The following is a 71,872-nucleotide window of genomic DNA, read 5'->3' as shown; positions in this document are numbered from 1 at the left end:
GGAAGATGATTGTTTTTTTGTTGTTGTTTTTTGTCTTGTAAATCATCTCTCTGTTATGCACTTTAATGTGCTGTTTACATATTATATATGATTTGTAAGCATTTGAGTGTGTTCCTCTTAGTGGGGACATGTGCTTGTGTCTGGATGAGACTTTTAGGTGATCTCAAACTAATTACACTGATATTGGTGTGCTCTTGGAAACTACATCTGTTCCCTATTTAAACCAATTCCCCTTTGTCTTACTTTTTTCTCGGGTGCTTTATTTGTAATTCTATAACTTTTTACTATCCCGTTGTCTTCCTTTTTTACTGACGCTGATATAAACGTGTTGCAAGCGTCGTAAAACCCTTAAAAACAACAAACAAAACATCAACCACTCTCCCTCCTTTTTTATTTTTAATCCCAATAGGAGTAGAAAACTCTCACAGCTCCGTCGGTGTCTATGCTCCCGAAGCCGAGGGGTACAAAGTCTTCTGCGAGTTGTTCGATCCCATCATCAAGGACTATCACAAACTTCCGGCCAAGAAGAGCGTCAACCACCCCGCCCACAACTTTGGTGACCTTGAGAAGCTGGACTTCGAGAGCCTTGACCCCGACAATGAGTTCATCGTCAGCACAAGAATCAGGGTGGGGAGATCCGTGGAGGGGTTCGCATTCCCGCCCATCATAAGTAGTGAGGTATGTACTTCTCCCTTTCCTCCTCCTCTTTTTCTCCTTCTCCTCCTATTTTTTTCTCCAAATTCTCTTCTTTCTCCTTCTCCTCCTTCTCTTCTTCCTCCTCTTTCTCCTCCTCCTCCTCCTCCTATTTTTTCTCTCCAAATTCTCTTCTTTCTCCTCCTCCTTTTTCTTCTCCTTCTCTTCTTCCTCCTCTTCCTCTTTCTCCTCTTCTCCTCCTCCTTTTTCTCCTCCTCCCTCATCCTCCTCCTCTTCATCCCCCTCATCATGATAATCCTCTGGATGGGTTCCTGACCTCCCATGGTGGGCAGGGGGGAACATACTGTGTCTTCTATCCCCTTATATCTGTTAGATCCAACATGCTTTCTGTCTTTGTCTTGGAATGAGATTACTTGTTTTTGTCCTTGCCCTGGTCGGAGTCCTGGATGGGAGGGAAACAGTCAAATGCATAGTTATTGTTTTGGGAGATTATATTTTCTCTCTGTTATGTATTATTATATTTGCTATTTTGAATGTATAATGTAAGCATTTGAGTGTATTCCTTTTTGTTGGATTTTGTGGTTGTGTCTGGATGAGACTTATAGGTGATCACAAAGTACATGGGTGGTATGCTCTTGGAATTTACATCTGATCCCTATTTGTTCCAAGTTCCCCTTTGTCTTACTTTCTCTTGGGTGCTTTAATTGTAATTCTAGAACTTTTTACTATCCCATTTTCTTCCTTTTTACTGGCGCTGATATAACCTAAATGTGTTGCAAGCGCCTTAAAACCCTTAAAATAGATAAACAAAACATGATCATCCTCATCCCCCACCTTCTCCGCCGTCCTCGTGTTCCACCACCACGACCTCCTCCTCCTTCTCGTCCTCCTCGTCCTCTTCCTCCTCCTCTTCCTCCTCGTCCTCTTCCTCCTCGTCCTCTTCCTCCTCGTCCTCTTCCTCCTCGTCCTCCTCTTCCTCTTCCTCCTTTTCCTCTTCCTCCTGCTCCTCATTCTCATGCTCCTCCTCCTCCTCCTCCTCCCCCTCCTCCTGCTCCTCCTCTTCCTCCCCCTCCTCTTCCTCCCCCTCCTCTTCCTCCCCCTCCTCTTCCTCCCCCTCCTCCTCCTCACCACCACCAAAATCTCCTCCGCATTTTCCTCCTTCCATCCTGCTTTTCCGCCTTTTCCGCCCCTTCCGCCTCCTCCGCCTTCTCAACCCCCTGCCCCTTCTCCAAACAAGCAACTTGAGTCAACCAAAACAAGTGTCAAATCACCACGATGTTTACAACACTGGATGGAGAGAGAAGAGACAATATCGACTATACTATTGTTTCTGATGTGAATTATCATCATATTGATCACGCCTAATGGACTATTTATGTACAAGTTACATTACACGATGCTCTCGAAAAATCATGTCCAACATGATGATGATGAGGATGATGCATCATCTTCATCATCATCGCCGTCGTCGTCGTCTTTCTTCTTCTTCTTCTTCTTCTTCTTCTTCTTCTTCTTCTTCTTCTTCTTCTTCTTCTTCTTCTTCTTCTTCTTCTTCTTCTTCTTCTTCTTCTTCTTCTTCTTCTTCTTTTCTTCTTCTTCTTTTCTTCTTCTTCTTCTTCTTTTCTTCTTCTTCTTCTTCTTCTTCTTCTTCTTCTTCTTCTTCTTCTTCTTCTTCTTCTTTCTTCTTCTTCTTCTTCTTCTTCTTCTTCTTCTTCTTCTTCTTTCTTCTTCTTCTTTCTTCTTCTTCTTCTTCTTTCTTCTTCTTCTTCTTCTTCTTCTTCTTCTTCTTCTTCTTCTTCTTCTTCTTCTTCTTCTTCTTCTTCTTCTTCTTCTTCTTCTTCTTCTTCTTCTTCTTCTTCTTCTTCTTCTCTTCTTCTTCTTCTTCTTCTTCTTCTTCTTCTTCTTCTTCTTTCTTCTTCTTCTTCTTCTTCTTCTTCTTCTTCTTCTTCTTCTTCTTCTTCTTCTTCTTCTTCTTCTTCTTCTTCTTCTTCTTCTTCTTTTCTTCTTTTCTTCTTCTTCTTCTTCTTCTTCTTCTTCTTCTTCTTCTTCTTCTTCTTCTTCTTCTTCTTCTTCTTCTTCTTCTTCTTCTTCTTCTTCTTCTTCTTCTTCTTCTTTCTTCTTCTTCTTTCTTCTTCTTTTCTTCTTCTTTTTCTTCTTCTTTTTCTTCTTCTTTTTCTTTTTCTTTTTTCTTTTTCTTTTTCTTTTTCTTTTTCTTTTTCTTTTTCTTTTTCTTTCTTCTCTTTTCTTTTCTTTTTTTCTTTCTTTTTCTTTTTCTTTTTTTTCTTTTCTTTCTTTTCTTTTCTTTTTCTTTTTTTTTTCTTTTCTTTTCTTTTCTTCTTCTTCTTCTTCTTCTTCTTCTTCTTCTTCTTCTTCTTCTTCTTTTTTCTTCTTCTTCATCTTCTTCATCTTCATTATCACCACCACCATCATAATAATCATCGGATTTTATCCCCTTGGCAATAGCAGTTGTTTCCCTATGGATAGGACGTTAACAAATAGCAAATACTTTCAGCCAGATCTGGCAGTCCCCAGCTATCCATTCACTGGTGGGTAGACAGGGGCTAAAAAGAATATCAATATATATATATATATATATATATATATATATATATATATATATATATATATATATATATATATATTATATATATATATATATATATATAATATTCCTTTTAATTTCCTGCTTTTAAGAGACGCAAGGAATTGGAGACCCAGATAGTGGAGGCACTGAATTCTCTGGAGGATGAGCTGAAAGGTACCTATCACCCCCTGACTGGGATGAGCGAGGAGACGAGGAAGCAAATGACCCTGGATCATTTCCTGTTCTCGGACGATAATACGTAAGCTTTTAAAAAAATTTTCTCTAAAAAGAAAAACAGCTCAAGCTTTTTTTATATATAGCGCACTATCCTGTAGTGTTTCATTCATCCGGTTTTGTTGTTAAAGGGGAACCCCGAAACGTTCATTTGATCTGTTTTTGTAATTAAATTGAAGCTTACATTCAATTTCACATCATTATTTATTTCTTCGAGCTTCGAGCAGCAACATTTACATTACCCTATAACTGAGTCGGTCCCATTGCTAGCAGCAACACTAAGCGGCTATGTGGTCTTGTGTTCGAGCCTCGCTCGGCGCATAGTTGGGTCCTTGGAAAAGACTCTTTACTCACTTTCTCCAACCGTACTCAGGTGTAAAATGAGTACCTGAACCCACTTATGGGGCTAGTTTAACTAACAGTGTTGTAATGGACAATATTTTGCGCCATTTTTATTTGGAGATTTTTTTTTTTACATCAATGAGCCCATACGGAATTAGGTTATCAGACCTTCAAATAAGCGCACGTCGTTATGATCTCATTGTTGTGATGGAATTACTATCAAGCGACGTGCACTTAATACTTATTTGCATGTATGTACACATAACTCTCAAACTATGCAAAATATTGTCCATGACAACAAGGTTAAAGCAAGCCCATAATTGGATTCAGTAGTCTGATGTCACGCCGCCCGGCAACGGCGGCCATCTTGGTTCTAAACAAAGAAAATCATTACTTTTTATTCTTCATGCTGGCTAGAACTTTTCATATGCCTTGTGATCAGAATGTGTAAAAGTCAAAAAATGATCACATTTATGGTTTTTTTTTTCTCCTCTGGATACGCTTTTATACTCGCCGGAGCAATATTTCATACGGGCGTCCGCCATTGTTCCGATAGTTTAGAGCCAGTGTTACCAAGTTACCATGCGTCATTAGGAAGGAAGTGACGATACGACTGTTGAAGAGTATTGGGTTCGGTTGTCAGACCTGCGAATAAGTGCACGCAGACGACGAAGACAGACTAGATAATGTCTTTGTTGATTAAATTCAAGCTTCCATTCCGACATGCACTTATTTGCAGGTCTGATTACCACCCAACTGACTAATTGTTGTAATGGAAATCTAAAAACAAAATAAAAATGACGCAAAATATTGTCCATTACAACAATGTTAAACTAGGCCCATAATTGAGTTTTGGACGTCATTCCCATTATTTTTATTTCTTCGAGCTTCAAGCAGCCAACATTTTCGTACACACATCCGAGTTTTTATCTCACACCAGTTCCTGCTCCCTAATTTTTCCACGCACTAATCCACAACCGTAGATCCGTTTTCGTTTTAGTATAGTCTTAGTATCATTTAAGTCGAAGAATACCGGGTAATGTAAATGTTGCTGCTCAAAGCTCGAAGAAATAAATAACAATGTGAAATTGAATGTACGCATCAGTTTAATATACGAAAACATAAAATGGATGTTTCAGGTTTCCCATTTATCAACAAAACAGGATGAATGAAACACTACAGACGAATGAGATAATAATGTGGTGTTTCATTCCTCCTGTTTTGTTGATAAAGGGGAAACCACCAGAAACATCCATTTTGTCTGTTTTCGTATATTAAATTGAAGCTTACATTCAATTTCACATTGTTATTTATTTCAAATCGAAGTGATACTAACTAAAGCTGCTGGAAATTGTGGACTGTAAAAAGTATGTAATATCCTATACAAACAAACAAACAAAATGAATATAAAGGATTTAAAAAATTAAAAAACAACAAAATGCCCCATACACGGAACGTTTCGGACTCCAAACCCTTCTTCGGCCAACAACTAAAAAAAAAACACCCAATAAAAACATAAATTCATTGCTAAAAAACAAACCCCCAAATCGACGAAATAATTTAGTATAATTTGGTTATAATTTAGTAATACGCGTCTTTTCTCTTTACTCTTTTATCATATTTATGACTATTCAATATTTCAAATTTATTGGGGAGGCCTTCCGAAAGCTCCTACATAATGTTCTAACTAATAGGGGGTTTGGGAGGGGGGACATTAAAAAAAAAAATGTTTCCCCCCTCCCAAACCCCCTACTAGAACGTTATAAAAAAAACGAAGAATACTGGGGATGTAGGAGCTTTCGGAAGGCCTCCCATTTATTGTAATGTACATTACAAAATTTGAAGACAAATCTTTGTTATAGCCGCTGTGGTATGATCATTTAATGTTGTTTTATGAGGCACGTCATTCTATGGACAAACGTCTCATTGCTTTTGAGATTAACTTTTTTAAATTTCGTCTTGGGTAAGTAAAACATTTCGAGCAAACTCTTTAAACTCTCCTTGCCAACTATAGATAGAATGCGCTTGGCCAAGGAGTTCACAAAATTGCCATCCGGAAGTATAACGGACCAACACACAAACTCTGTGTAACCATGAACTTTTATAGTCTGGTTAATACAGTTTAGTGAGAACAACTCACAAACGCGGATGGCAAAAACAATAACAAAGGCCTGAGTGACGTCATCTTCGAACTATCTATAGGAAAATCGTCACATTCGTTACGATACAAGCAACATTTTTCTTATTCAAATTTCTCTTGCACATCATAAAGTAAGTTTAAAGAGAATGACCAATGTGTTGCAGACAGTGACATCTATATAGAAGTCCCAGGTTGCAGAGCATGTTTTGCTAAAGAAATTATGTACCGCAAGAATTTACTGCTATTGTATTTGAGTGGTAAAAAATATATTTCTGTGTTAGTTTGGTGTGAAATTTTGGGGAAAATCGTGAAAATGGCCGGTAAGGAGAGAGTTATTTTTTTTTTTTTTAATACTAATAAAATTATAAAACAATTAAAATTTTTAAAAAATCTCTCTCTAATTTTTTAAATACACTTTTTGTCTCAATGACGTCCATTTGACAGCATTGCCAGATCAGCCGGAATTTACCGGGACTGGCCGGAGGCCCGCGGCATATTCTTCAACGAGAACAAAGATTTCCTGGTCTGGGTGAACGAGGAGGATCACCTCCGAATCATTTCCATGCAGAAGGGAGGCGATCTCATGGCTGTCTACAAGAGGCTGGTTGCCGTAAGTGTTTCTCATACTATGATGCATCCCAATCGCGATCCCAAAACCAAACTTCATTTGTTTTTTTGTTTTTTTGTTTTTTGTATGATGAAGATGATGATTATGAAAATGTGATGATGATGATGATGATAATAATAAGAATAATAGTAATGCTTATGACAATGATAATAATAATATTGATAATAAAGATGATAATAATGATAATGATGATGATGATAATAATAATAATAATAATAATAATAATAATAATAATAATAATAATAATAGTAGTAGTAGTTGTAGTAGAAATAATGATAATGATAATAATAATAATAATAATTATTATTATTATTATTATTATACTTTTTTTACGACAGAGACAACGCTGTTAACGACCAGGTACTCATTTTAAACCTGAGTAAGGTGAGAGAATGTGAGTAGAGAGCCTTTTCCAGGACTCAACTATGTGCCAAGCAAGGCTCGAACTCAGGACCTTCTGATCCGAAAACGAGTGTCATACCACTAGACCACGTAGCCGCACATCATTCCAACCAAATTGACGCGGCGGGTTACAAATATTATCGGGTACTCATTTACTCCTGAGTCTTGTGTAAGACCAACAAATAAATTTGTATTTTCCATTCGTCAACAGGGTGTGAGGGGCATGGAAGCCAAATTGAAGTTTGCCAAGGATAGCAAGTTGGGATTCGTGACCTTCTGCCCGACCAATCTGGGTACAACCCTAAGGGCATCTGTCCACATCAAGATTCCTCTACTCTCCGCTACCAGCAAGTTCCAGGAGACCTGCGAGAAATTCAACATCCAGTCTAGAGGTAAAGTCTAGTGTTCACTTCACTTCTGATGCTATTTTTCGGTATATGTTATACAACTCACTCTCTTCCCCCCCCCCCCCCACCCCCCCACCCCGCTCAGATATTTCTGTCCCTCTTTTTCTCCCACTCTCTCTCTCTCTTCCCCCCCCCCCCCCCCTTCCTCTCTCTCTCTCTCTCTCTCTCTCTCCTCTCTCTCTCTCTCTCTCTCTCTCTGTCCCTCCCCTTTCCCCTGTCTCTCTCTCACTATCCCTCTCTCTCTCCCTCTCTCTCTCCCCCTCTCTCTCTCCCCCTCTCTCTCTCCCTCTCTCTCTCTTTCTCTCTCTCTCTCTCTCTCTCTCTCTCTCTCTCCCTCCCTCTCTCTCTCTCTCTCTCTCTCTCTCTCTCTCTCTCTCTCTCTCTCTCTCTCTCTGTGGTTGTGTGAGTGTGCAAAGTTGAGTCCTCGGAAAAGACTCTTTTCTCACTGAACGCAGGTGAATGATGAGTACAGTAACAGTGTTATCTTTATTTTAAAAAATTGCAATAGCACCTTGCAGGTGCCATGTATGCTTGGGATCACATGTAAAGCGCTTTAAGCATAATTGTCCCTTTTTTTTTTGTTTGTTTGTTTGTTTGTTTATATCAGTGTACTGGTTAATATAGTTTTATAATACTTTTTTATTTCTCTAAGGAATTCATGGCGAGCACACAGCGGGAGAAGATGGCGTTTTTGACATCTCCAACAAACGTCGTCTGGGTTTGACAGAGCTTCAAGCCGTCACAGAGATGCACACTGGCGTCAAGGAACTCATTCGACTGGAGAAGGAACTCGCTTGGTAATCATCATCAATACATAAATAACACAGATAGATAGAAAATAAATAATTCAGTTATTCATCCATAGTGGAAATTTGTGGCTATGTGGTCTAGTGATATGATACACACCTTCGGATCGGAAAGGTCCTGAGTTCAAGCCTTGCTCTGCGCATAGTTGAGTCCTTGGAAAAGGCTATTTACTCATATTTTCTCACCGTACCCGGGTGTAAAATGAGTACTTGGCCGTTTACGGCTTTGTTTCTGTCGGAAAAAAAAATGTTTATATCGCCTTACAGGTGTCGCGTCTTGTTCTATATGTTACGTGTAACTGTTGGTCAGGGACCCTTTGTAAAGCGCTTCAATGTATAAATCTGATTGTTTGTGAGTGAAATGGGGTAAACAATGCATTCAATATTGAATTGCTCCTCTCCGTCTTTCTCCATGTCACTCATCTGCCTTTTCTGAGGTGCTGATACTGATAGTGCTTCAATTGCTCCAATTACAAGAGTTGTTTTATTTCTAAAAAACTAAAAATTAACAATTGCTTAAGATTATTGGGATGATTGGGAGGTCCCATTAGCTCAGTTGTTAGAGCATCCGCTTCACAAGCAAAGGGACCGAGATCGATCCCGGGTGCAGTAGATATTTTTTTCTGCCCCCCCCCCCCCCCCCCCCCCCCCCCCACCTGTCCACCCAGCAGTGATTGGGTAACTGGGTCTGGATAAATCTGGCAGAAAGTACTTTGTAATTAGACTAGCGTCCTATCCAAAGGGTAGCATGCTTTTGCCATTGTCTGTTTGACGCTGTAGAAACCGGGATAAATTCCAGCTCTGAAGGGACTACTACTACTACTACTACTACTACTACTACTACTACTACCACTACTACTACGACGACGACGACGACTACTACTACTACTACTACCACCGCCACCACTACCACCACCAAGATTATTTGTATAGGATGCTATTACCTGTACTTTTTAAAAAAATTTATTTATTTTTTTGTTTGTTTTTGTTTGCTACTCATACTAAGACATTCCCTTACATAATTTTACCTCATCATTTTCTAGTAGACAGAGAGAGAGGTGACCCAAATAATTTTAGAATTTCCATTAAAGACAACGTTCGTATTTTGCCAATTACCAACTTCTATACCATCTTGTTGACTCCAGGCGTCCTGAAAATGTCCAAGACATGTTTGACCATCTGAGCAAAGCCAAGACTTGCAAGTCCCTCCTGAAGAAGCACCTGACCAAGGAGATCTTTGACAGCCTCAAGGAGAAGAAGACTTCCAAGGAAGCCACGATAGGAGACTGTATCATCTCTGGTAATTCAACCATTCTTCATTCTTTTCTTTTTTTTTGTTCTTCCAATTGATCAACAGTCTCAGTGTGCGACTATGTGGTCTTGTGGTAAGACACTCACTTTCGGATCGAAAGGTCCTTGATCCGAGTCCCACACTGGGTGGTACATAGATGAGTCCTTGGAAAAAGCTTTTTAACTCAATCTCGCCCTATACTCAGGTGTAAAATGAGTACCTGGCCGTTAACTCTGTCTGAAAAAAAACCAATTGTAATATCTCTCAACTGCTGGTAAGAGACCCCTTGTCAAGCACTTTGAACACATTAGGTTGTATACAGTGGTGTTGAAATACTCAAATAAAAAAATAGAAATATTTTAACGGATTGTTACTGTCATTAACGCATTGAAACTAAGATTACTTTGTATGCATTTCAATGCGATGTGGAGGTCCTCAGTGCTTCTAAGTAATTTAATTGAATCCGGATGGCTGTTCCACAGGCGAATGATGTTTGGGAAAAAAGAGCATCAATAGTTATCGACATTTAATTGTGGGATTTCGAACATTTGATTTTCCATTCGTAGGAACTCGAGAGTTAAATATATCCCACCATCTCAGAATGGTCTAAATAACTTTCCAGCTTCAATTGATCCCAATGTTTTTTCTGTTTTAAGACCATGATTGTTATAACATATCACAATGAGTCTGGGTGGGGTTCCTGACCTCCCATAGTTGGCAGGGAGGCACTTACTGTGTCTTCTATCCCCCCATATCTGTTTTCCTAAGTGTTTTCTGTCTTTGTCTTGGAATGAGATTACATAGTTTTGTCCTGACCCTGGCCGGAGTGCTTGGCTGGGAGGGAAACAGTCAAATGTATAGTTATAGTTTTAGATGTTATTTTTTTCCTTGTAAATCAGATGATTTGGGTGTATTCTCTTAGTGGGGAATTGTACTGGTGTCTGGGTGAGACTTTTAGGTGATCTCAAACTAAGTACTTTGATAGTGTGCTCTTGGAATCTACATCTGTTTCCTATTTGAACCAATTCCCCTTTGTCTTACCTTTTCTTGGGTATTTTGTAATTCTATAACTTTTTACTATCCAATTTTCTTCCTTTTCACGGGCGCTGATAATGACATAAATTTTGTTGCAAGCGCTGTAAAACCCTTAAAAACAAAACAAAAACAAACATTATCACTATGATTGAGACTAAAAATTATTTGTATTATCTCCCCTGTAGGAGTTCTCAATCTCGACAGTGGTGTTGGATTGTACGCTGCCGACCCCGAGTCCTACACAGAGTTTGCTCCCCTGTTTGACCCAGTCATCAAGGACTACCACAAGTTGAAGCCCACGGATGCCATCACCCACCCCGCTATGGACTTTGGGGATCTGGAGAACCTGGACTTTGGTGACCTTGACCCCGAAGGTGAAATGGTGGTCTCCACCAGAATCCGGGTTGGAAGAACCCACAAAGATTTTGCCTTCCCTCCGAAACTCACCAAAGAGGTTTGTCTGGATTTCTTTTGGGTTTTTTGGGAGGCCTTCCGAAAGCTCCTACATCACCAGAATTCTTGTTCTAGTAAGGGGGGGGGGGTGCAACTTTTTAAAATAATGTTCTAGTAGGGGGTTTGGGAGGGGGGAGACTTTAAAAAAAAAGTTTCCCCCCCCCCTCCCAAATCCCCTACTAGAACATTATAAAAAACAAGAATACTGGGGATGTAGGAGCTTTCGGAAGGCCTCCCATTTTTTAAATTTATAGGATTGTTGTAGAGAGTGTCTATTTTGTGTGCAATGAAAATCAATTGAATAAACAATAGGTTGACTAAATGTTACAGTGAATGACATAACCAGTCGGGTGGTGAAAACGTTTGAACTGAGATATTACCAAGTTTAGTTCAAAGGTCAATTTTTATCAAAAATTAGTTCTTGTCATTAATGATTAAATCAACCCTTTTTGTACATCTTTGGGAAATATCATAGCTTAATTTTACTTCTAAATATTTTTTACAGCTTGAAAAAGTATGAAATTTGAGAAATTTGCTGGATACCTTTCCCATACATCTGACCATAACTTCATAAATAAAGAGTAAAATGCTCCGGGGAGCACATTCTTTCACCTTCTGACTGATTATGTCATGCACTGACACAAATCATCAGTCAGTGGAAAGAATTTAAAATGTAATCGGTTTTTTTCCTTGCCATTGTTAAGGTATAGATAGCATGGAAAAATGCCATCTACCAATTCAAGTTGATGAATTAAAAATCCTGAAATTTATACTAAAGTGAAAACAGTGGGAAAAAAAAAAAAATTCATTGAAGACATGTATTTTGAGAAACAACATTCTTTATTTTCAATGGGGTATAAAAAATAAGATAACATTTCATAACTTAAACCTCAAAGTCAATTTTCACTATGTAGGTCACCCTGGCATATATGGAGATCTGTGGACTATTGCAGTGAAAGGCGTCAATTTCAATTAGTTATACCAGTCTCAATGCTTTAATAATGCAGCAAAATTGATATTTAACTCACTAAACCCTATCACCGACTATCTCAGTATGTGACTGTAGCTACTTTTACCCTATCATTATTTTTTTTATTTTTAACATATGATTTGTAAACATTTTAGTGTGTTCCTCTTAGTGGGATCTTGTGCTGGTTTATGGGTGAAACTGATAGGTGATCTCAAACTAAGTACACTGATTGTATACTGATAGTATTTTAAATATTTACATTTTTCCGACATGTATGCTTATTATTAAAATTACCATTTTACAATGATATTTATAGTTGAATAAAAGTAAGTGCAGGACACTATCCTTTTAGATGGAGTTACCAAGTATAATATATTTTCCAATTTTGAAATGTAACAAAAATCTCTTGGGTGAGTAGACGGCACGAAAGTAGAGGGTTTTGGGTTGAGTGTGTTAATTTCCTGTTGAATTTTTTAATCTCCAGGAGCGTGTTACAATGGAGCAGAAGTCTGTGGAGGCCCTGAATGCCTTGGATGGTGACCTGAAGGGAACCTACCATCCCCTGACTGGCATGACCAAAGAAACGCAGGACGAGATGACAGCCGATCACTTCCTGTTTAACGACAGTGACAGGTAGGAATTTAAAACCAAAAACTAGAGGTGCCTAAATCACTCAATAAAATGGAGAGAAAAATAAAGGGAGTAAATGTGACTCATAAATAAGGGAACAACACAAAACAAATGATGTTTCGACCTTAGACCTTTTTCAAGTAAATTCGAAATATTCTTGTTTACTTGAAAAAGGCCAAATGCTGAAACATCATTTGTTTTGTGTTGTTCCCTTATTTATGAGTCACATTTACTCCCTTTATCTTTCTCTAGATTTTATGAATTTTATTTACTTGGAGGTTTTCAATACATGATTTTTCTAAACTCAAGCATTGTATAGAGGATTAGGCATACAAAAAAAAATTCCATTATTATTGTTATTATATTTTTGTAAAAAATGGCGTCCAATCAACTTTCAGAAAAGTTTTTATAAGACGGGATAGCCCACTCGTCTTTTAAACAGACATTTATTTTTCATCTGATGATTTTTTATTAACAAGAGGATTTTGATATTGTTATTATTATTATTGATAATCATGGAGTTGGATTTCTGTAAAGGTAAAAAGTTAAAAGTGGAGCTTTTATATAACACAATATCCACTAAACGTGCTCAAAGTGCTTTATCTGGGTGGGGTTCCTGGCCTCCCATAGTGGGCAGGGAGGTACATACTGTGTCTTCTATCCCCCTATATCTGTTTTCCAACACGCTTTCTGTCTTTGTCTTGGAATGAGATTACATGGTTTTGTCCTGGCCGGAGTCCTGGCTGGGAGGGAAACAGTCAAATGCATAGTTATTGTTTTGGGAGATGATATTTTTTTTCCTTGTAAATCATCTCTCTGTGTTATGTATTATTATATTTGTTATTTTTGTTTTATGTATAATGTAAGCATTTGAGTGTATTCCTCTTTGTTGGATTTTGTGCTTGTGCCCGTATGAGACTTATAGGTGATCTCAAACTAAGTACATTGGTGGTATGCTCTTGGATACTACATCTGATCCCTATTTGTTCCCAGTTCCCCTTTGTCTTACTTTTTTCTTGGGTGCTTTAATTTTAATTCTAGAACTTTTTACTATCCCATTTTCTTCCTTTTTACTGGCGCTGATATAACCTAAATGTGTTGCAAGCGCCGTAAAACCCTGAAAAACAAACAAAACAAAGTGCTTTATTGAGGGTCCCTGACCAACACTTAACATGTAGGATGGGACATGATGTCTGTGAGGATTACATTTTTTTTCAGACAGAGACAACACTGTTAACAGCCAGGTACTCATTTTACACTTGAGTACGGTGAGAGAATGTGACTAAAGATCCTTTTCCAAGGACTCAACAATGTGCCGAGCGAGGCTCGATCTCGGGACCTTCCGATCCGAAAAGCGAGTGTCATACCACTAGACCACATAGCCGCACATGGATCAGAATTTGTTCTTTTTTAAGTTATGTAGTTATTTAAAATTTTAAAAAGTTTGATTCAAATGAACATTGAAAAAAAAATTAAAATTTATAACCTTTACTAAAATTTTTCTGCCCAGATTCCTGAAGGCTGCCGGTGGCTACAATGACTGGCCTGAAGGACGTGGTATCTTCTTCAGTGAGAACAAGAATTTCCTGGTGTGGGTCAACGAGGAAGATCATCTGAGAATCATCTCCATGCAGAAGGGTGGTGACCTGGGAGCTGTCTACAAGAGGCTGGTTACTGTAAGTTTGTGCTACCGGAAATTTGTGACCAATTAGGGAGCAATCACTGGAATATACATACCTCTGCCAACCCTTCCGCTTTTGGTGGAATCATTCCTATGTTCACTCTTCTTATCTGTACTATTCCGCCTGTGTCTCTAAAATTCAGATTTATAAAAATGATAGTAATGGAAAGAATGAAAAAGAGCAAAGGCTTGAAAGAGGTGAAATTCCTATTTTTTGTCTCAAATTCCTATTTTCAGGCGTTCTGATTCCACTTTTGGAATGTGAAGGGTTGGCAGGTCTGGTATATAAGATTCAACCTGCCTCGACTGCCCCCTAGGAGGCAGGCTGATTTTTTGGGATGGTTTTTTGTCTTTCTTGTATTTTTCTATTTGCTTTGTTTAGCACTGTATCATGCACACTTTCTCAGATCTTGGAAATTGAATGTAGTCTAATCATGTCGTGTGTGGAATTTCACTTAGGGTGGGGAAAAGTTTGAGCACTATTAAAAATGGAGACGGCATCGGTCTTGCTATAACTTCTATCATTGTATATCATTTATCCTTATCATGTGGCTTTGTACCTTAGGTCTGAAATGAGACTTAAATTTCTCTGGGGCAACAATTGGGTGGATTAATCTCTTTTGTGAGAGATTTTCTTTTTTTCTTGTAAATTATATCTTGAGTATTTGTGTGGCTTGCAGAGAAAACCCGGAAAGATGCGCAAATTTCAATAATTTAGTTATGTATACAGTGGTGTAGACTGTAGACCACATCTTTCTGATCATTTACCACTTTAAATTTTCTTTCTATGTCTATTAAACCCCAAGTTATGAATTTTTTTTGGAATAAAATTTGTTGCTATGGGAAACGTTTTATATATATATATATATCTTTGATTTTGGCTAATATCTCGAATTGAAACTTGCTGTATCTTCCCGGGTTTTCTCAGCCAACCTCACATTTACATTGCGAATTACCCACTAAAGAGCTCAGATCACTTTGCAAATGGTACGTAGCAAACAGCTATACTTTTCTAGATAATGTTACAAAAATTTTGCAACAAGGTCGTGCTGTAAATTGCCAGATTCCTCATTATACACCTGATTGCTGTGAGAGAATCTAAGAATCTTTACCATGTACTCAACTTTGCTCAGTTCAGATCGAAACTCGAACCTGGGACCTATTTGTCTGAGGGCAAATGTCATAAGACCATAAAGCCACCTTTTATATTAATATTAGTTATTTAAATATTTGTTGTTTTTAAAAATTATAACGTGTTTTTTTTAATCACCTTGAGTACCTTCAATTTGGCAGAGATTGCATAATTCAGATTTTTCTTTTAGTTTAATTCCACTTTTTTTGCATCTACCAAAATATACGGTGTAGAAAGGACAGAAATGATCAAATTTACAATACATATTGAAATAAATCTTTGTTGTTTTGTTTTTTTACATGACCATAGGGCATCAAATCAATGGAGGAGAAGTTGACCTTTGCCCGTGATGACCGCCTGGGCTACCTGACTTTCTGCCCAACCAACTTGGGAACCACCCTGCGGGCTTCTGTCCACATTAAGATCCCACACTTGTCCGCTCGCAAGGACTTCAAGACTGTATGTGAGAAACACAAACTTCAGGCGAGAGGTGAGGTTTCCTCTTTGTTAGACTGACTGATTGACAGTATAGAAGTAACAGATCAATTGTATTGCATTGTCCCAAAATGGTTGATTTGGAACATCGACTGATACAATAGAGATCATCTTTCTTATTTTGTCACACTTTAACTATGAAGTTTAATCTATATACAATTTGAGTTTCATTTGGTCTGGCTTACATTTTATATTTTAAAAAGTTGTCCTCTCTTTCAAAATAATAGCAAAATATTCTGAAACAGACGAGTAGGTAAACCATGGTTGCATAACACTTTAATCACATTGACACTGATCTGTTGATAAAGTTTTTAAACCCAGTATGCTCAATGCTGCATCATTTGTAACCATTCTACTGTATCAAGCTTTCATTTCGAAGAGCTGAAAAGATGACGGATAAGCAGTTATATATATATTTTTATTAAGTGTAAAGTATAAGCAGTACGTTCTATTGAATGTGCTGTAAACTGTAAAATTATCAATGTGCTATGAAAGACAATTTGTTTTGTGACAAGCATGAACTATCTAATCAGTTGATAAATTCTTGTGTTATTTCAAAATGTCATTTTATTCCTAATGAAAATTTTCCAGGCATCCATGGAGAACACACAGCCAGTGAGGGAGGCGTTTTCGACATCTCCAACAAACGTCGCCTGGGCCTGAGTGAAATTGACGCAGTGAAAGAGATGGCAGCTGGTGTGAAAGAAATCATCAGGCTAGAGAAAGAAGCTGCTGCGGGCAAAACCAAGTCCTGCACCTTGTTGTAAGAATGAAGACACAGCTGTAAAACAGATTACACAGACAGTCAGACATGGGAATTGGAGTAAAACGTTGATCTCTGAACATCACTTGATTGAATGACAATCCAACACAAATAACCCGTTAAACTGCCGTACTCTGGAAAAACACGTATTTAAAAATTTGGCCAGAAAACTCACCCTTCATATATCGATCTACAAATGACAATCAAACCTGGGACCTCGCGAGGTCTTCCTTATAGTCCCAGGTTTGAGAGTTTTTGCCAAGATGAGGTTCATTTAAATCAATTTATATTTGGATGAGTTTTCTGGCCAAATTTTTAAATACTTGTTTTTTTTAGTTTGTCAGTTAACTTGTTAAATTGAATATCTTCAGTAATTCAGTTAAATTTCTATTAAAACTAATGAAGTATTGATTTAGAAATATTCCCCTCACAATATTTGGCTTCCATTATTCGGTTTTTGACCCTGGTTTTGTTTTGATTTACCTTTTTTGTTTCAATAAAATGTTACAATAATGATGTTCTTAATGCTACACGGCCATTAGCTCACTAAGTTTGAGCTTATCTAACCACAGTAAGCAGTATAATACAATTATTAAATGATCAGAATAAAATAGTAGGTACTCCAAACCAGCCACTATCGGGTAAAATTGTGATGAAAATCGGGAAAATTCATCACTTTCACACTGCTACTCTCAAATAATGTGTAAAATGTATGCATTACACTTGGTGTCATTGTAAAGATCATCCTTTTTTCTTTATGATAGGGAAAAAAGAAAATGGTTTTGTTCAATAAGTAATATTAATAGATTTGAATAAAAATGTGTAGAAAACGGTTGGTCGGAATGCTCACGGTCAGTTTTTATGACCTCATCTTTTTCAACCGGATGTCTTGCGAGCGCCGTTTATGAGATCGGGAAATGAATGGTGTTATTTGAAGCAGAATTGAATTCTCTTTCGTTTGGTATATAATTTTATATTGTATAAAATCATATTCCTCTCTAAAAATCGATTTTTTTGAAGTTTTTGACAAAAAAAATGCCGAAATATGAGAACATTGAAACGAAACTTACATGAAATGAAAAAGTATTCAATTTTCTATTCATGGTAAAAATTCGAAACTATTTTATGGAACAGCGTCCGCAAGCTGGCTATTTAAAAAGAACGACCATGCCCGGTGAAGTCATTCAAACGAAGGAGCCGAGTTGACGTTAGTCGACTCGCGACTAGTTGTAAACAAGGTGTGATTGATTGATTGATTTCATTCAAGAATGGATTCAAAGCTCATTATAGGTAAGTTATATGTTTGAAATCTACTTTCTGATCATTGAAAATATTGCTTTTTTTATATTAGTTAGTTTTTTTTTGTCAAAATCGTAAACGCAGTGTCTTTTAAAATTCTTTCACTTGCGGTATTCCCTCGTATCCAGCAACTGGGAACTTTGTGGCACTTTGTATTTTTTTATGTTATATTTTCCCCTAAACAAATACCAGTAAGACTTTAATCAGTTATCTAATTTTATATGACACCAATCTAAATTTTATTTTAATGAATAATACAGCTGTATTTTGTCATCTTAATACACTAGACTTTTGTGGCGATGAAATCTTGATTTCAAAATGGCGGACACTCAATTCAGGTTTCGGACGAGTCCATTGCGGACAACTTATCGAGATTCACATTAGTTTTGTTTTAGTTCGAATGCGTTCTAAGGTTATTGGTTAAGAAATTATCATTAATTATTATTATTATAGAGGCGTATGTGACTTTACAGCAATAGTAAGCTTTTTTAAAAAAAAATTATGTTATGAAACTTTGCTTTGGATGGGCTCAGACCCCTGTCAATAATTTGGATGTGGACTGATTTGTTTATAAAGTTATATGACTATTGTGATCCTTCAATATAATTTCAGTAGATCAAATATTAATTGTGCGCTACCAGACTGCCTGGTACTTATTATTACTAGCTATTACCATGGCAAATGACTTTTTTTTTTTTCATATTCATGTTGTAATTATTGCCTATTCATCAGATTCAGATTATTGTTTGGTATTTTTTATTTATTGGGGATAATAATAACGTGTATCTATTTCAATGTTTGTGTAAGGAAGATTTTGATTTTAATGATAAAATTAGTAATTTTCATTTTGATATATTTCCTCAGATGATGATGTTTACCAAGGGTTAAAAAATACCTTTTTGGTATCTGGGAGAGGTAGACGACCAGATTTGCCACCAATAAAAGTGAACCAGAAGTTACTTGTACAGCTTTATTTTTTGAAGCAGGAATCGGAGAACAGCTCATCAAAAAAATCTTGGAAGGAGGTGACTATATTTTTATTTCGTCATTTATATGTAATCACGTTTTTTTCAGAGAAGTTTCCCAAAGCTATCATGTGATCATCCATTGTCAAGAAGTGAGCAAAGTCAAGACAGTTGTTCTCTGACCGCTTTTTTTTATTTTTTTTTTGCTGGCTAAGATTAAGATGTTTTGTTACAGGAAGAAATCGGTGAGGATCATATGAAGGGGTATTGGTGCATTTCAGTGCCTAGTGGGATTCACTGTACATATGAGTAAGCATTGCTAACGAGAAAGGTACAGAGTTAGGTAACAATTGACAATGTAAAATTGTGTTGTATTGCCATTGTCTCATCTTTTCAAATAATTTGATTTCAGATTGAAGACTGTCTTCTACGGATATCCCCAGACCTTGCATCACACAGATCACGGATAAGGCATGCAGTGGAGCGTGCTTACCAGAGATTCTGCATGCAACGGCATGATCTGTCGTTCCTGGAATGTGGGGTTGACTTCGACTTTATTTCGGATAAGTTGTCGAGTTTTGGCATCACCCGTGCTTCATTGCCCTTTCCGCCTGCATCTTCACTGGATTTGAAACACATCGATAACGGATTAGTTATTGATATTGAACTTTCCAGGAGGGATATGGGATTAAGTTCAAACACAACGGCTCAATGGGTTTGTCATTTATCTGGACTGAGCATCAATTCTAAACTTTTTTGTGTCCTAAAAAAAACATTCAAAGAGTATGAACGACTCAGGAGCAACAAGACCAAACATCCTGAAAGGCTTCAGCAATTTCTGCTATCAAAATTTTCCCTTTCTTCGTCTCCACAACCACCCTCACATCTACAGCCTTCATCATTGCCATTACAAGAGCACCCTACGCCTCGCCCACCCACCCCACTACGATCTAGTCCAACTCCAACTACTCCAAAGCTGAAAGATGACCAGTTACATTTGATTCAGTCTTTGAATGAAAAACTTCTAATTGTTGAATCTGCACTACGTGATATTCAATCGGAGAAATTTTCTCTACTGGAGGAGGTAAAAGGACTGAAAGAGAAACTTAGTTCAGCTGAGGATAAAGCTTTAGTTACTGTGTCTAAATTAGAAGAAAAGTTTGAAGCTGAATTAAAGAAAAAAGATTTAAAGTTAAAAGAAATTAAAGCTGGGCATGACAAAATTTGTAAAGATTATTGCTCAACTATATCTGTTTTACACAGTGATTTAAATAAGAAAGATTTGTCCTTACAGAAAATGAAGTCAAAAAATAAATACCTTACAGATGAGTTACAGAAAGAGATCATCAGATATGAAAATTTAGAAGCTAATCCATTTGAAATTAAAATTAAAAATTCTAAAAATAATGAATATTCTGATGATGTCAGGAAAGCTGTCATCGCCTTAGTTTGTGAGACAGGTGTCTCAGCTAAAAATGTAAAAAAAGTAATTGATATTGTATCAAGCAATATTTTTCATTATGTATTTTCTGAAAATTTACCTTGTGCTCAAACAGTTTTAAACATGTGTGATGAGGCTTTTGTCCTTTCAAATATGCAAACTGTTGAAAATGTTTTAAAATCTGAAAATGCTACGTTTCATTTTGATGGTACATCAAGAGATCAGAAAAAGATAGTGGGACATCAGTTCACTTTAGATAGTGGGGAAACCTTTTATCTGGGGTTTTTGCCTGTTGCCACTGAAAATTCTGACACTCTTTTGGATATTGCTATGATTGTTATTAGTAATTTAGTTGATTGCTATAAAGATGTGTACTCCATTTCTCCTGATATTATTTTAAGAGAAATTCTTTCTAAAATTACTAGTGTCATGTCTGATAGGGCTGCGCCCAATATTCTTTTTGGTCATAAATTTACAGATAAACTAAACGCTGAGCTTGGAGATTCCCTTCAGATCAGTTTTTTGCATTGTAATGCACATTTTCTATTAGGAATTAGTTCTGCCTTTGAAAAGACATTGTCAGTTTTTGAACGAAAGTTGATCACTCAGGACGATGAGTATTTAGGAAGGGACAAAGATGGGGCCTTTTCATTTTTTAGCAAAGATTCAGAGTCTGCGACAAATAGAATAATTCGATGTACTTGTAATTTGTTGAGTCCCAGGGGTGACCAGAAAAATGGATGTCGTCCACAGTGGATTACTTTTTGTTCTGATACTCACAATGTTGTTCCCATTCCTAGTTTTAAGTCCAACAGGTTTAATTGCTTTTTTGAAGCTGCTGTTTCTATTTTATTCCACCATGACAATTTATTGAATTTTTTCACTTCTGGTATTTTACATGATAACCCAAATTTATTGATTAAGAGTGTTACTCATGACCTTCAAGATTTAAGGTTAATGTCATTGGTTTGTTGTATTGCCCTATTTTGTTTAAAAGTCACTTCGCCTTATTGGTTTCTTGTCAAGAGTAATACAGTGAAGTATACTGATTTTTTTATGTATGTTCAAATGATGCATGACTGTTTTAAGAAATGGGCTGATGATCCCTCTGAATTACTTGATATTTCTTTTACATCTGTTTTTGGAGATGCTCTCCCTTTTTCCAAATCCCCTGCATTTGATATGGTACATAGTCAAATTGACAAATTTAATAATGTTGTAATGATTGATTTGTTAAAAATATTATGCAAAGATGTTTCTTCTGTTACTGAGAGACAGTTGAAAGATTTTTTAAATGATGGTTATTATGCTCATGTCAGTGATGAAATGAAAAGAACATTGAGCCATTGTCCTCTTACAAATTTGGTTGGTGAGAGTGCATTTGGTGATTTCGATTATGACATTAGTAAAAGGAGAAATGCATCACTCCATAATCGGTCCACCATTCATGCTGTCAAACGCAATAAAACAATATCGTTTTTATCTAAAAAGTCTGTTGAAGAGCAAGGGCTCATGTTCAAAGTAGCTAGAAAGCATGGGAAGAAAATGCGAAATGAGAGTAAGATGTTAAAAGATAAAGTAGATAATGATATAAGATTGAAATTTGTAGAGAATCAACAGAAGAAGATTGATAAGCAGATAAAGGATATGGAGAATATTTCCAAGGTTGAACGAGATGTTGAATTACACGGTGGGCCCTGTCGAACAGATAAAGATGTAATTGATTTATTTGACAGGCTTAGAGTTGAAAATTATTCAATGACAAAGATAAAAGATATATTGAAGAGTGAAATACGTTTTCATAAATGTATGTCGGGCGGAAGGAGTTTAAGATTTGGTGATGTTGATTTTATGTTGGATGCTTTAAAGTCTTTTTTAAAATCAAATTCTGTTTCTGGTGACATTGAGAACCCATCAAAGAAGCGAAGAGTTATATAGCCTGATTGAGTTTAATTTCTTTTTCAAGCATTAATGATTTAATGTGCATTTTTTTTGTTGTGATTTCTCGGTTTCGGATTATTTTTCTCTCTCAATTTTCATAGCTTAGTCTGAAGCTGCTGAAGTTATCTAATTTATTTTACTAAGGAGATCATACTATTTCTGAATTGTACGTTATTCATGCTGTACGTATGAAGTGTTTTATTTGTATATCCTGACATTTTGCATATTTGTGAGTTTTTTTATTAGGTGAAATTTTTGTGATTTCATTATTTCAGTCTTGCTTCATGTTCTTTAATGACCAATGTGTGGCTTGCATACTTTGGCTATTTACATTTTGTCATTGTATGGATAATGAACTTTAATTTGATGTATCACATGAATATGTACATGTTTTTATTATTTTTTAATGAATTTTTAAAAATCGTTCAAATTGCTCTTTTTTACCTCCCTTGTCGTTTTATGTGAAATTGGCTTCGGAGCCATTTTCAAGACCTTTTAAAAGTAAAATAAAGTTCTTTAATATGCTTGGAAAAAAATAGGCGTGTTCCCTGTGTTGCTGTCTGTCTGTCTAGCAAGTTTTAGGTATGTGGTTTGATTACTTTTCATTTTACAATAGCGCAAAGTTGACACCGGAGCAAGTTGCGCGAAGGCGCATATTTTTCGAATCTTCAATATTGCGTAAATTCCTTAATAATTGAGTTAGAGGGCTCATTTTGGTATCAAACTTCTTAGAAAATTGAGTACTATGTGATGAAACATAGACTTTTTGGTTTTTTCTTAACTCAAAATTTGGTTTGGTGTACCTAAAAATAGAGATTTCATCTTAAAATAGATTATAAGTGTAGAACATCAAATGATAAGTTCTGTTCATATAGTAATGAAGCACGTTATCAAGGGAATATCACCACTTTCCGCCTTCCTTCAGCACTAGCTGGTATCGTTATTATTCATTCGTGGGGGCGGATGCATAATTGACAATGCTGGTATAGTTGTAAAAATGATGATAATGATAGTAATAATGATAAACAACTGCGATCACGAAAGAAAATCAATCAATTTGTTTAAATTTTGTTTGCAGAACTCAGTTTGCAGTATCTTTTCACATGAAGAATAGTTAAATTGTTGTGTATATGTACTCATCTAAAATCTAAAACCCAGTTCTGTTGGATTATAAGTCGACTTTTTATGACCAGTTTTCATTCTGTTACTGTCCTCCTGATGTGTAATTCTCAAATGACTCATTGTACCATAGTGTCTACTTTTGTGAATGTGTAAATTTCATTTTGTCTCTTTACAAATTGGGAGAGAATTTTATACTGTAAAATTTACCCAAAAAAAAAAAAAAATATGAAAGAATAATAATGTAAATCTGGTCAAGCATTTAAAACAAATCCCACAGTAGAGTATAATAGGGTTCCAAAGTCATGACGTCACTTCCTCTTAACAATGCTCACAGTCACAGCAACCAAAAGTTGTTCTCTTCTGAAAACCGGTAAAATCAACAGACCTCCCTCCCCGAGCGATGTCAACAATCAGGTGATCAATTTGTTTTTTTTTTAATAAGCAATTGTGCTCATAGTAAAGACTACAGCTTCGTTGTTTCTGTTGAGTGTGGAACCAGAAGGGGCCGCTGCTTGGCAGGCGTGATGTCGCATTTTTTATTTATTTGTTTGGTCCCTATTATAATCCAAAAAGCAACTTGCCATTTATGTAGTAGACGCATCAAGTCTCCCTCATTCTCGTTCTGATCATAACGATGTGTTTGTCTGCCATTTTTAGTATTTATTTGATGCAATGACCCAAAGATGTGAAGCAGGATTTGGAAGTTGGTAGTTCATGTATGTAGTTCCTGAAAAAAAAATTGTTTTTTGTTGTTGTTTTTTTCTCCACTGTTCTTAATTTATTTTCATACAAATTTGACATCACTACTAGGGACCACTTTTCCTCATCATCAAAGGTCTGTTTTAGTTTTATTTTTGCTAAGTCTCTCAGTTTTTCTTTTTCTTGCTGTCTGTTTCATCTTTTTAGTTAATTGTTTAAAAATCGAAATTAATCTTTTTTTTTTTTTGTTTTTTGTTTTTACTTTTCTTTCTCTTTGATTTTTCTAAAACTAAAATTTTACATCAGCTGTCTTTCATCGGTCAGTACAATGCTCTTAATTGACGTAAATAATATAATATAATGTATAACTTAATATAAATCACGGATTGTTTTTTCTGTTGAATATTTTGTTTTTTGTAACCGCGTCGGTCATTCATTATCAATTTTATTATGCTCATGGAAGTTATGACAAAATAATTGTTTTGATTTTAATAAATTTTAACTTTTGTGCTTCGTTCCGTTCGCTCACGACCAAAAGTTGTTTTTTTTTTGTTTGTTTTTTTTTTTCATTTTATATTTAATCTTATAATTCATCATTAGGATTGTGCAAGGTTACTTAATGTGTTTATACAAAGTGTTATGTAAGAGCGACGTTATGATTAATGATGATGAAATGTATGTACATTGTAATTGAATGATTTGTATTAAACTACATGCATTTTCTATGTTCCCATGTCATGTATGAATTTGTTATGATGCTACCCTCAACCCCATTCAGTATTTATCAAGATGGATCATGAGTTGAATTATCTCACTTGCCCCTGTTCTCATAAGTAAAATCTTTTTATGTTGTATATTTTTGTATTGTTTCGTTCAAAATTTACTCAAAGACTGAAAAAAAAATTACATAGAATTGAAAATGAAATGAAATTGTTAGCCTCGTATATAATGATGATGACAAATTAGCAGTCTTCAGATTAACTTTTAAAAATTATGTCAGTCAGTCAAGATCTCCTTTTTGGTTCAACATCAGAACAAACTAGTAAAAAATTTCTAAATGAGTATTTCCTAAAATTCTCCAGTACTTTAATCGCTCTGTACTTTTTGAATACTTGTCATCTCACAAATTAAGTACATATTGTTAAGTTATGTTTGTTTTTGTTTTTTAAAAGACAACTTCTATGGGGGATAGAAGTTTTGTCGTTTCATATTTTTTACAAAACCTTGACAACCCTTACATAATGTATACCAAAACAGCAGCATTGAATGTTCAATTCAATCATTTACTGAACTATCAACATGCTTACTTTGAAAATTAAATAATTATGCTCTAAGAGATGGTTCTAATCAAACTACCAGGCAATCAATTGCATCTGTTTATTCTTGTATCATTTAATTTTTAAACACCGATATTTCTCCTTGTCAATCTGTACATTTCCATTTCATCTCTCTTACTTTTTAATCGTCATATTCTCAACTATGCATTCATTTCCCATCATTTCAGTGCCTATTTTTTTCTGCCTTGCTCTAACTGCTACAACTGCTATGCTGTCTATATTTTCAACAACAAAAAATCCAACATGATGCAACTTACTGTTGTTTATTGTTTTTTAAATTGATTGAACCGCTGAGGTAAAGATGTATGTTCCTTGTTTCACATCATTGCTCTAAACTTGAATACACTAAAATTCTTCTGCTTTCTTTTTATTTGCAAATTATTTTGAATGGGCAGGCAATGCGTTAGTGGCATATATTATTATTAATGACTTGATGTGTGAAAATGAAATAATAATCCTTTATTTTTGGGTACATTACATCAGTTCATCTATCAAAGGCTCCAAAATTTCATTTAATTCATTTACTTATATGATTAGTATTTTTTGCAAGGTATCTGTGCATGTCTTTGGAAGGTTACTTTCGGTACAGTGTAGCACAGTTATCACAAACAAGGTTAGACCCTCACTAAAATATTCAAGTTAAAAGGAAAATGATTTTTATGTTTCAATGGATAGTACAAATATTTGATTAAATTAGCAGCAACAAAACTTGCAAAAGGTTATTAGAGTCGTCTGTGTTGAAAAGCAGAAATTAACCGAGCTACACTGTAATTGAATCTACATTGAACTTTGATCATGAGTAAAGAACTTCCATATCGTTGTCATTGCCATGAAAGTGGGAACTGTTTTATGAAAGACAATATTTTAAAAATTATTTTTGTTGGAATCGTAAAAATTTGTTTTGGGCATATTGCTTCCCGTGAAATGTCTTGTCAGCTTGCGTCCGGTCATTATGATGAAAACATTTTTTTATGTCGAATTATTTCTGTCTATATGTATGCTGAGTGTAATAAAGTGTCTGTGGAATAAAATTTGCTGAGATGTTTGGACTTGTATTATTATTATTATTATTATTCCTTTTTACATTTATGACATATCACCTAAAGTGAATATTATTATGTCAGAGTCAAACTTCTTGCTTCACCACTGACCTATTCTTGAGGCATGTCTCATTCTACGAGGGCTCTTTCAGAAATAACCGAAAAATGCCCATTGCTCAGCAACCAGTGGAGATTTTTTAATTCTGTAAACGACATGATATTCCTTATTTCCTTAGGGATATTCCCAGAAATTATGAAGTGCATCATTTTGCACAGTGAATTTCTAGACGATTTTAAAGATGGCGGCCCACCTTGAAACTTGGTCAAAGGAGGAAATCAGAGCTGTCATACGTTTTTTGAACGCCAAAAGTCTGAATCCTACTGAAATTCATAAAGAACTTCAGAGTGTATATGGTGAGCATGTTATAAGCCGTACACAAGTCTATCACTGGTGTAATTTGTTTGAAGCCGGCCATTCCGACTTGACAGACAGGGAAGGGAGAGGGCGTTCGATAACTGCGACGTCAGAAGACAATGTGAAGCGAGTTGATGAGCTTATTCGTCAAGACAGGAGGTTGAAACTTCATGAAATCGCAAGCAGTCTTGAAATTTCGGAAACTTCTGCCCATACAATTGTATTTGATGAACTTGGCTAGAGAAAAGTCAGCGCAAGATGGGTTCCTAAGCAATTGACAGACAATCATAAAGAACAAAGATTGGACATCTGCAGGGAACTTTTGAGAAGAAGCAAGAGCTCACGCAGGGTTCACGGGCATACTGCCAACGCCGGCGGAGACTTTCTAGGGTACGATGTGACTTTTCTTGACAGCATAGTCACCGGTGATGAGACTTGGTTGCACCATTGCACCCCAGAAACAAAGCAAGATTCGGTGACATGGAAACATCCATCCTCACCTGTCACGAAGAAATTCAAAGTCATGTGGTCAGCAAAGAAAATAATGGGAACTGTTTTCTGGGACAGTCGTGGTGAACCTTACAACCTGGAGAAACAATTAATGCTGCAAGGTACTGCCAAACTCTTGACAAGCTTAGGGAGGCCATTCGCAGAAAGCGCCCAGGGCAGTTGACCAACGGGGTCATTTTGCAACACGACAACGCTACACCCCACACAGCACGAGTGACGCAAGGTTGGCGATAGAAATATGGATGGGTGATTTTGCCACACCCACCACACAGTCCAGACCTCGCACCATCTGATTATCACCTCTTTGGGCCAATGAAACGTGAGCTGGCAGGAAAGCGCTTTGATGTCGATGAAGAGCCTGTTGACCATGTGCGGAAATGGCTACAAAACCTTGACGGAAATTTCTTCCGAGACGGTATCTATTCCATGGTGCGGCGTTGGCAGAAGTGTGTCGACAGACTTGGCTGTTACGTAGAGAAGTGGACGAGTCAAGGTATGAACAAGTGCAAGAATTTTGTTGAAAGCATAAAAAACGCGGATTTTACAGGCATTTTTCGGTTAATTATGAAAGAGCCCTCGTACGATCTAGATAATGATTCTGATTCTGCACCGGACACTGACCAAGATGTTCAACTGGGCGGGATTCCAGTCCTCCCATAGTGGGCAGGGAGGTACTTAATGTGTCTTCTATCCCCCTATATCTATTTTCCAACATGCTTTCTGTCTTTGTCTTGGAATGAGATTACTGGGTGGGGATCCTGACCTCCCATAGCGGGCAGGGAGGTCCATACTATCCCCTTATATCTGTTTTCCAACATGCTTTCTGTCTTTGTCTTGAAATGAGATTACTCGGTTTTGTCCTGGCCCTGACCGGAGTCTTAGCTGGGAGGGAAACAGTCAAATGCATAGTTATTGTTTTGGAAGATATTTTTTTCCTTGTAAATCATCTCTCTGTTATGTATTAGTATATTTCTTATTTTTTAATGTATAATGTAAGCATTTGAGTGTGTTCGTCTTTGATTTTGTTCTTGTGTCCGGATGAGACTTATAGGTGATCTCAAACGAATTACATTGGTGATATGCTCTTGGAATCTACATCTGATCCCGATTTGTTCCTAGTTCCCCTTTGTCTTACTTTCTCTTGGATGCTTCAATTGTAATTCTAGAACTTTTTACTATCCCATTTTCTTCCTTTTTACTGGCGCTGATATAACCGTAAAAGCCTTAAAAACAACATACACCGGATACTGACCAAGATGTTCAACTGGGTGGGATTCCAGTCCTCCCATAGTGGGCAGGGAGGTACTTGGAGATCTTGGTTTTGTCCTGGCCCTGGCTGGGAGGGGAACAGTCATCCTTGTAAATCATCTCTCTGTTATGCACTGTATTATGTTTTAGTTACATATTCAATATATCTAACCATTTAGTGCAGACCTCTTAGTGGAGACCTGTGCTTGTGTCTGGATGAGACTATGGTGATCTTAAACTAAGTGCTCTTGGAATCTACATCTGTTTCCTATTTGAACCAATCCCCCTTCATATTAACTTTCCTTGGGTGCTTTAATTGCAATTCTAGAACTTTTTACTATACCATTTTTTTTTCCTTTTTACTGGCGCCGATATGACCTTAATGTGTTGCAAGCGCCGTAAAACTCTTAAAAACAAAACAAAAACAAACCTAAAGTGAGTATTCCTATCTTGGAGTCAAACTTGCTTCACTACTACTACTGACCTATTCTTGAAGCACGTCTCGTTCTATGATATAGATCTAGTCAATGATTCTGCACCAGACACTGGCCAAGATGTTCAAGTAGAAAACGGTAAGGGCTGCCTGAAGCAGGTGATCGTAAAATACTAACGAAAGAGTGAAAATGGAAAGGCTTCGTATGGGAACAAAACAGACAATGTCGAAGCCTTTCCATTTTCACTCTTTCGTTAGTATTCCAAGATGTTCAAGAAAGTCTTTGGCTGGTAAAGTTAATTGACTGGTTTTGGCAACATAATCGGACACCCGAGAGCCCAAAGGGTACGACCAACCTTTTTTTTTTTTTTTTGTTTGTTTGTTTGTTGCTTTAGGTCTCTTCCAACACAATTGAGGTTATATGAGAGACGGCTGAAACAAAATAAAACAAGCAATCTAACAAAAATATTACAAATATAAATCAAAATCATAACCTAAAGATATCATAAGCTAAATTATAAATAACCAAGAACAAACAGGCAGAAGATTTACAGAAAAAAAATATCCCCTGTCAAAAATACAATCACAAACCAAAGAAGCAGGATAGGCTAGTAAAGAGAAGAAGAAACGACATTACTATCGGATCGTACACCCATGCGAAATTCATAGGTATATGATTCAAGGGTGATGCTCCCATCCAACCATCCGCTACGACCAACCTATCGCCTCATTAAACTAGAGCTTTTATATAGCGCAATATCCACTAAATGTGCTCAAAGCGCTTTATAAATGATCCCGGACCAACAGCAACACGTAACACGACACCTGTTAGACGATATTACAATTTTTCCAACAGACAACGCTGTTGACAGCCAGGTACTCATTTTACACCCGAGCACGGTGAGAGAATGTGAGTAAAGAGTAGAGTCTTTTCCAAGGACTCAACTATGCGCTGAGCGAGGCTCGAATCCAGGACCTTCTGATCCGAAAGCGAGTGTCATACCACTAGACCACAATATAGCTACCACTTTCTGCACCTGACCTGGATTTCTAAACTAAGATTAACTGTAGAAAATGATGGTAAAACTTTATGGCTGAACGAGTACGTACAGTCTGTCATCTGCATTTTTTGCCAAAAAAACCCCCCAAAATTTGCCGAGAACTAAGCGTTTCAGTAAAAATTAACACGCGATACAGAAAAAAATATATATAAAAGTCAATTTATTACATTTAAGGAGGCTACATTTATTAATTTACACAATGTAAAGCGATTTATTATTTTACAAAGATTTTAAATGATCATTCTCCGTAGTGAGTAGATTCCCTTGGTTTGGGCCCAGGCAAAGCTGCAACATTTCTCGTTTCGCACTTTTTTTTCCGTTACTTTGTTTTCCCCAAAATTTGCCACGCGATTTGCCAATTTTCCCAAAATTTGCCACGATTTGCCAATTTTGGGAAATTTGCCAAAATTTGCGGAATGCCCTGATATTTGCGGCTGCAAAAAATGCAGATGACAGTACAGTGTAATCCGCATAGACAACTTCTGCTTATATCAAGACACTTTGCTTGTCCCAAATTTTCTGTTCTCATTCTAGGTGTATTCCGTTGATAATGGATAGACTATCCGCACAAATCTTTCGGCCTCTTTTTCACTCACGAAGTGCCCAAATTCACGACAAAATATGGGATGCGGCCGTTTCGGATATGCTATTTTAAAAAATTAATCAACTACGTCATGGTTTACCCATGAAAATGATTGAAATTTGGCAGATGGCAAGTGAAGGACACAAAACAAAAAAAAAGATGCACATTTGAAATATTGTAATTTACAAAATTTAATGATAAATGAAACAGCGTTCAGATGTGTGAAATAAAATAAGGATGTATGAATCAATTCAAAGGCAAATTCTAATCATAAGAATCATTATTCTGTCAGATGTTGGAAAACTAACTTCCTCAATTTTACTCAGATTTATGAGTAGAGTAACCTTATCAGCTAATGCCACAATATTTCACATCTGTTCAACTTTCATCCGTCATCGTATATTGTAACAAACAGTACAGGGACCTTTACTGAGCAGTGACTGAATTCTGGACATTTCACGACTAAATTTTATCAGCTCTCGTTTAATAAATTATATTATTATTACAATGATATTTTCAGACCTGCCACTTCACGAAAAAGGAAATCAGTATGACATTGTAAAAAAATCAGTATCTGGGGAAAAAAATCAGTATGAGACGTAAAATTATCGAATGGTTGGGCTACTCACCTAATTCTGCACAATTTGACACTTGTCACTCAAACTAACCAAAGCGTCACAACCCCCCCCCCCCCTTTATTTTTCCCCAACACCCAAAATGGCACGCACAACGCGAATTTGGCAATCGGACTACTAACTTATTTAAAGATGGTGGCACTTGGTAACGAGTCAGAAGCCAGGGACCGCGGTGGTTTACCAGTACAGCTCGCTGTCGCTTCACAAAGGAAATGAAAACTAAATAACGCGCCGTGTGTGTATTCTATCTGTGTGAGGGCATCACAAAGAGGCTCGCTACGTCATGCGATCTATCGAGATATCGCGGGACGGGTCAAAGTTCACGAGACTTGAAAATTTTAACGTGCAACGTAAAGCACAAAGTAAACGTAAAAGAGAGGGGTGGAGGGCTGCGGGCCCTTGGTCACTTGGTGAAATCGGTACGATCGGCATGCAGATCGGGAAATCGGTACGATCGGCAAGTAAATCGGGAAATCGGTAAATATGAAAAAAAGGTCTTGCAAATCGGTATGATACCGATTAATCGGTATGAACGGCAGGTCTGTATTTTGATAGAAATAAAGAAAATCATTCACAACAATTTCTCAACTCACGGCTACTTAAGAATATTACTATTATCATTACTATTACACACTATGATAATCTGAAAGAAATCAAGTCCTTCATTATAACTTCTATCCCAGCTCACATCTGCTTCAAACTTAGTTATTTCAAGGATGACCATGTTTAGTCCATTTCATTCAGAAATCTTGAAAGTTGTAAAATGGTGAATAAAACTGAGACTAAACCCAGGAGTCAAATTATTATTTTTAAAATGCTAAAACAAAATTGGATGGCATGATAAAGAGTCAGTCAGACATGGCATATGACCAAAAATTAGCACTTCTCCATGAAGGATGAAAGACCTCAGACTCTCCAATTAACAGACAGACGTGCTACCATAACACCACAGAGATGGTTACTCTCTCATTAATAAACGTTGATACTTATACAGTGCACTCTCCCGATAACGACATTCTCCGATAACGACATTGGCCCCCGGTCCCGATTTTTTTACTATATGTTATTAGTAATAAAACTCTCTAAATAATGACATACTTTTTAGACCACTCTCCGGATAACGACATTGAGTTAGCAATAATCGGCTGTGACTTTGCTAGATACAAAAATAAAAATAGCTAAAATGTTGTTTCCGGTAAGTTTCATTACATTCTCTGAGCCAGAGGCACCTCATAGCCAATGAGATCACTTTGTTATCGGCCAATGAAATGTTTAAACAAACAAGAGCAATAAATGCCCCTACTTCTGGCCCCATTATCCGCGAACAGGCCCGACTTATTGCGGAGAGGCTAGGCGTAACAGATTTTCAAGCAAGCAGCGGTTGGCTGATGAAATTCAAGCAGCGACACGGCAACAGAGGGAAAATGACACACAAAAAACAACAACAACAAAAACAAACAACAAAACTACACACACACACACTTTGTGTATTTTACATGTTTGGAAAGTCCGATCACTGATCACCCACTATGGTTGGTACATTAATGTACATTCTAAGGGTCTAACCACACCCCTTTTTCCGCCATCTTGAAATTTTCCGAATAACGACAGTTCCCGATAACGACATGCACCTCTGGTCCCGAGCCATGTCGTTATCGGGAGAGTGCACTGTATTCTTCTCGGAGTACTCAGAAGGTATGAAGTTTGATCTCAGATACAGGAGAGCTGATTTTTTTTTATGGTGGGGGGTTGTAAAGTTTGTTCTACGATTTTAGTTACTGCTTTGCCCCGTACTGCATCAATAGTATCATACACAACACTTACAGAGCTTATCTTGCACAAGTACAGGATCCCTAATTCTACCTTGTATTCATTACTCATTATATTTGTTGGAAAGACTCAACTAGAATTAAAAACACTTCAGTGGGCTTTAATTCCTTTTTGTTTATTTTTTTAAACCTCAAATCTTTTTCAGTGTAAATAAATATAAATCTTCTCATCCTAAAATGAGCAAATATTTCTTTACACACCCACATATGTGCACAAGTCCCTATCTCTAATGTGCACAAGTCCCTATCTCTAATGTGCACAAGTCCATATCTCTAATGTGCACAAGTCCCTATCTCTAAAATATTACTGCCTTTCAACTCCAAAATTAAATAAATGTATAAAATTGACTTATACATTTGATTAAAACCATACAAAAGCACAACTTGATGATAAATAGCATTTGAGACTAACACAATATCTAAGTGAGAATATCATGGGCATGGGTCTCCAGTAACCGCTCCATCAGATCAACATCTTGTAAGAGAACTCCAAGTCTTGTCTGCATACTGGCAATCTGGACAACGAAAAAAGAAAAACAAGAAAATTTTTTACATCCTTTCTTTTAGTTGACAGAGTTGACAAAAATTGTTTTTTGTTGTCTCATGCATGCAGGTATAAAAATCAAACCAAAAATGAAAAACATTTCAAATAAGTGAAAGTAATATATATATATATATACACACACATTTTTTGGCATGTTTGTTTGTGTTTTTTAAATGGATGCAATAAAAAGACACGAATCAAAACTAAAGAAATAAAGAAATCGAACTAATAAAAATAAATCAATCTAATATGAAATAGTTTATGCTGATGTGAACTTATTTGCAGCAGGGTCGCCAATTCAGTAGGAAAAATTTACTGAACTTTTACCCAAACACATAGGCCAACCCCTTGCTGAGTGCAGAACTCCTCCGTTTAAAAGGAGATTGGAAAATGTACTGAGGGTTTATGACATACTGAATTCCATAAATATATGGAAAATTGGCAAAAATGTTGCAGGTATTATAACCCAAATTGTTATAGTCATTGTTGCTTTGGAAATACTCTCAAACCTACGCAAAATATTCTCAAAGTCAGCAATGCGAAAGCAAGCCCATAATTGCAGTAGGTTCTTAGACCGGTAAATATGTGAACATTGGTCCAAGCCGTTTTAACATAACATAAATCCCAATTATTGGGTCTTGACTTAATAAATCCTCTTTGCTCCTTGTGGGTCAAAGGGTCTCTACGAGCATCTGACATCTGCTTCTGTCCTTAGCCTTCCGTTGGTCATTCATCCTGGACCCGTTATGAGGAGGTGGGACACCACCCGGAAAATCTAGTACAGGAAAAAATGTAACCCAGAATTCTGGGATATCCCGGAAAAGTGGCACCCATGCTTAACTATCTTCTTGACAGCCTCCCAGGTGAGGCTTGCCATCTTCAGTTCATCAGATAGTGAATGAATGCATCAATCATGGGTCTATAAACATGAAAGTAGGGAAACTGTAATCCTACCAACCTGTTTTCTGTCCAATACTCTTGGCTGTACCCAGGTCATGTGACATTTCTGTTCTATCTCATCTATATGGCCACGAACCAATCCAAGACTTAAAGCTTTCATCACCAACATTTCCACCTGGTGACAGAGATTTTTTTATTTTTTTTTAAACCAGCTATTTATGTGCCACTAACATAAATGTAATATTTTTTTTTTTCAAATTAAAAGACAACAAAAATTATAAACATGAATGAAGACATATTGCTGTTAATATTATAAAATTATCATCATTATTATTATTATTATTATTAATAACAAATATATGAATACGTTAGAAAAACATAATAATGATAAAATAAAGTGATAATAGATTTAAAACAGGAAATGAATTGTAATTCATTTAATCCAGATAAATGATGTATTCATTCCCTTTAAATTTGGAAAAGAAAATAATGCAAGTTAGTAAGTAAAAGATTTAGAGCACAGCCTCTCCAAAACATTTTTGATAAATTCCTCCATCTAATCATAACAGTCATCTTTACTCATTTTTCCCTTAGACTGTACGTTCTGCTGAAGGACGAGTTTATCTTCTGGCATCAAGATTCTCAGCAAAATCGAAGCCTTTAAAGATGCAATACACAGTATCAGAAAAATGTCATAATTTTTCTTAATTAATTTTTTAATTTTTTATTTGGATATTGACAGTAATTTAATGCTGTTGTGAGTCAGTCATTCATTTTATGAGGAGAAAAATTAGAGGAAGAAGAATATGGAATCTCCACCATCCAAAGGATACCAAAAGTAACTGCAGAGACATGGAGTGACCATAAAAACTGTGTTACAAATTTTAAAAAAAGAAAAAAGAAAAGAAAAGAAAAAAAGAAAAGAAAAAAAAAAAGAAAAAGAAAAAGAAAAAAAAAAGAAAAAAATGTTCAACTTACATCAGTCTTTTCAATCTTGGCAGTCTGTGCAATGTTATCAAATGTGAGCTGTCTGTCAGTAGCCGGTCTCTGGAATGTCATCTTCAAAAAAAAACAAAAAAAGAAAAAGAAAAGAGAAACGAGGGGGGGGGGGGAGAGCAGTTGCATTAGTGATTATAACGACAAGAAAAATGCTACTAACATTTATTTGGCGATGAAAACAACAACAGATTTGCTGCTAAAACTGACATCTCAACCTTTAGGAAACAAAATTCAGGGAAATTTTGGGCAATCAAGGATATAAATACAGAAGTAGTAAAATACTAACAAAAATTGTTAAAAATAGCTGGAAATTAAGATTGAGAACAAATAATCCCTGATAAAATCAGGCAAGTTGATAACTCCTAGAGAAAGTGGCATTTTTTTCTATTTAATGCCTAGTCATAGTCTTCACGGCTATGTCCCATATCATTATTATTATTATTATTATTGTAGTTATTAATATTATTATCATCATCCTCATTATAGTAGTAGTAGTAGTAGTAGTAGTAGTAGTAGTAGTAGTAGTAGTAGTAGTAGTAGTAGTAGTAGTAGTAGTAGAAGCAGTTCTTCTTCTTCTTGTCAGTATAATAATAATAAATAATAATAATAATAATAATAATAATAATAATAATAATAATAATAATAATAATAATAATAATAATAATAAAATAATAATAATTATTATTATTATTATTATTATTATAATCATCATTATTTAAGCATTACTGAGAGTTAAACATTTTTAATTTTCCAAACAATTTCGTATGATATCCATTATCAATAATTAATTTTTCACAAAAACTTCAGTGCACATCGATGAGCGATACAGTAATGTAATCTTCAAAATAATAAGGCCTCTCTGTGTAGCTTGAGTTTCAGCATAACGAAAAGGACAACATAATTGACTGGTACTCTTTTGTATTAAGATGCCATTTTGTCACAATCACAAAAGACGAAGAGACAGACACAAAGAAACCTGGAGAAAATCCATGGATAAAGAGCTTAAAGAGGCTGGCCTAACCTGGAATAATATATAAAATAATAAAATTCCCTTTATTCATCCCATAGGGGATATTTGTCTCTTGGGCCTATTCCAAGGGAAGACTGGAACAACCCAGGCATCAGCCCCCGTGCAGCAAATTGAGCTAGGGTGAAGTGACTTGCTCAAGGCCACACAATGCAGCTGCGGGTGATCGAACTCTGTACCTTTCGTATACGAAGCAAAGAACATACCACTGAGCTTCACAACCCCCTAACATTGGTGTCCATGCCATCAAAGTGTAAATTCTTGGTAGATGCCTTATGAGCCCCATGGCTCGGCAAGGAATAAGTAAGTTCTTTCCACCTGCGATGAAAGACCAAAGTTACCAAGTAACTGTCAGTTTTCCGACACAAACCAAATTTGAAACTAATCCTTTTAATCAGTAAATTGTATGCTCTGCATCTTGAGCTATCAAGGCACTAATTGACAATGCATACCAACCTTCTTGAAAATGTCAAAATCAGTAACCAATACAAAATTCATCTGTTTACTAAACATAGGCGACATCACAGATTGTCTGCCTGCCAATGACACAGCTGTGCACGCACATGATATTTCTTCTGTTGTTGACGGCCATCATTAAAAGTTAGCAATCGATCAACAGAGCTATTATGGATGTCGAACTGAAGAATAGCCATTACAACTTTAAGGAAATATATTTTCTCTACTACTTAACACTGAAGTTTACTCAGGTGTAAAATGAATACCTAGCCGTTAACAGCAGTGTCTTTGTCCGAAAAATTGTAATATCGCCTAACAGGCGGCATGTCCCATCCTATATGTTAAATGTCGCTGTTGACCAGGGACCATTAGTAAAGCTCTTTGAGCATATTTAAGTTGATATTGCGCTATATAAAAAAGCTCTTTTTTTTTTTGAAGTAACTTAAGAAAATAGTAATTGTTTTCTCTAACACTGCTGCCAAATTGCTGTGAAATTAAAATCTGTGATATTTTTCCCATTTCCATAAGTCCAAAAATGCCACCTAATTTCCTTGTTAACAATTATGGGTGATCTGTAGAAGTAGGCAGGTGTGGATAATGAAAAGAAAGTGGACAGGCAAAAAATATATCTGGAAAAGTTTGTCTCACCTCCATTAGACAAAGTAAGTTGATTTTATTCCTCATGATGGTTTCACTTGCTTTTAAGTCAGGCTGTTGAGAAAAAACAATAAATAAACTAATAAATAATAAATAGAGAAGAATTTGTGAATTAAACATTTAAAAATAGAAACAATAAATAATAATAAATAGCACTTATTATACTGTTTTGCCCCATCTAAATAAATAACAATGTGAAACTGAATGTAAGCTTCAATCTATGAGAACAGATAATGTGGATGTTTCGGGTTTCCCCTTTATCAACAAAACAAGATTAATGAAACACAGCAGACGAATGAGATAATAATGTGATAATACTTTCTTCAAGCTTCGAACAGCAACATTTACATTACCCCATCTAAACAGAATGTGAGGAAGAATGAGAGATGTTAGTATTAGTGTCTCATCCATCACGTTCTGTTGACAAGGGGAAACCTAACGTCACACTATATGTCTTTGTTAATTTAAGCTTCCATCCCAATCAATGATTGTTATTTATTTCTATTTCTTTGAGCTTCAAGCAGAGACATGTGCATCATACTATACTCCATAAAAATGATTTTCAGCACGAAAAATAGCCTAACACAGTATCGCTTCATGAATGGTATTGGGTAAATAGAAAGAAAGGTCAAATATGAAAAATAAAAAAGTGAGGGGGAGGGGGGGGAAGAGGGTTGAGAGGGTTGAGAGACAGAGAACAAAAAAAAAAAAAGAAAATAATTAGATGAAAATGAAAACGAAAGAAAAAAAAAAAGGAAAAAAAGGGAAAAAAGAAGAAAAGATGGAGAGAACTCTGCACTCACCTGCTGAGCCCATTTTTCCTTCAACGTCTCAAACTTGTCAATGTCTCCACTGTTAAAGGCGTAGAGGAGGTCCACCAACCATTCCTTGTCCGTTCCCTTCAGGGAAGCCAGGATATCATGGGCCAAAAGTTCACCAAAGTTGTAAACACCCTCGCCAATGACGGCGGCCAGACCAATGTTGAAGGCCCTTTCAACTTGCTCTGCTGAAGGCATATCCTGAAAAGAAAAAAAAGCAAATGTCAATGCTTGTTTGTATGTTTTTGTTTTTAAGAGTTTTACAGCACTTGTGACACATTAATGTCATATCAGAGCCAGTAAAAAGGAAGAAAATGGGATAGTAAAAAGTTCTATAATTACAGTTAAAGCACCCAAGAAAAGGGAAGACAAAAGCGAAATTGGTTCAAATAGGAAACAGATGTTGATTCCAAGAGCACACTATGAAAGTACTTAGTTTGAGATCACCTAAAAGTCTCATCCATACACAAGAACAGGTCCCCACTAAGAGGAATACACTTAAATGTTTACAAATCATATATAACATGTAAACAAAGCATAATACAGTGCATAACAGAGAGATGATTTACAAGGAAAAAAATATCATCTCCCAAAACTAACTATACCTTGGACTGTTTCACTCTCAGCAAGGATATCCGGCCAGTACAATGGACAAAGCCAAAAAATCTCATTCCACGACAAATACAGAAAGCAAGTTGGAAAACAGATTCAGGGGGATAGACGACATAGTAAGTACCTCCCTGCCCACTATGGGAGGTCAGGATCCCCACCCAGAAATGTCGATGCTTGAAGCTCGAAGAAACAGATGACAATAGTCAAATGGAATGGAAGCCTTAATTTAATAAATGAAGGCAGAAAATGTGGACGTTTCGGGTCTCCCATTTGTCAACAAAATACGATAGAAGAAACACTAGAAAAGAATGAGAGATGATGGAATGACATTGTTAAGGTGAATTTTTAAAAAATAATTTTTTAAACAAAATAAAATTGAGCTTTTATATAGCGCAATATCCACTAAACGTGCTCAAAGCGATTTACAAGGGGTCCCTGACCAACAGCAATACTTAACAGGTATAACAAGAGATGACGCCTGTTAGACGATATCACAATTTTTGTTAACAACAGGGACAATGCTGTTAACAGCCAGATATGTGAATAAAGAGCCTTTTCCAACTACTCAACTATGCGCCGGGCGAGTGAGACTCGAACCCAGGACCTTCCAATATGTCATACCTCAAGACCACATAGCCGCACAAATGAGAGATGAGAAAATGGCATAGTTGAGGTGAATAAACAAAACATTCTCTCAATCCTCATTCGCCTTTAGTGTTTTGTTAACAAAGGGGAAACCTGAACTGTCCATATTATCTGTCTTTATCAATTAAATTGATAATAACAAGAAATGAAGTGAGAAGGAAAGTGCTAAAAGACAACAAAGAATAAAAACTTTGCAGCGGCGATGGGGGCTCGGACCCACGACATTACTGGTATGACAACTCCGCCTGGCCGGGGAAATTGTGACCCTAATGTATGAACTATCCACGACCCCCCCTCCCCCCCCCAAAAAAAGTCGCTTCAAATGCAAGTCTATCGAGAACCATTTCTCCCGGACTTCTTGAGGTCACGGGTTCAACACACACAATTAATTAAGTTGAGGCTGCCATTCTAGTTGACTATTGCTAGTGAAGAAAGGAAAGAGGAGAAATGTAATTCATATGGAAGGTAATGTTGACTAGTTAGAACGACGTCATGTCATTAACTGACACTTGATATTTTTTCAAACAGTAATGACTTTGATACCTTGTGAATCAAAAAAATAATTAATCTATTCCTTGACTCACCCATTTAAACAAACTTATTAATATCATATTACGTAATCCCTTTATTAATTTACCTTTCTGAAAAAGTCATGTGCACAGAACCCTCGCACTTGTATGATGAGATATAAATGTTCATTATTCGATCCTGGTCCCTTTGTTGTAAAGCAAGCGAGTGCCCTACCAACTGTGCTATCAGAACACCCACATTTATTCCTTAACAGAATATATTTGATAGAAAATTGGGGAAAAAAAAAAAAAAAGATAAAAACAGAACAAAAACAAATAACAAAAAAAAAAAAACAACAAAACAATGAAATCCACAAACACAATTATTTGGGGGTCTTGATAGCTCAGTTGGTAGAGCACTCGCTTTACACGCAAAGGGACCGAGATCAATCCCGGGTGCAGTCGAGATTTATTTACCCACCCCCTCTATCCACCCAGCAGTGATTAGGTAGCTGGGTCTCAGAGATCTGGTGGAGAGTACTTTGCGATAGACATAGACTAGCGTCCTATCCAAAGGGTAACGAGCAATTGCTATTGTCTGTTTCACGCTAAAGAAACCGGGATAAACTCCAGCTCCAGGAGCCTAAGGGTTCTAAAGGACTACTTTTTTAAAAACAAATTATTTATTTACCTTGAGATCAGTACATCCAAGAAATCGTAACGCTTCCTGATAGTATTGGGCATGGTTCCCCATCAGCTTGTGGTAGTTGCTGGTCAACTCATAAAATCTACTGTGGACAGAGGTCACTCCATCAATGTCGTCCAGGATCTTTTGGCTTTCCTCTATTAATAACTGGAAAAGAAATAATCAGAGAAACAATTAACTTTAAAAAATAAATGGCCAAATTGAATTTGATGGAGAAATTGATAATGTCAAAATAAAAACCTAGGCACGTCCATTTGTTCTCACCATACACACAGTCGCAATTATCTTTGAAGCATGGAGTTGCGACTTAATGACAAGACAAGAAGAATAGGATTCAATAGTCATGACATCACTTCCCTCATAACGACGCATAGTAACTTAGTAACTGGCTCTAAACTATCGGAACAATGGCGAGCATAAAAGTGTATCCAGAGGAGAAAATCATTATAAATCTGATCATGTTTTGACTTTTATATATTCTGATCACATGATACGTGAAAAAGTTCTAGCCAGCATGAAGAATAAAAAGTACAGATTTTCTTTGTTTAGAATCAAGCTGCTCATTGCTGGGCAGACATGACATCGAACTATTAAATCCTATTACGAAGAGAAAAAGAGGGTAAAATGAGCTAAAATGGCAATACCTTGACAGGAGCAAATTCCTTGTTACGGAGGTGGATAATACCAATGCTGGTCATGCACAAAACTTTGGCCTCTTCGCAGGTTTTCACCTTCTCTTTGATCTTCTGTAGGAACTCTATTGCCTGCTTGGAGTCTTTAGAGACAGAAGGTTGGATAATTTTGGAAATAAATCTAAAATTGGCAAGAAATTTTTAAAAATTAATCTATAAATGTTTTAATTATTTAGCATTTTATTATTTTACAAGGCAACATGGGGAAAAATAATACTAAACAAATAACTAACAAAGAAAATGGAGAAAATACTGTGTAGAATCTTAACAAAAATTAAAAATCAATTATTTAGAATTAATCATAATGTCAAATATCATACAATTTAAGAGGAGAGCATATAACTATAAGCGCTTTGAGTCTGATGTCTAGGATTATAGCGCAATAAATATACGTTTTCAGAATTATTATTATAATCATTCAGAGGTATGAATATGAAAATACATACAAAGAACTTTTTAAGCATATATTTACGTTGAAGGTTTATAATTGCAATTGAGATGAATGCAAATATTTCATACCTGTGATCTGTCTTACAATAATAACACATAGCTCTGTCAGGGACAAGGAGTTGATTCTGTAAAATGAAGAAAGAGAAAAGAAACACAATAAATACATGATTGAATAAAAAAAGTCTATTACTTCTTCAAAATTATGAATTTTAAATGTCATTGTAATTCCTGATAAGATAATGGCAAAGCTACTACCCACAATGCCTGTAAACGGGGATAGAACAAGATCAGCAAAAGGAATTTGCTTTAAAATTCAGTATTTTAAATTAAAAATTCCCCCCCCCCCCCCCCCCCCCTACCGAAACACTGAAGGCACAAAAACCTATATTATTCTATTTAAAATCTGGTTCACTAAAAAAAGTCATGACACCCATTTAAAATTACGAATTTCTATATAGAAGCCCAATTTTTTTTAAAGTGCTGTAGTAAACACATTTAAATTGATAATATTCCACATGTAAACATCACCAAATCATCAAATGCCCGGACAAAATCAAGAATTTAAAAAAATTCAGAAAGCCTGTCAGGATTTATTTAACTTAAACCTCCACAAAACAAAACTGGAAAATCCAATGGTAAAAGTGTGATTGGACAGCTAAAGTCTTTTTGATTTTAAATTCTCATTGAGATAAGAATGGATCAAATGGTTGGAAAATATTTATTATTAAAACAGTCTCTCAAAATTTAAAATCAAAAGCAAACTTACCTGTGCTCAAAGTCTGACAGAAAGTTCTCATAAAGCTGAAAAAAAAAAGATAAATAAATAAAAAATAGATAATAAAAATTGAACTTAAAGACGATAAGATTAGATTTATATGTTGTAAATAAAAATTTGAAGAAAGAAAGAAGCTGGAGAATCATATTCTACACAAAATCCCGAGTGAGAACTACAGGCTCAATATGAGACATGAATGGAACTTGCCAGGACCAATTTCGTAGAAAAAGTTTGCAGAGAGCGCTAAATTTAAATTACAAAGACAGACACAAAAAGAGCAGTCCTGACTGAAGCAGACCTGCCAAATTGAAAACTTCAAATTTAGTCATTCTTATGTCAATTTTTAGTAATCTGACATGGAAATGAAATAATATACAGGGTTGTCAATTCAGGAGGCAAAAAATTACTGAACTTTTACCAAAAAAACGTATTGAACGACATCTTTCTGAGTGCTGAACTCCAGTAAAAAGACTTTATGTACTGACGTGGTGATTGGGTTTATAATTAATATACTGAATTCCATATATATATATATACAGAATATTGGCAACCTTGAATGTAGTCTAGCATCAACTTTTATTTTCAATAAGCTTTAATGAAATTGGAGCCTAAATTTCGTAATTCTATTCGAGTGGCTATGTGGTCTTGTGGTATGACACTCGCTTTCGGATCAGATGGTCATGGGTTCGAGCCTTGTGTTGAGTCTTTGGAAAAGACTCTTTACTCACATTTTCTCACCATACTCAGGTGTAAAATGAGTACCTGGTCGTCAACAGCGTTGTCTCTGTCCAAAAAGAATTTGCAATAACTCCTTACAGGCGTCATGCCACGTTGTACTTGTTAAGTTTTGCTATTCGCTAGGGACCCTTTGTAAAGCGCTTTGAGCACATTTAGTGGATATTGCACTATATAAAAGCTCAAGTTTTTTGGGGGTTTTTTTTTTGTTTTCTTATCCAAACTCAATTCTACGAATTTTTCGTTATGGTAAGCAGATCTGCATATAGCCCAAAACTTTGAGGAGCAGCACTTAATGAAAATAAAAGTAAGTCTTGTTGCAAATGAAAGTACAATAAAGCTTAACTAAATAAATAAAATAAATCACACTTAGAGTTACCCTTAAGAGACCATCACCCTTGGAAAATGTTGGACTCTTGACGAATTCAAGTAACTTCAAAGTCAGCTGGTGCCATAATCTGGAAAAAAAAAATGAGGAGAAATACATTAGTGTTGCCAATTCAGAGGCAAAAATTTACTGAATTTTTAAACAAACACATTGACATACCCTAGTCCCCTCTCTGAGTGCTGAAGTCAAGTAAAAAGACATTATGTATTTACTTTTTTTTTTCTCCATTTAGCATGTGATTGGAAAATATACTGAGGGTTTATGCGGCCATGTGGTCTAGTTTCGGATCGGAAGTTCCTGGGTTAGAGCCTCGCACTCGACGCATAGTTGAGTCCCAAGAAAAGGCTCTTTACTCACATTCTCTCACCGTACTCAGGTGTAAAATGACTACCTGGCCGTTAACAGCGTTGTCTTTGTCCGAAAAATTGTAATATCACCTAACAGGCGTCATGTCCCGTCCTACATGCTAAATGTTGCTGTTGACCAGGGACCCCTTGTAGTGGATATTACGCTATATAAAGCTCAATTTTAAAAAAAAATTTTTTATAACATACTTAATTCTTACTAATTCCACCAAACTAGTTGTCCCCTATTTACACAAAAACGTTGGGTGGAATGAGATCTTTTTCTAACTTCGGACCCTCTGTTTGGAAGGCCTTACCACAGACTGTTTGTTTGTTTGTTTTTAAGGGTTTTACGGCGCGTGCAACACATTTAGGTTATATCAGCGCCAGTAAAAGGTACTTGTGAAAAATAATCTTTGTCAATTTTTAAATGTTTGCTTAACTTAAAACGTATCCGTTTCGATTTTTAGAATGTCTTGTGATATGAGAAGCAAGTTAGGTGTCTAGTTTGTGTTGTGTTGTGTGTGTGTGAGAGAGTGAGTATCTTTCAGCCAAAGCTATTTGTAATGTAAGTGCTTAGTCTGATGTCTCGGAGTTATAGCGCTAATAATAATAATAATAATAATAATAACAATAATAGTAATAATAATAATAATAATAGCAACAATAATACTTTTTTTAAAATTATAAATTCTAAAAAGATCAAAGGCAAAAACAAAATAATCATTAAAAAACATGGTTCACCAGAACAGATCATAATGACCATAAACAGTTAATCAAATAAAAAATTTTAATATTTAGTTTGACTTTTCATGAAAACTTTTTTTAAAAACAATAAAACGTGATAAACCCCATCATGCACACACATATATATTTGCAGGACTGATAGCCGAGCATCTTTATGGGCTTGACTGATTTAACCTTGTTGTACTAGTACTAGACATTAATTATTTCGCGTTTTGTGGCGAGAATATGGGGGTCCTGATAGCTCAGTTGGTAGAGCACTCGCTTAACATGCAAAGGGACTGAGATCGACCCTGGGTGCAGTCGAGATTTTTTCTGACCCCCCTGTCCACCCAGCAGTGATTGGGTAGTTGGGCCTGTTAGATCTGGCAGAAAGTACTTTGTGATAGACTAGCATCCTATCCAAAGGATAGCAAGAAATTGCTATTGTCCGATTCATGCTATAGAAACTGGGATAAACTCTGGCTCCATTGGCTTTATGGCTCTGAAGGACTACATTTTTTTTGAGTGTGAGAATATTTCATTACAACAAAATGAACCCATAACAAGTTGGGTTATCTGACCTGCAAATGAATCGAAATCGTGCAACTCAACAAGTGACCATGACCCAGCAGTACAGCCTCACAACACACACCCCTGGTCAAAGTCAAAGTCAAGGTGAAAGCAGCTGGGTCAGGTCAGGTAACTTGGTGTGCAATTATGACAATAATATGCAAATGAGGATATGGGCATTGGTAAAGGAGAGAGGTCACTGTCGCCATCTTGTTTTGTACAGAGATTGCTGTTCTTGATAAAACATAGTAAAGATTAGTTCTGGAGTGAAGTGATAGTGGTGGTGGAGGTCGGGGGGATAACTGGCTTGTGTACCGGAGACTAGGTTGCCACTTAGCTAATCTTATCAAAAAGAGGAAAATGAGGGGAAGGGAATGTGATGAGTGAGTGAGTGAGTGAGAGAGAGAGAGAGAGAGAGAGAGAGAGAGAGAGAGAGAGGGAGGGAGGCAGGGAGGGAGAGGGAGAGAGAGAGAGAGAGGGGGGGAGAGAGAGAGAGAGAGAGAGAGAGAGAGAGAGGGGGGGGGGGGGGGGGAGAGAGAGAGAGAGAGAGAGAGAGAGAGAGCGGTTGTATTATGATTTTGAAAAAAAAAAACCTAAATTAAAATTAAAACTAAAACATTAAAGGTAGCGTCAATTGCCAAGGACCTTGACAATTGTCAAATCGTCAATTGCCAAGGACCGTGTCAGTTCATCAACTACGCATGTGTACTTTTAACTGCCACGGAGTACCTTTAGTGTCACGAAGTGATGCATTGCCACAAAGTGATGTTATGTATTAATATTAATTAATACTCTCTTTTACTCTTCTTTCTCTCTCTGTGTCATTTTCCCTTTTTATTTTCTCTATCACACACACTCTCTCTCTGTCATTTTCTCTTTTCCCTCTCTGCCATTTTTTCCTCTGTGTATGTATTTCTCTGTCATCCCCCCCCCCCCCCCCCCCCTCTCTCTCTCTCTCTCATATTTCCTCATTTTGTCATGGACCTTGCCAGTTGGTAGATCATCAACTATTTACTATTAATGCCACGGATTGATCTTGTTGCACAAATATTTTACGTTAATTTTTCCGTATTAAGACGATGTGCAGTATATTTCCTTTAAAATAAAGGAAATCTGACTTTTCTCTTTTAATCTAGGACATCTTGGCAGGGATTTGCCACTTCGTCTTTCTGTTTTTTTCCCCCCACTGAATCCGAAATCAACAGTAATTTTTGTTTGATATTATCTTAACTCATCTTGGAATTCGTGAAAAGACATAAAAATTAAAAACAAATGCCAACAAGTGTTGACTTGATCCTTTCCACAACGATTGACAAGGAATGAGTGAATGGCGAATGGAAGAAAAGAAAGTGACCGGGTTCGAGATTCGTATGCGTGCAAATCGAGGCTCGGCTGAAATCACCACATGCAGCTGATTGAGGCCCGACTGAAATCACCACATGCGGCCGAAGAGTTCCAATTTGACTCCTTGGCAATTGATGAACCGTCAACTACCAAGGACTCACTCCTTGGCAATTGACACTTCCAACATTAAAAAAATTTTATGGCTGCCTCTATATAGGTAGTCGCATCGCCCGTGGCTGAGCCGCTGATCGAGCCCCGATATCGATGTTACGGCTCTGGAGTGAAAATTGTGTTAACCGGTGAACATAGTTTTACTTCCATTGCCGTGGAATCGCTTCCTGTGCACTAATTTCGTCACTTCCGGTCTCATTTTAAAGAGGAGAAGCCAGCGCATCAGGCGGCGTTTTCAGATTTTTAATCCGTTCATTCTTTGTTCAGATGCCAGCTGTTTGAAAATTTGGTAAGTTTTAACTTCATTTTAAATACATTTTTCATTATATTACCTATTTTTAATTAATGTTATATTATTCGCCAACCATTTTTCTCTATTTGTGTGAATTTTGGTGGTGATTGATGCTGGCGAAAGCGTCTTTTAGTGACTTTAAATACGACGCGTGTTCATGAAGTTGGCGACGGCCAACCAGGATTGCCTCTCGATGTATCCCCGAGTCTCCTGTGTACAGTGCAGTCTGTAAACTATCGACTGCGTTTGCTTTTGTGACTTGTATAAATAATTTCAAGCTGAATAATTGCTGTAAAAAGACTGAAAATAGTCCCATCCATAATTTTAGTTTTATTTTATGAATGAATGTTGAAACTGAAATGACTTTTTAACTGGGATGATACCGGACAACTAAAAATTATGTTCCACTGATATTATTTTTTATCTTTTATTTTTGTTTGTTCTGCAGGTTAAGTGTGTTGGTTTAATTTAATGTGGTTAATTTCAATACAAATAATACAGAATAGCATGATAGAGTCAATTCAAGTGAAAGTATATTTCATTCATTACTTTACTCTTTACCACAACAAAAATTATTATATAACTTTTAATTTTGTTGATTTAATCATAATCGAAGTACTTTTTTTGTTTTCAGAGTCAGACGTTCATTATGACACCACATTTTCATGTTTCATTTCCTGCCTTGTATTTTTAAATATGAAATTGAAATAACAACATGAATTTGATTGTCTGCCACCTCCAACTCCAGTCGTCTGCCGCCTCTAACTCCAGTCGTCTGTCTTGTATTTTTAAATATGAGATTGAAATAACAACGTGAATTTGATTGTCTGCCACCTCCAACTCCCGTCATCTGCCTCCTCCAGCTCCAATAATCTGCCTTGTATTTTTAAATATGAAATTGAAATAACAACATGAATTTGATTGTCTGCCACCTCCAACTCCAGTCGTCTGCCGCCTCGAACTCCAGTCGTCTGTCTTGTATTTTTAAATATGAAATTGAAATAACAACATGAATTTGATTGTCTGCCACCTCCAACTCCCGTCGTCTGCCTCCTCCAGCTCCAATGATCTGCCTCGTATTTTTAAATATGAAATTGAAATAGCAACATGAATTTGATCATCTGCCGCCTCCAACTCCAGTCGTCTGCCTCCTCCAGCTCCAATGATCTGCCTCGTATTTTTAAATATGAAATTGAAGTAACAACATGAATTCGATCGTCAGTCTCCCCCAACTACTTCTGTATCATTGCTTGGACTTCGATGTATTTATTCAGTATCATTACCTGGATATTGCCTGTGTCTACATTCCATGCAGCCAACAACCCAGAGTGCCTAGATTTTGTTGTCTTCTGTCTTTTGCCACATCTCAGCCATCTTATGGATTTAAGCGAGTCAGTACGTGAGTACCCTTTAATTATCTGTTCTCTTAGTGATGTTGAATGCAAAGCAATTATCAAATTTTCTAAAGTTCATTTCAATTTTAATGTAGTTTAATAGTTAGTCATATGATACATCTCTTCGAGATGTTCAGTTTGATATATGACATGCCTATGTTGCAGAAAGTTTGCAAAGTGTCGGTATTTATCGGCTTATTGTTTGTTATTATGTAATATGTTACGTAATATTCAATTTTGCATTTTCAGGTTAAGTTTTCTCTACCACTCTTATGTAGTTCTTGTTTTTAATTTTGCATTTTTATCACTGACCATGTTTGCATATATAAAGCGGCAAGCTTGTTTCTCCCGAGTACTGTTGGTGCCCAAATGTCTTGTCCAAGGATGCAAAAACATTGGGCAGTAAATTTGCAAGTTGCATTTACTGACACTTGTTCAACTTTATTTCTAGCCCTGTTCATTGTTTTTTGTTTTTTTTTCTTCTCTCCGAATACCAGTCATCTTTCGTCTGTTGCTCATTTGCCAATGCCAAATATTAAGTGCCTTCCCCCAAGGACACAACTTTAGTGTCTAAATTCATACGTTTACGCTCCTTTCCTCTTGTTTTAACAATTTTTGTGTTCAAAATTAATCATAGCCATAGTATTGTAAGCATATTCTGGAAGAAGACCACCCTCAAATCTGTTTTTAAAGTTATTATCCGTTCCTCGCGCCTTTTTTTTCATTTTCTAGGGTTATGTAATTGCATGACGTTGCATAATATTGCATAATAATCATTTAATTTTTTTTTAATTTGCTTCGTCTTTCCTTTGCGATCATTTTGATATATGGTTTTATATGTATTCCACCCCAAATAACCGTGATTTTCCATTTCCCCGCTTTTCGGTTGCTCTCTGGTCACAGTTTTAGTTTCTTTTTTCCTCTTATATTATATTAAGTATTTTGGTCCACTTTTGCGGACTAATAATCCCGTAACTTTGGTTCTAATTGTCACATTGTCATAATTTTGGTACCATTGAAAAGTGTATTTCTTGCAGAATAGCATGAGACTATTTTGAAAACAATTGCTGCAATCTCAAATTTTCATGCAACTACCTACTCTATAGGTATTCTCATCCTGGATGAGAATAAAACAGTCGAGCTCTCATCCTGGGTGAGAATAGAAAAACATTCGACCTCACTCTCATCCTGGGTGAGAATAGAGGTAGTGGCACCTTTTCGATATTTAGGTACACCCCTGTATTAACCAACAGGTAGGGTTAGCTTAGCCCGAGTATGTTTCTCTTTTTACGTCCAGTACCACTAAAAGCAGTCACGTGAGAGAAAATGATGATCGGCTGAAAGTAGCGAGGCGGGGGGCTAGGGGGTGAGAATAGCGAGAAGGTGCCACTACCTCTATTCTCATCCAGGATGAGAATAGTCACTCCCTTTTTTTATTTCCTTTTAATTTTAACTTTCTATTTTTTGGACAATCTTTTTCATCTGACACAGTGGTATCGGGTTTAAGCAGTTTAAGATACTATTTTTTGAAAATCATTACAATGGCACGCTTAAAAAAATAATAAATGGCAACATTTAAATTTCAAATAAATTTGGCGACTCTTTTGGTTGTTTCTGATTCTGTACTGAACTGTGTAAACATGGGGGAGGGACCTTGCTTCTTTACCAATGCCAGAATTTGAGAGAATATCAATCCCGCTTTTTAACTAGTTTAAGACTTTAAAAATGTATCAAAAACTCGCCGCAATCAACAGAACTCAAACTCAAATCAAATCTGATGAGTCACTTGGCTTGTCTCGAGTTTGTTCGTGAGTTGGGTTCTGATATTGTTTAACAAGAAAACTCACTTTTTATTATATAATTCCTCAATAGCTGCCCATTCAGTAGCTGCATCTCCTGTGCTTTTACGCTGTTGTTCAGCTAAATAACTTGCTACGTCTCTCGGCATGTCTGATTCTTGAGTTCGTTTGTTCTGTTATTTTCTGTCATCCACAATGGAAATGCAAGCCGGACAAGCATAACTGATTTTCAATTGTAAAAGAGTCTGTTTGAGGTTCCGGTTCAACCATCTCCGTTAAATGTTATATTCAGCTAATCAAATTCAGAATAAGTGAGGGGTGGGCAGTTATCATATCACTAATGATGAGCAATATAGGGTATGGAAAAGTTCCAGATGAAAACAGAGACAGTGTAAGAGAGAGCCAAACAGTCTACAAAAATAACAACAATGAAGAAAAAAAAAGGAAAAAAAAAAGAATCACATTTTTGAAGGGCAATGGAATATTATGATTTCTCGTTATCTTGTGAGGAAAAACATTTTTCACCTCTGCACATCATATCGAAAAGCTAACCCAAATTTATCATAATTAAAAAATTTAAAAAACTCGAGCTTTTATATAGCGTATCCAATAAACGTGATCAATGCGCTTTACAAAGGGGCCCTGACCAAAAGCAACACGAAACATGTACCCAGAACGAGACATGACGACTGTTAGGCGATATACAATTTTTCAGACAGAAACAACGCTGTTAACGACCGGGTAGTATTTTACACCTGAGTACGATGAGAGACCGTGAATAAAGAGACTTTTCCAAGGACTCAACTATGCGCCGAACGAGGCTCGAACCCAGGTTAACACGACGTCGAGGTCGATTTTTTGGGGATTTTTTCTTTCTTGTATTTTTCTTTCTTGCTTTGTCTGGCATCTTTCATACGCACTTATTCAGTTCTTTATCTTACAACGGTGCCTGCTCCTTCATTTCTTAATTTGGTGTTTTCAAACAAAGCCAATCTCTCTAATGATTAAAAAACAATAATTATTGAATACACATCTTAATAAACATCAGTGAGTAACAATGGTAAACAATGCGGTAAAAAAAATAATCACATTTAGAAACGTAAAGAGAAGTAGGGGGGGGGGGGGGGGACTGCATGAAGCCAGGGGTCATGATAATACGAATAAAGTGGTGAAAATGGAAAGGCTACGGATAGAAACAGTACAAATAGCTACTTTAACTCACTCAACCCTAACACCGACCCAGTTAGTAGCACACCCGGGTTACTTTTACCCCACGCCTATTTATTACATTTTTCTTAGACAAATTATAGACGTAGTATCAAAGCTAATGTTTTTAGTTTTTACATGTTTATAGCAGTTGAATTAAACTATCTATGTACATGCTCATTTTTGATACATTTTTTTTCCTAATTTTGAAAAGTAGCAAAACTCTAGGATTGAGTGAGTTAACGATCTGGATAAGTGTGTAGGAATCTGTTTCATTATCTTCTGACACTGCTTGCTCCCTAATACGCTTCAACAGTCGTAACGTCGCTTCCCTCATAATGACTTAGTAACTGGCTCTAAACTATCGGAACAATAGCGGACGCCCTTATGAAATATTTCTCCGACGAGCATAAAAACTTATCCAGAGGGGAAAAAAACATTATTAATCTGATCATGTTTTGACTTTTACTCATTCTGATCGCAAGACATATGAAAAGTTCTAGCCACCCTGAAGAATAAAAAGCACCGATTTTCTTTGTTTAGAACCACGATGGCCGCCGTCGCTGGGCGACGTGACATCAGACTATTGAATCCAATTCGTCACTCAAATACCTGCTTACACTCTTTCTATCTGAAGTGTTTAAATGTTCACCTTTTCGTTAGTACATTATGAGAAACAATTTTACCCGATACTGAAATATAGTTCTATCATAATGCATGAATGTCGGCTATGTGGTCTAGTGCGGTATGACACTCGCTTTCAGATCGGAAGGTCCTGGGTTCGAGCCTCGCTCGACGTATAGTTGAGTCCATGGAAAAGGCTATTTACTCACACTCTCTCACCGTACTCAGGTGTAAAATGAGTGCCTGGCCGTTAACAGCGTTGTCTCTGTGAAATATTGCTGTTGGTCAGGGACCCCTTGTAAAGCGCTTTGAGCACGTTTAGTGGATATTGCGCCATATAAAAGCTCATTTTAAAATTATTTTTTTTTAAATCTTAAGCCAGTGCTGCTCCCCAATTCGTCATTCAAATACCTGCTTGCAATCTTTCTATCTGATCCTTTTCCATGTTTCACCTTTTTGTTAGTACAATATGAGAAATGTAAATGTTGCTGCTCGAAGCTCGAAGAAATAAATAACAATGTGAAATTGAATATAAACTTCAATTTGATATTATACGAAATCATATAAAATGGACGTTTCGGGTTTCCCCTTTATCAACAAAACAGGATGAATGAAACACTCCAGACGAATGAGATAATGTAGTTGGTAGTAGCCACTACCACATTATCTCATTCGTCTGTAGTGTTTCATTCATCCTGTTTTATTGATAAAGGGGAAACCTGAAACTTCCATTTTATCTGTTTTCGTATATTAAATTGAAGCTTACATTCAATTTCACATTGCTATTTATTACATTATGAAAAACAATTTTGTCTGATACTAAAATATGATTCTATCATAATTCATGAATGAATGTGTTATTCAACGGTCACAATTTTTACTATGACATGATATGCTTTCTCAAGCACATGTGTAATATTAATAATAATATAATATATTATATCTACCTCAGAAAAAGGGCTCGAGTCCAAGTTCAACGTCTTCATCTGCAAAAATAGAACAATATCGTTGGTATGAACACAACTTTTCATGGTAATCTATAGGTGTTGGCATTTGTGTGTGTGTGCATATGTGTGTGTGTGCGTGTGGATGTATGTGTGTGTGTGTGTGGTGTGTGTGTGCGTGTGCGTGTGGATGTATGTGTGTGTGTGTGTGTTTGTGTGTGTGCGTGTGGATATGTATGTGTGTGTGTGTGATGTGTGTGTGAGAGTGGGAGTGTAAGTCTGTGTTTCTCTATGTTCGTTAACTAGTCTCTCTCTCTCTCTCTCTCTCTCTCTCTCTATCTATCTATCTATCTATCTATCTCTCTCTCTATCTCTCTCTCTCTCTCTCTCTCTCTCTCTCTCTCTCTCTCTCTTATATATATATATATATATATATATATATATATATATATATATATATCTATCTCTCTCTCTCTCTCTCTCTCTCTCTATCTATCTATCTATCTATCTCTCTATCTCTCTCTCTCTTTCTCTCTATCTATCTATCTATCTCTCTCTATCTCTCTCTCTATCTATCTATCTATCTCTCTCTCTCTATCTCTCTCTCTCTCTCTATCTATCTATCTCCTCTTCTCTTCTCTTCTCTTTTCTCTCTCTATCTATCTCTTCTCTTCCATTCTCTTTCTCTCTCTCTTCTCATCTCTTCCCTCTCTCTCTCTCTCTCTCTCTCTCTCTCTCTCTCTCTCTCTTCTATTTCTCTCCATGTTCTCATATTATTGTTATTTAAAAATAACCCTTTTGGGATTATTTTTTTCCATCTACATCGCATCTTGTATTTTCCATTAAAAACAGACGAGTCATGATGTGATTAAAAGATAAGAGTTTTTGGATTTGGATTTTTGGGATGGGAGAGACGACAGGCAAGGCAAGCACGCCGAATAGAAGGAGGCTTCTTTTCGTTCTGGATCTTGGAGTGATTTCGTGCATGGTAGGGGGGCACCCTTAACCTGTTACTGCATGCAGTACGCTGGAGAAAAAGTGAAGAGTGGTTTTCCAAAACTTCCTAACTCCGTTTTTCCCAATTTTGAGATAGTGAGGAATTATTTCCCCTAAAATTTCTCATTACGTCTATTATTTTATCATATTATTTAAACTCCAAATTCACACAAATCTAAGGGATTATTTTTGTGCCAATTGATGCTTAATTAATATAAAATTTACATTTTAATTTTTGTCATGGGGATTATTTTTGTGCCAATTGATGCTTAATTAATATAAAATTTACATTTTAATTTTTGTCATGGATGGAAAATCTCAAAAAGTAGAAAAACCGATTTAACGAGTTTTTGAAAACCAGCCTTCAAGTTTATTCAAAAATAATTTGGCCAGAAAACTGGTCCTTCAAATATTGATCGATTTGAATTAGCCTCGTCTTGACAAAAACTCTCAAAACTGGGACTTAGATGGACTTCGCGAAGTCCCAGGTTTAAGAATTTGTCTTTGCCAAGATGAAGGTCATTTAAACATACCGATATTTGAAGGACCAGTTTTCTGGCCAAATTCTTAAATCCATGTTTTATTATTTTTTTTCCAGAGTACGGCAGTTAACATGTTATTAAGCGTCAAGATCGTTGATCAGCGTGGTGCGTAGTGAGCAATGAATTTGTTAACCCTAGTCTACGTCTATGTACGTGAGATGATGTTTGAGGTTGTTGTAGTAAACAGCAGTTGTAGTTCGTGGCCGATAGCTAGACCGACGTAGCATAGGCTAATTTGTGAGACTATATTATGGGACTATACCAGAGAAGTCCGATCTACCATACTCTGGAAAAATCCCATATTTTAAAATTTGGTCAGAAAACTCGTCCTTCAAATATCGATCGAGTTAAATCACCTTCATCTTTGAAAAAAAACAAAAAAACTCTCAAACCTGGAACCTTACGAAGTCCCAGGTTTGAGATTTTTTCCCCAAGATGATGGTCATTTAAATCGATCGATTTTTGAAGGACGGGTTTTCTGGCCAAATTTTAAAATATGGGTTTTTCCAGAGTACAGTAGTTGTGAGTAAAGGATTAGAGATGGGGTGAGTCAGGGTGGAGAGAGGTGAGTGGAGGAGGAGGAGAATAAGAACAAACCTGTTCTGGTTTAACGTCGAAAACGAACAGCTGATTCCAGAAAATAAGTCTGTGGTGGAAGCAAGATGAGTATGCTCGCAGCTTGTGAATGAGGTTAAGCGAGATAGATAGAGAGATAGATAAAAATATTCTTATTTTCATGTTACTGTTGTTGAGACATACTAAACCGGTGCTTTTAGAATAATATTCCCAGGGCAAATTATGGATGTTAAGATTATTGTATTAGATTTATTTGGATGTTTTCTTCATCATTCACTCACTTGGATATTATGGTCGTAACGTTATAAACTGTAGATTTTGCTTGTTGCTTTCTCATGGAATGGTTATGACAATTTTTAAGAACATTCTATAGATAAAAATGTCTTCTGTTTTATTATGACTTGGAATTAGGGAGGTGAGTGCTTTAACTTTATGCTAAAAACACTTCACAATAACATTAAAAAGAAGAGTGAGTACGGGGAGGGAAGGAGGAGGAGAAGGAGGAGGGGGGGGGGGGCGAAGTTTAAATTCAAGAGTTTATTCAGGCCAATAAGAAGGATGGGAAGTGTGTAGCTTTTTTTTCATTTTTTCATTTTGTTTTTTTTCGTCGGAACAGATTTGGATTATCTGTAAGCGATCTTTTTCTTCTTTTCATTTCGTCTTTTCTTTTTCTTTTTTTTTTTTAAACAACAGTGTAGGCATTTTATGGTTCATTGGGAATATTGTATGTGTTGTGAGCCGTTTCGTTTGATACACTGGAAACGACGTGCACTTATTTGCAGGTCTGATAACTCAATTCTTTATGGACTCAGTGTTGTAATGGAAATCTCAAAATATATATATTTTTTTAAATAGCAAAATATTGTCATTATAACAATGTTAAACTAGGCCCATAAGTGGGTTTAGATGTCAGACCTGTATATATGCACACGTCGATTGCAAACAAACATGAAATTTAGAACGATGCTCTTATTTACTTTGAAAATTAAACCTCAATTGAATAGTTATTCATCTTGACAGAGAATATTATTGTTGAGTTTGTTTGTTGCTTTTTTTTTTTTTCAATTAAATCTTTGTTGTTATGTTTAAGCTTTTCATTAATCTTCACCAAAGTCATAAATATAAAATTGTAGATAATATACCATCAAGCGCTGTTACAACAACAACAACAACAACAACAACTACTACTACTACTACTACTACTACTACTACTACTACTACTACTACTACTACTACTTCTTCTATTACTATTACTACTACTACTACTATACTACTACTACTACTACTACTACTACTACTACTACTACTACACAACAACTACTACTACTACTACTACTACTACTACTACTATACTACTACTACTACTACTACTACTACTACTACTACTACTACTATTACTACTACTACTACTACTACTACTACTACTACTACTACTACCTACTACTTCTATTACTACTACCTCTACAACTACTACTATCACCACCACCAACACCACCACCACTACTACTGCTACTACTACTACTACTACTACTACTACTACTACTACTACTACTACTACTACTACTACTACTACTACTACTACTACTACTACTACTACTACTACTACTACCACCACCACCACCACAACTCATTAACACCACATGCATAAAGAAACAAAAATACACACCCTTCATCCATATTATTTTATAGTGCCGTGTACCAAATTATCACAGCATCATTTATATATTATAGCTTACATGCAGTCAAAGTCTTGCAATGTTTACAAACTACAACGAACTCTACCACAAATACCTTTGCAATCATAATAGGTGAGTACGTTCCCACAATGAGCGGCCCGAGCATTCTACACTACACCTACAACAAGTGCTGCAGAGCTTGTCCGACTTGGAAAGGAAAATTCTATGTCTTCCTACTCATCGTCGCCTTTCTGTTATTCTTTATACTCTTCATTCACTCCGTCAACCCAAGAAGGAACAATATTCATGTGTCCGTCGGCGAAGAAGAAGGTTTGTCTTTAATTTCTCTTTTTTTTCCCACTACTAGCAATAGTAGTAGTAGTGGTAGTAGTAGTAGTAGTAGTAGTAGTAGTAGTAGTAGTAGTAGTAGTAGTAGTAGTAGTAGTAGTAGAAGTAGTAGAAGTAGTAGTAGTAGTAGTAGTAGTAGTAGTAGTAGTAGTAGTAGAGTAGTAGTAGTAGTAGTAGTAGTAGTAGTTGTAGTAGTAGTAGTAGTAGTAGTAGTAGTAGTAGTAGTTGTAGTAGTAGTAGTAGTAGTAGTAGTAGTAGTAGTAGTAGTAGTAGTAGTAGTAGTAGTAGTAGTAGTAGTAGTAGAAGAAGAAGAAGAAGAAGAAGAAGAAGAAGAAGAAGAAGAAGAAGAAGAAGACTACTACTGCAACTACTAGCGGTAGTATCATTGAATACTTACACATAATATTATTCATTATAAGTTCTGATAGTACAGGTAAAAGAATGAAGAAATTAAAGTACATTAGTCTTGATTACAATGATAATGTTGAAACGATAATTTTGAGACATTTATTTTCCACTTTCGTTTCTGACACTGTATCATCATAGACATTGACGTTCCTTTCATCATTGTACAGTGGAATCCTTATAAAGCCAACAGCACCATATCAGAAAGATTGGTTGACTTAAAGCAAGATTGACTTTATCCATTATCAATGGAACACAGTCAGATAACGAACAGACCATTTTGGACCAACGAGAGGTGTTGATTTTAACAAGAAATTGACTTTAAGAGTTTTTACTTTATGCAGATTTCCACTGCATATATATTTATCATGTTTCTGTTTTCATAAAAGATTTTATCAAACTTTTATCTACAACCTACCTACTCAAATCGACGTTGCGACGGGATAAAGCTAAAACAGATTCGATTAATTTATAGAATCAAATCTAATTTGAAATTTGGGTTTATTTTGTGTATCTTATTCAGAGCTACCCACTTGAAATTTCAAAAATTCGTGGTTTGCAAAGGGGGGGGGGGGGGGGGGGGGGGAATCACTTTAAATAGCTTTAGAAAAAAAACAACAATTTATTGATCACAGTATGGTCCAAAAATGCTCCATATTCACGAATATAGGTTCTAAGAAGCTAGAGTTTCCTTTTCAACAAGATTTATTGAGTCAAAGAGACCTATGCAAGTCTGTAGCTGGATGGAGCCAACATATCGTATTTCTACGAATTTTTCGTGTACTAGGCAGGTCTGGTCTTATTAAAGATAAAAATTTATTAACCCCCAGTTTGCTCAACATGGGTGATTCCTGTTAACATCAGACATCATCTTGTTTGATGAATTATCCATACATTCTTTCGTGGAATGCCTAGGCGACGATATCTTATGATGTTGTGGCGGAGGGGCATAATTAATATATTAATTATTGAAGACAAAAAGCAAGATAACTTCAAATAATCACAGAAACTGACATCTCTCATTTATTTTGGTCACATTATTTACTACAAGGGGGTCCCGATAGCTCAGTTGGTAAAGCACTTGCTTCCCAAGCAAAGGAAACAAGATTGATTATGGGTAAAGTCAAGATGTTTTTGTCTCCACCACCTTTTCATCCAGCAGTTATTGGTTGCTGTGTCTATTAGATCTCGCGGAAAGTACCATGCGACGGACTAGCGCCCTATGCAAAGGATATCAAACAATTGCTATTGTCCGTTTCAAACTATAGAAACTAGGATATACTTTGGTTTCGTTGGCTTTATGCTTTATTTACTTTAACCTAACATTTTGGCATCTGGTTCACCCAAAGTTGAGCTTTTATATAGCTCAATATCCACTAAACGTGCTCAAGCGCTTTACAGGGGATCCCTGACCAACAGCATCGATTAACATGCAGGACGAGACACGACGCCTGTTAGGCGATATTACACTTTTTTCGATAGAGACAACACTGTTAACGTCCAGGTACTCGTTTTACACCTGAGTACGGTGAGATAATGTGAGTAAAGAGCCTTTTCCAAGGACTCAACATTGCGCCGAGCGAGGCTCGAACCCAGGACCTTCCGATCCGAAAGCGAATGTCATACCATATAGCCTCACAAACACCCCTACTTAGAAACGATTGCTAGCATTAACGAGGATGCAGTTAAACAAATAAATGCTCTTCAGTTAAGGGGTCAGCGTGGCTCAGCGGTACGGTCTTTGCTTCGTACCCGAAAGGTACCGAGTTCGATCACCCACCGCTGCGACGTGTGGCCTTGAGCAAGTCACCTCTCCCTAGCTCGATTTGCGGGGTTGAACTGCGGCTGTCGCCTGGGTTATTCCAGTCTTCCCTTGGAATTGACCCAAGATATATATATAATATATATATATATATATATATAGGAACATTTGTATAGCGCATTTTCATGGATGTATTGTCATAGCGCACCAGTGCGAGTCAGTTTTTCATTTATTCCTTCATCAGGTCAAATTATGAAACCATATATTCATTTCATAGAGTACTAGTCGTCTGTTAGGTGTCCTTTGTGCACTGGCATTCATATAATATTAGTCACTGCATGTAATCAAATACTGTGCTTTTAAAAAAGTTTAGTTCCATATGTACACATCAGCAGGTCTTATAACCGAAAAGCAATTATGGGCCTGTTTTAACATTGTTGCAATGGACAATATTTAAATTACAACAATGAGCCTATAAAAAGATCGGCTGTCAGACCTGCAAATAAGTACACGTCAGCTTAGTTATTTTTGGAAATTTGTATATTTTTTCCCCCCTCAGGATCCAATCTTGAATTCACACCATCTTGGTTGTTCAGTAAGCCTCAACAACTTGAAGAAATGGAAAAAGGGAATCTGGAAAAATATGCAAGCCCCAAACCCAGAGATCTAAATAGGAAGAAGACTATTGGCAGAGATGGCAAAGTAGTCCCTTGCAGTAATCTAACCAATCAATCGCCGCGTAAGATTATCTTTGAAATAAGTGGCCAATTGCCTCAAAACGGTATCTTTCATCTGAATAAATTTTACTAGAATTGAAATAAGCGCATTCAGTAGGGTTAACTTCCATAAACTTAAATTCCCATTGCTTGAATAATTGATATATGGAAACAAAGAGGACAGTGGAAAGATATGCAAGTCCAAAATCACCAGTTTCAAATACATAGGAAGAAACCTCTTGGCGAAGGTGACAAAGTAGTTCCTCGCAAAATCTTACCAATCAATCGTCGGGTAAGAATATCTATGAAATAACGATGCTTTTGTGCGGCTATGTGGTCTTATGGTATGACACTCGCTTTCGGATCGGAAGGTCCTGGGTTCGAGCCTCGCTCGGCGCATAGTTGAGTCCTTGGAAAAAGCTCTCTTCTCACATTCTATCACCATACTCGGGTGTAATATGAGTACCTGGCCGTTAACAGCGTTGTCTATGTCCGAAAAAAATTATAATATTATCGCCGAACAAGCGTCATGTCCCATCTTATATGTTAAGTGTTGCGGTTGGCCAGGACCCCCTGTAAAGCACTTTGCGCATGTTCAGTGGATATTGCGCTATATAAAATCTTAAATATCAGCGTCACAGTAATATTCCAACCCTTTGAATTAGTTTGTTTATTCTTAAAGGCTTTGCGGCACATTTAATTTTGGTTATATCAGCGCCAGCAAAAAGTGAAGAAGAATAAAGTCAAAAATTCTAGATTTATTCTTAACAGTATATGGACAAGAAATAATAATGTTTGTTTGAAGTGAGTGCTCTACCCACTGAGCTATCGAGACCTCAATTCTCCTGAGATAAGGCACGCTTTTTTACTCAAGATTTATATTTTAATTGAGTTGTACGCATCAGATTAATCCCGATCGACATGCAATTATTTGCAGGTCTGATAACCCAATTCCCTATGGGCTCATTGTTGTAATGGAAATCTAAAAAAAAAAAACAAAAAAAAAAACCAACAAAAAAATGACTCAAAATATTGTCCATTGCAACAGTGTTAAACTAGGCCCATAAGTGGGTTCGAGTGTCAGACCTGCATATATGTACACGTTGATCCGGACCTAGTACAGCCTTGAGACGATTGGCGGGCACATTTCATGTTTAAATGGTTCCTTCTTCCAGGAGGCCCAATTGAAGCGGAGCTTTCCTCGTTCCCTGGTATGAAATTACTGGTGACAAATCTCTCAGACCAGTTACAGCTTGGAGGACATTACATACCCACGGACTGCCGGTAAGCACTTCATTATAACTCTACACACACACACACACACACACACACACACAGAGAGAGAGAGAATATATATATATATATATATATATATATATATATATATATATATATATATATATAGAAAGAGAGAGAGAGAACTTAAGAACTCGCTCTGCGTTTGGTCTGTCAGACCCCCTTTTAACTCTCTCTCTTTCTCTCTCTCTCTCTCTCTCTCTCTCTCTCTCTCTATATATATATATATATATATTATATATATATATATATATATATATATATATATATATATATATAACCGTGTAAGTTGACGTTCTCGTCTTTCATCCCCAGACCAACACAGACCATTGCTGTGATAGTTCCATACAGAGACAGGGAAGTCCACCTGCAGCTCTTCCTACAACACATGCACCCTTTTCTACAAAGGCAGAATGTCGAGTATTATATTGTCGTGGTCGAACAGGTAAGAATTTTTTTTAAAAAGTAGTCCTTCAGAGCCATTGGGCCGATGGAGCCGGAGTTTATCCCCGTTTTTATAGCGTGAAACAGACAATAGCAATCGGTTGCTATCCTTTGGATAGGACGCTAGTATATCGCAAAGTACTTTCCGTCAAATCTAACAGAGTCAGCTATTCATTCACTGCTGGTTGGACAGAGGAGAGGGGGTCAGAAAAAATCTCGATTGCACCCGGGATTTGATCTTGGTCCCTTTGCTTGTGCAGCGAGTGTTCTACCAACTGAGCTATCGGGACCCCCGTTGTCTTGATGGTGTCTTGAAATATCTGACTTCGTCATGTTGCAGCTTCGTTGTCTAATTGTATGAGCTTTTATTTGGAGCATTATCCCTTAAACATGCTCAAAACGCTTTACAAAGGGTTTCTGACCAACAGCAACACGTACCATTGAGAATGAGACATGACATATTGTTTTCGACAGAAACAACGCTATTGACGGCCGGGTACTCATTTCCACCTGAGTACGGTGAGATAATGTGAGTAAAGAGCCTTTTCCAAGGACTCAACTATGCGCCGAGCGAGGTTCGAACCCAGGACCTTTCGATCTGAAAGCGAGTGTCATACCACAAGACCACATAGCCCCACGTACAAATTCAAACATAATGCCGTTTTGAAACGGCTGGTCACAATTAGTTATCAAATTAGATTGTAACATAAATGTCAGGGCACAATCCATTTAATAGGGAAGATCTATATTTTTATCATCATTTCTCCATGTGCTCGGAGCATTGTCTACTAGAGGTCGCTGGCTTGGAATTAGAGTCATTAGTCACATTGCAAAAGACGTGACATCAGAATATTGAATCCAATTGTTTTGGCTTCTTTCCAGGAAGAGGGTACGCCTTTCAACAGGGCTCTGCTTTTCAACATCGGCTTCTACAAGATGAACAAACTTCATGATATTGACTGCTTCATATTCCACGATGTTGACCTTTTACCTTTGGATGACCGAATCATGTATCTCTGCCAGGACCAGCCTTTACATCTCAGCATGTTGGTGGATACGCTTGGTGACACGTAAGTTGTGTTTTGCTTCCGTTTGTTTGTTTGTTACTGTTTTAAAAACTGGATGATACTGCAAAATGAATGAAGCTGGCGATACTGAAAAATGAATGAAGCCGGTAATGTAAAATGAATGAAGCCGGCGATACTGTAAAATGAATGAAGCTGGTGAAACTGTAAAATGAATGAAGCCGGCGATACTGTAAAATGAATGAAGCCGGTAATGCTGTAAAATGAATGAAGCTGGTGAAACTGTAAAATGAATGAAGCTGGTGAAACTGTAAAATGAATGAAGCTGGTGAAACTGTAAAATGAATGAAGCTGGTGAAACTGTAAAATGAATGAAGCTGGCGATACTGTAAAATGAATGAAGCTGGCGATACTGTAAAATGAATGAAGCTGGCGATACTGTAAAATGAATGAAGCCGGTAATACTGTAAAATGAATGAAGCCGGTGACACTGTAAAATGAATGAAGCTGGCGATACTGTAAAATGAATGAAGCCGGTAATACTGTAAAATGAATGAAGCCGGCGACACTGTAAAATGAATGAAGCTGGCGTCACTCAGCTCTTTGTTGTTGTTTTTAGACCTGCAGTTAGGTGATTACTTATTTAATCCTCTTCGGGGCTTGAGGTAAATAGGCCACCCGCCAGGCATCTCTGTTGTTTGCGATCGGCTGCTTTTACGGTGGCTGTATTCCAGGACAGGCCTGCTTCCTTTATTAAGAACAATATATATATATATATATATAATATATATATATATATATATATATATATATATATATATATATATATATATCCAAAAGTCATTTGTTGGTTTATTCATCTTCATATAAATTTTTGTTTCAGCCTGATGTATGAGAATTTATTTGGAGGCGTGGTGGCCTTGACCCCTGAAATGATGGAAAAGGTCAATGGGTTCCCAAACATGTATTTTGGATGGGGAGGCGAAGACGATGATATGTCATACAGGTATGTTTCGTCTCTTCCAAAATTTTAGACATGTGGGTTTTTGAATACCTTGGATAATTGAAAAAAGTGATGAAGGGTAATTGTAGATGGAGGGATAACTCGAAACGTCCACAAATCTCATTTCTGAAATATACGTACCTACCATCACCCCCTTCACTGTATAACTCAATATAATGTGTGTGATCTTGACGGTATGGATCTTAACATAAGGTTACCTTTTGTCTATATTGTGATGAAAAGGATATCTAAAATGTCATTATAAATAGTACTGAAATAAAAAGAACCTTTACCGTACTGTAATTATTATAATATTTTAATCTAACTTCGTTGTAGCATATGAGATATTGGTGCTTGAGGACTGGATAAGCTAAGTGTACGACATGAGGCGACCCCCCCCCCCTCCCCCCTTGTGTACGACTTGAGGAACCCTTGTAAAAAAATATACGTTATAGGGTGTCTCCGTCAACAGAATTTCCCAGCCCTGCTGTGTGACTTTAAAGTTAAAGTACAGCTATCAGCAATATCTTACATGTTTAGTTAGAGGGAGGTTTCCTTGGTCCACAAAAAATCGTCGCCCTCCAAGAAAAAGTGACGCTACACCAGAGCAATTTCACCACAAAATCCTTGGTGCACGATATGGGAGAGACTTGACCCTAGTTTCTCTCAGCATTTAAAATAAGATGTGGCCCAAATGGTTAAAAAGAATGAATTCTTCACAGAGTGTATTAACTCACTCAATCCTAGAGATTTTTGCTACTTTTAAACATTGGAAAAATATGTATTAAAAATGAGCATGTACATAAATCGTTTTATCCAACTACTAGTTATTAACATGTAAAAATTAAGAACATTAGCTTTGATACTACGCCTATGATTTGTCTCAGAAGAATGTAATAAATAGGCATGAGGTAAAAGTAACCCCGGGTATACTACGGATATATTCGTTTTTAGGGTTGAGTGTATTAAAGAGAAACAAAATATATAATGTGTTGGGTCCTTTAGGTACGATATCTTCAATCAAGCTATACTCGAACTTGTCATGTCAAGCGTGATCAAACATGGAAACCAAATATTGAATGAATTTAGGTATCTGATAACCATACCAATACATTTATAACTGCAGCTATTACCATCCTACTTACTTACTTACTTACTTACTTACTTACTTACTTACTTACTTACTTACTTACTTATGTAGCTACCTACCTACTTACTTACTCAGGTCTTTCGCTCCTCCACCGGACACGATTCTGGGCTACCCTCCTCATTTCCAAGCTGTTCCCTCTTTCACCTTCAGCTCAGTCTCCAGACTCCAGTCGTTACTTTATATAACCAAACCATTACTATTCCGAATTCTATTATTCCAGGATCCGTCGCCATGGTTACAGCATAGACCGCTACTCCAAGGAAGTGTCTCGGTACACAATGATGAGGCATGGACGAGAAGAGAACGTGGACCAAGGAAAACTGTGAGTCTATTACTACCAGGGCCTTCTAAAAATAGTATCGGGCCTGTCCAACCGAATTGCGCGAGTTCTCTGCTGGGCTTAAAATTTAATACCCCGCGATATTTGATTGTCAACAAAGTTTGTGTGTACACATTACACACTACACACCACAGTTACGCTGGATTACCTGTTGATACAATGAATTTATCGCGTTTGTTATTATTTCTGTTCATGGATATATATTCATTGTGATTGCCAATCCCACCATGATGTTTGTTGTGTGTATCTTTTAAAATCTAATTTAGCAATTGAAAAATAATTTAAAGGTAATTTAAAAACTATAGTGTCATCTAAGCCATCATCTGCCGTCGAGCGAAACCTTGAACTGTTGCCTTGAGTCAAAACAAAACCGGATGATCTTGTCCTTGTACACATCAAAATGAAATTGTCATTGATAGTCTATTCAGTGATTCCAAAACTCCGGTTTCACCTGAAAAAACTCTGGTCTGGAACAAAAAATTCCGGGTTCCGGGCAACTTCTGTCAAATTCCGGTGAGGTCAAATTCTTCCAAGGACACCCCCCCCCCCTTCCAACCACCACATCATCATCACTGCCACTAGAATTATAACCATCATCCCTACCACTACTACTGCAACCACCACCCCATCATCATCATCACTACCACTACTACTACAACCACCTCCACATCATCATCACTACCACTACCACAACTACCATCACTATTACAACCACCACCACCACATCATCATCACTACTACAACCACCACCACCACATCATCATCACTACCTCTACTACTACAACCACGACACCACATTATCACTACCACTACTACTACCCCACCACCGCCACATCATCATCACTACCACTACTACTACAATCACCACCACCACATCATCATCACTACCACTACTACTACAACTACCACCAACACCACATCATCACTACCACTACTACTACAACCACCACCACCACCATATCATCATTACCACTACTACTACAACCACCACCACTACATCATCACCACCACTACTACTGCAACAACCACCACCACTACATCATCATCACTGCAACTACCACTACTATTACAACCACCACTAGCACATCATCATCACTACCACTACTACTACAACCACCACCACCACATCATCACTACCACTACTACTACTACTACAACCACCACCACCACATCATTACCACTACTACTACAACCATCACCACCACAGCATCATTACCACTACTACTACAAGCACCACCACCACATCATCATTACAACTACTACTACAACCACTACCACCACATCATTACTAACACTACTACTACAACCACTACCACCACATCATCACTACCACTACTACTACAACCACCACATCATCATCACTACCACTAATACTACTACAACAGCTACCACATCATCATCACTACCACATCATCACTACCACCACTACTACAACCACCACCTCATCTTCATCACTACCACCACCACCACATCATCATCACTACCACTGCTACTACAACCACCACCACCACCACATCATCATTACTACCACTACTACTACAACAACAACAACCACTATCACATCTTCATCATCACTACCACTATTTCTACAACCACCAACACCACATCATCCTCACTACCACCAGTACTACAATCTCTACCATTTGATTTTGGTGCTTTACTTCATCATAGTATAATTCTAATCAGTTATCTATTTAGAAGTATACAAAACGTAAACACAATGCCAAATACCATTCCAATTCCTTTTTCTTGTGTGCGGAAATTCCTCTTTCGGCATTGAAATTCCTACGAGTGGTGTCTGAAACTTCTGTGAGCCAAATTTAAAATTGGCGTCTCTGTCTATTTATCTTAATTCTTAAAAAAAAGCTCACCTCTCAATCAACATCAACATCATCTTGCAAGAAATTGTAAGTTACCATATTTAACACCATCAATACAATTCTCCTTCTCATCTCCTCCTTTTCATCAACCTCCATCCCCTTCACCTCATCACCATCATCATCATCATCTCTTTTGGTCGCCTCGATTACTACGTAATGCCTTATCATTGTCATCACCACTACCAGTGTGTCTTTGTGGTCTTGTGGTGTAACACACAACCTCTGACATATAGACTCTCGGTTCGAGTCCTATTTTGAGCGGTACAAAGTAGAATCATTGGAAAAATAAATAAAATAAAATAAAATTCCCTTTATTCGTTCCATAGGGGAAATTTTTCTCTAGGGTCTATCCCAAGGGAAGATTGGAATAACCCAGGCGTCAGCCGCAGTGCAGCGCCGCAAATTGAGCTAGGGCGAGGTGACTTGCTCAATGCCAGACAGCGCGGGTGACCGATCTCGGTACCTTCCGGGTACAAAGCAAAGACCGTACCGCTGAGCCACTTTATTCAAATTTTCTCACCTTACTCAGGTGATGAATGAATAACTGGCATGTAAAAGCGATGTAAATAGCACTTATAAATGCTATGTCTTGTCTTAAATGTTAAATGTTTCTGTTGGCTTGAGAGTCCTTGCAAAGCTCTTGGAGCGCATGAATATGTCTTGTCTTAAATGTTAAATGTTTCTGTTGGCTTGAGAGTCCTTGCAAAGCTCTTGGAGCGCATGAATATGTCTTGTCTTAAATGTTAAATGTTTCTGTTGGCTTGAGAGTCCTTGCAAAGCTCTTGGAGCGCATGAATATGTCTTGTCTTAAATGTTAAATGTTTCTGATGGCTTGAGAGTCCTTGCAAAGCTCTTGGAGCGCATGAATATGTCTTGTCTTAAATGTTAAATGTTTCTGTTGGCTTGAGAGTCCTTGCAAAGCTCTTGGAGCGCATGAATATGTCTTGTCTTAAATGTTAAATGTTTCTGTTGGCTTGAGAGTCCTTGCAAATCTCTTGGAGCGCATGCATATTGCTCAATATAAAAAAACAAAAAAAATCGAACCCACCCCAACATATGTACCGATTACAATGTTACATAATGTTGCATAAAATCTATTTTTATTGTGCGGCTATGTAGTCTAGTGGTATGACACTCGTTTTCGGATCGGAAGGTCCTGGGTTCGAGCCTCGCTCGGCGCATAGCTGAGTCCTTGGGGAAGGCTCTTTACTCACATTCTCTCACCGTACTCAGGTGTAAAATGAGTACCTGGCTGTTAACAGCGTTTGTCCGAAAAAAATTGTTATATCGCCTAACAGGCGTCATGTCCCTTCCTAAATGTTAAGTGTTGCTGTTAACCAGGGACCTCTTGTAAAGCACGTTTAGTGGATATTGCGCTAGAATAAAAAAGCTCAAAGCTCAATTATGCATATTCATAGCAGAATTTATCCAAAAATGTGTAAAATCATAATCAGTACATATGTTGGGATAATTTTTTTTTAATATAGCGCAATGCCTATGTGTTCAAAGCGCTTTACAAGGGCTATTACACTTTCTGATTCTAAGAAGAAAAAAAAAATAATGACACATCTCAGATCATTTTGGTTTTAAAACTACTTTTTGACAACTCGACTGACACCGACACCATTTTTTTTTTAGCTTGAGCATTTATATAGAGCAATATCCAGTAAAACGTGCTCAAAGTACTTTACAACGGGTCTCCAGCCAACAGCAACGCTTAACATATATATAGGACGAGACATGTGGCCTGTTGGGCGATATTTACTTTTTTTTCCGACAGTGAATAGGTTGTTAACTGCCAGATACTCACGTTACACCTGGGCACGATGAGAGAATGTGAGTAAACAGCCTTTTTCGAGGTTTCAACTATGCGCCGCTCAAAGTCGGACTGGAACCCCGGACCTTCCGATCAGAAGGCCATATATAGACGCTTAAAATCTGTTTGAGGCGGTGGGTTACATTTATTGTGCCGCTATGTGGTCTTGTGGTATGACACTCGCTTTCGGATCGGTTGGTCCTGGGTTCAAGCCTCGCTCGGGCATAGTTGAGTCCTTGGAAAACACTCTTTACTCACATTCTCTCACCGTACTCAGATGTAAAATGAGTACCTTGCCATTTACAGCGTTGTCTCTGTCCGAAAAAAAAAAATGTAAAATCGCCTTACAGGCGTCATGTCACATCCTACATGTTAAGTGTTGCTGTTGGCAAAGGACCCCCTGTAAAGCGTTTTGAGCACGTTTAGTGGATATTGCGCTATATAAAAAATCTAATTTTAAAAAAAATTCTCGATCGATTAGTGTTACAGTTAACAGATGCTATCAGCTTAGAATTCACTCTGACTATTTCTACTGCTTATTTTATTAAATTTTTCAGGAATCGTAAGCTTGAGACTGGAAGAGAAAAAATATCAGAAGATGGGCTGAATACTCTTGTTTTTCATATGCTGGAATTTCAGCCTTTACCCCTCTACACCTGGATACTTATCAGGCCTAACAAGTCTATGTTGAATGGAGAAATTATTCCCGTTAAAAAAGTTACTGATATACTTGAGTGAAAGAGAAACAATTTAATTGGAAAGAGGTTGGTTGAGTTGTGACGAGAGTGTGTTTGATTGTGTTTGGGTTATGATAAGTGTGTGTGTGTGTGTGTGTGTGTGTGTGTGTGTGTGTGGTGATTGAGTAAGTGAGTGAGAGAGATAGAGAGAGAGAGAGAGTGAGAGTGAGAGAGAGAGAGATAGATAGAGAGAGAGAGAGAGAGAGAGAGAGAGAGGGGGGGGGGAGAGGATTTTTTTGTAGTTGCAATTAATATTAAATAAACTGTCATGATATAAAATCAGATATCTAGTCTTTTGAATCTTTTTTTTTACACTCAGAATTTTCACTTTAAATGTAAATAAACAATAAGGTGACGTCATTGTCGAAAATTCCGTTCAACAACAGCGACTAATGGAATTCTGGTACGTACATGAAAACATCTATAAAAAACTTGGACCTGACTCGGACAATTGGATTCAATAGTCTGATGTCACGTCCGCCTATCAACCAGCAGCTTTGTTCTAAACAAAGAAAATCGACACTTTTTATTCTTCATACTGGCGAGAACTTTTTCGCATGTCATGTGATCAGAATGTGTAAAAGTCAAAACATGATCAGATTTATAATGTTTTTCTCCTCTGGATACACTTTTATGCTCGTCGGAGAAGTATTTCATAAGGGCGTCCGCCATTGTTCCGATAGTTTAGAGCCAGTCACTAAGTTACTATGCGTCATTTCAAGGGATGTGACATCACGATTGTTGAAGCCTATCCTGGTACATGAAAACATCTGTAAAACGCTGGGACGCTCGGACAATTCAAGCGTTTATTCTGTGTTTTTAAGACAGCCAAAATTTGTACTTACATTTTAAACGACCGTACCTGTAATACTAATGAATGAATAAATGAATAAAAATTTCACCTTTATAAGGTACATTCATTCTTTAAAATGAGATGAAATACGAGAAACTTTCTTAACATGTAAAAAAAACAAAAACAAAAAAACAAAAACAAAAACAAAACAAAAACAAGAAAAAAAAACGAAAAAACAAAACAAAAACAAAAACAAAAACAAAACAACAACAACAAAAGAAAACAACTGAACTTTCTTTTGGACGCGAGTATATATAGATAGTATGCGCTTGGCTAAGAAGCTCATAACATTGCCATCCGGAAGTGTAGGGGACCAACACACAAAACTGTGTGTATCCATGAACGTTTATAGTCAGGTTAATAGAGTTCAGTGAGCATTACTCATAAACGCGGATGGCAAAATACAAAAACAAAGACCTGAGTGACGTCATCTTCGAACTATCTACAGTAGGTATTTGGTTCGAGTCCCGCTATGGGTGTCCCGAAGCTGAGGCATTGAAAACGGCTCTTTACTCACATTGTCTCACCCCATTCACGTGTAAAATGAGTATTTGGGCGGTAACGGTGTTGTCCATGTGAGAAAAAAAAAGAAAAAAAAAAAAAAGAACAATGTGACTAGGGCAGACCTGTCTAGTACTACAAAAATTTCGTAGAAATACGAATTTCGGCTCCAGCTACAGAACTGCACTCGCCTCTTTGACTCACTAAATCGTGTTGAAAAGGAAGATTTAGTTCCTTAGAAACTGTATTCAGGCCTTTGGAGCATTTTTTTTTT

The 71,872-nt window shown here is 36.8% G+C and overlaps 4 protein-coding genes across 10 annotated transcripts in view; 3 read left to right on the top strand and 1 right to left on the bottom strand.

Moving 5' to 3' along the window:
* LOC144967511 (taurocyamine kinase-like) overlaps window positions 1-26,482 on the top strand; it is a 144,201-nt gene extending 117,719 nt beyond the window's left edge. For both annotated transcript variants that reach the window (XM_078904882.1, XM_078904881.1), the window contains exons 4-15: window positions 410-678; window positions 3,349-3,497; window positions 6,399-6,564; window positions 7,196-7,376; window positions 8,044-8,188; window positions 9,343-9,497; window positions 10,709-10,977; window positions 12,431-12,579; window positions 14,087-14,252; window positions 15,699-15,879; window positions 16,476-17,260; window positions 23,107-26,482. In XM_078904882.1, coding sequence (XP_078761008.1) covers window positions 410-678; window positions 3,349-3,497; window positions 6,399-6,564; window positions 7,196-7,376; window positions 8,044-8,188; window positions 9,343-9,497; window positions 10,709-10,977; window positions 12,431-12,579; window positions 14,087-14,252; window positions 15,699-15,879; window positions 16,476-16,651 — 2,006 coding nt within the window. In that variant the 3' untranslated portion in view covers window positions 16,652-17,260; window positions 23,107-26,482. The remainder of the gene's footprint in view (window positions 1-409; window positions 679-3,348; window positions 3,498-6,398; window positions 6,565-7,195; window positions 7,377-8,043; window positions 8,189-9,342; window positions 9,498-10,708; window positions 10,978-12,430; window positions 12,580-14,086; window positions 14,253-15,698; window positions 15,880-16,475; window positions 17,261-23,106) is intronic.
* Window positions 17,816-26,482, top strand: LOC144967510 (uncharacterized). Its single transcript, XM_078904880.1, has 3 exons — window positions 17,816-17,937; window positions 18,811-18,971; window positions 19,324-26,482. Exons 1-3 carry the CDS (start codon window positions 17,916-17,918, stop codon window positions 22,288-22,290), a joined length of 3,150 nt encoding a protein of 1,049 aa, XP_078761006.1. The 5' UTR covers window positions 17,816-17,915; the 3' UTR covers window positions 22,291-26,482.
* A 4,432-nt stretch (window positions 26,483-30,914) lies between these two features.
* Window positions 30,915-51,000, bottom strand: LOC144967507 (26S proteasome non-ATPase regulatory subunit 13-like). Of its 2 annotated transcripts, XR_013644403.1 has the most exons (12): window positions 50,807-51,000; window positions 44,110-44,188; window positions 42,987-43,021; window positions 42,290-42,345; window positions 41,723-41,853; window positions 41,064-41,225; window positions 38,592-38,807; window positions 37,780-37,842; window positions 35,628-35,708; window positions 34,708-34,824; window positions 33,065-33,720; window positions 30,915-32,376 (listed from the first exon to the last, which is right to left on the bottom strand). XR_013644403.1 is itself a non-coding variant. In XM_078904879.1 (11 exons), the coding sequence occupies exons 1-11, from the start codon at window positions 50,905-50,907 to the stop codon at window positions 33,625-33,627; spliced, it is 1,137 nt and encodes a 378-aa protein (XP_078761005.1). In that variant the 5' UTR covers window positions 50,908-50,995; the 3' UTR covers window positions 30,915-33,624. The 2 variants fall into 2 exon arrangements, 1 of the variants encoding a protein (XP_078761005.1); XM_078904879.1 differs by having other exon boundaries at window positions 30,915-33,720; window positions 50,807-50,995.
* A 4,699-nt stretch (window positions 51,001-55,699) lies between these two features.
* Window positions 55,700-70,528, top strand: LOC144967506 (beta-1,4-galactosyltransferase 1-like). 5 transcript variants are annotated; one of them, XM_078904873.1, is made up of 9 exons: window positions 55,700-56,061; window positions 57,455-57,652; window positions 60,397-60,576; window positions 61,729-61,837; window positions 62,165-62,294; window positions 63,176-63,363; window positions 64,202-64,324; window positions 65,692-65,793; window positions 70,065-70,528. In XM_078904873.1, the coding sequence occupies exons 2-9, from the start codon at window positions 57,472-57,474 to the stop codon at window positions 70,243-70,245; spliced, it is 1,194 nt and encodes a 397-aa protein (XP_078760999.1). In that variant the 5' UTR covers window positions 55,700-56,061; window positions 57,455-57,471; the 3' UTR covers window positions 70,246-70,528. The 5 variants fall into 5 exon arrangements, with proteins under 5 accessions (XP_078760999.1, XP_078761003.1, XP_078761004.1 ...); XM_078904877.1 differs by having other exon boundaries at window positions 55,710-55,760; XM_078904876.1 differs by lacking the exon at window positions 55,700-56,061 and adding an exon at window positions 56,122-56,275.
* Window positions 70,529-71,872: the final 1,344 nt, after the last annotated feature.

The sequence above is a fragment of the Berghia stephanieae genome, chromosome 3, assembly GCF_034508935.2.
Source record: "Berghia stephanieae isolate SIO BIC M18660-M18661 chromosome 3, UCSD_Bste_1.3, whole genome shotgun sequence".
Lineage (NCBI taxonomy): Eukaryota > Metazoa > Mollusca > Gastropoda > Nudibranchia > Aeolidiidae > Berghia > Berghia stephanieae.
Note: the sequence above shows the minus strand (reverse complement) of the source record. Positions and strands in the feature narration are given on the sequence as shown.

What these genes read in the sequence shown, in the direction of transcription:
- LOC144967510 (XM_078904880.1), top strand. Translation starts at nt 17,916, where the DNA reads ATGGATTCAAAGCTCATTATAG. An exon ending in GGATTCAAAGCTCATTATAG is followed by an intron (nt 17,938 to 18,810) that starts GTAAGTTATATG and finishes ATATTTCCTCAG; the next exon opens with ATGATGATGTTTACCAAGGG. An exon ending in CAAAAAAATCTTGGAAGGAG is followed by an intron (nt 18,972 to 19,323) that starts GTGACTATATTT and finishes ATTTGATTTCAG; the next exon opens with ATTGAAGACTGTCTTCTACG.
- LOC144967507 (XM_078904879.1), bottom strand. Translation starts at nt 50,907, where the DNA reads ATGCCGAGAGACGTAGCAAGTTATTTAGCTGAACAACAGCGTAAAAGC. An exon ending in CTGTCAGACTTTGAGCACAG is followed by an intron (nt 42,346 to 42,986) that starts GTAAGTTTGCTT and finishes TTCATTTTACAG; the next exon opens with AATCAACTCCTTGTCCCTGA. An exon ending in TATTGTAAGACAGATCACAG is followed by an intron (nt 41,854 to 42,289) that starts GTATGAAATATT and finishes CTGTCTCTAAAG; the next exon opens with ACTCCAAGCAGGCAATAGAG.
- LOC144967506 (XM_078904873.1), top strand. Translation starts at nt 57,472, where the DNA reads ATGAGCGGCCCGAGCATTCTACACTACACCTACAACAAGTGCTGCAGA. An exon ending in TACATACCCACGGACTGCCG is followed by an intron (nt 61,838 to 62,164) that starts GTAAGCACTTCA and finishes TTTCATCCCCAG; the next exon opens with ACCAACACAGACCATTGCTG. An exon ending in ATATTGTCGTGGTCGAACAG is followed by an intron (nt 62,295 to 63,175) that starts GTAAGAATTTTT and finishes GCTTCTTTCCAG; the next exon opens with GAAGAGGGTACGCCTTTCAA.